At 38.1% G+C, this 65,416-nt stretch overlaps 1 protein-coding gene and 1 pseudogene across 1 annotated transcript; one reads left to right on the top strand and one right to left on the bottom strand.

Moving 5' to 3' along the window:
* The first annotated feature begins 17,319 nt into the window (after nt 1-17,319).
* LOC115964566 lies at nt 17,320-38,408 on the top strand (annotated as a pseudogene).
* Nucleotides 38,409-43,480: 5,072 nt separating this feature from the next.
* On the bottom strand, nt 43,481-56,336 carry LOC115962450 (LEAF RUST 10 DISEASE-RESISTANCE LOCUS RECEPTOR-LIKE PROTEIN KINASE-like 2.1). Its single transcript, XM_031081288.1, has 3 exons — nt 55,573-56,336; nt 44,935-44,970; nt 43,481-44,676 (listed from the first exon to the last, which is right to left on the bottom strand). Exons 1-3 carry the CDS (start codon nt 56,306-56,308, stop codon nt 43,565-43,567), a joined length of 1,884 nt encoding a protein of 627 aa, XP_030937148.1. The 5' UTR covers nt 56,309-56,336; the 3' UTR covers nt 43,481-43,564.
* Between the last annotated feature and the right edge of the window lie 9,080 nt (nt 56,337-65,416).

Here is a 65,416-nt window from a genome sequence, read left to right as displayed (position 1 = left end):
ATCTGCCATGAGCATGTGATCAAGGTTTCAACAAAGGGGTTTTAGTTTGTGCACAAGCCGGTTCAAGGTGAGTTGCAATTGGACCGGTCCTGACTTTTCTATCCAGAACTCTTTGGGCCTTAGTGTGGCAGGAGGCAGTTTAGCCCACAGTCTCAAAAAGGCCCACTGTAATGAAAGAAACTGTATTAAACACTTTTTTTTTTTTTTCTTTTTTTTAGGGGGTACTGTATTAAACTCTTAATTGAACTTTTTTCAATGTTTTTTTTTTTAACGAATATAAAATAACCAGTCGGACCCACCCTTGGTCAAAAACCCACTATTGACTAATATTAATCTCGGTCTCCATTAGTTTAGTATGGCCTCTTCCTCCCCTTTTCCCTTTGCCTATGTGCATACCGCAATCATTCCCATCAGCAGTCAAATGAAGAAAAGGAGACTTACAAACCGTAATACAATACAAAATAAACCGAAACTAAAAGCAGTGAACAGAATTTATCATGTAGAACCGGAACCATACATGTCGGGCCCCATGAGAATGATAGAGAGCATACCTTCGCAGCCGTCACTATTTATGCTTCCATCGCTGCAAGACCACAATTCTGTGTATTGTCATGTCAATACACGCAAGTCCATGGATGAGTGGAAATTTTTTGTGATACAAAATTGAATGGAAAAGTTTTGGCCTTTTGGGACACCTATTTTACCAAACACGCTGTATTTTGGTCTTGCCGACTCCTTCCAGGAAAGCTTAGCAAATACCATCCAAACAAATAATTAATCAACAAAAAATATAGCTTTTAATAAGAAAATAAAAAATCATATGAACCTAAATAAAAAGCATTTAAGGTGAAGAATTAAGATCAATTTACTAAGACACAATTACTAAAAACCCCAAGACTTAAAACTTCAAGATTTATAGAATCTACAAATTCTACTTTAGAACCAAACCAAATTCAACAAATTTATATATAACATACCAAATAAAAATGTATCGTTCCCTAGGCTGGGAGATATAGGTTGCATCTTTGATTTTTCTCCAAAAAAATAAAGATGCTTTATTAGCCATGTACAATATATATATATATATATATATATATATAAAAGTAGAAATTTCAAGCCAAAAACCAAACTCACGATTATTAACGTGAGTCTCTTTTTTTTCAACTTTTTTTTTTTTTTTCGGTCCTATCATAATTTTTGTTTTTATATAGATTATCAATGTTTGAGTTTGAGTTTAAGTTGGACTTAATAGAGAAATAGAGTTTCACTCATTGTTAAGTTTTGAGTAAACAAAAATAATTTTATTAAAAAAAATGATAATGATGAGTTTGAGTTTAAGTTGAACTTATAAAAGAGATATAGTTTCACTTCTAATTAAGTTTGAACTAAATAAAATAATTTTATTTAAATAAAATAATAATTTTATATAAATATTATGTTGACGTGAAAAATTGTGAAAGTTTCAAAAAAATGATAATGATGAGTTTGAGTTTAAGTTGGACTTATTGAAAAGATAGAGTTTCATTTCTAGTTAATTTTGAACTAAAAATAATAATTTTATTTAAATATTTTGCTAACGTGGAAAATTGTGAATTTATTTAAAGAAAATAATAATTTTATTTAAATATTGTGCTGACGTGGAAAATTATGAGAATTTCAAAAAAATGATAATGATGAGTATGAGTTTAAGTTAGACTTATTAAAGAGATAGAGTTTCACTCCTAGTTAAGTTTTAACTAAAAAAAATGATTTTATTTAAATAAAACAATAATTTTATTTAAATATTATGCTGACATGGAAAATTGTGAAAGTTTCAGATGTTTCGGTTTTTTTATATATATATAGATTTGAGTTTTATTTTCTTATTATAGAAACTTATTTAGGAGTATTTTAGTCAAAATTGACTAAAAAAAAAATCTTATTACAACTAATATTAGTAATTGCTAATTTTCATCACTAATTGCTAATTAAAATATTTTTTAAAGTTCATCATCACTTGAATCATTGATTTTTTTTTTCCCAAAAAAAAAAAGGAAAAAAAGAAGGAAAAACATAATTCTAATTTCATAACCAAAATCACGGATAACATAAGAGGAGAATATTAAGACTTATATGCAGAGAGTGAGCAGAAGTTCAGTTGGCATCACTCATAATAATAAAAAAAAAAAAAAGTGAAAATAAAGGGAGTTGTTTTAGTTTTCTACCACCACAATTTTTTGTTACAACTTTGATATTGCAAATTGTAAAGTAATTATCTTTCACTTACATACATAACCACTATTTTTTCTTCACTACCCACACACGGTCACATCACAGTATTTGTATCTCTCGCAATCTAGGTAAGTGAGAAGAGAAAAGAGAGTACATATTGTTACTTGGGGAGCTGATGGGATTGACGAACTCAACTTACCTAAACGACCTCATCCAAAACAATGAGGCAGCATTAACAGACGAATCAACTAGGTCCCTTCGAGGAAGTAAGCCACATTACTAATGAAGATAAAGAAGCCATTCAATGCAGTCAAATAAATGCCTCGAACGGTTACAAGGACAACTATACAAATCGTTGGAGGCCTACCAAAACTCACATGATTGACCATAATGCGTTACCAAAAGAGGCATTAAAACCACCATAACAGCCACAACGGCTAGGGGCTACAGGAATGTATATATATAACCCTCCCAACACCAACATAAGGTACATAGACATACCTAAGAACACTGCTAGCCATTCTAATACTCTGTTATTTCCTAAAAACTCTTTATACTAACTTTGGCATCGGAGACGTTGTGGCAGACACCATACCGGTGACCACCTTAAGGGAGTTATCTTACCATTTTCAGGGTGATATAAATAGAGGAATGGCTCCATCTAGACGCACACACAACGATTGACGAGTTTGCACTTCATTAGTTTGGCACCATCTGTGGGGACGACATTTTCGTACTTCAGTTCGAAATCGTAGTTTCCAATTAACTTCTACATTTATATGGAGTCTAACCAAGATTCTGTAGCATTAGCTCTATAGGTCCAAGCTCTTGTAGCTACCGTTGAAGAACTCACTAGGCAGAATCAAGAAATGAGGCAACGACTTCAACAGGAAGAGAACCGGTTTAGAACCAATCAAGAAGACGAGGGAGAAAGTTATAAGAGGAATGATTGTCGAGGATCGACTACTCCAGAAGAACAAAACTCAAATCTACTCCGGGAGATGAGGAAGGAGATGGATGAGCTGAGAAACGCCATTAAGGAGAAAAAAAATCGAAGCCTGGATAGAATGGTCAGGGCAACAGATTCGCCCTTCACCACGGCAGTCTTGGAATGCCCTGTACTGTCGAAGTTTCAGTTGCCTCAGCTTGAGCCGTTTGATGGACTTAAGGACCCTCAGGACCACCTCAACACCTTTAAGATGACATTAGGCCTTCAACAACCTCCTGACAAAATACTGTGTCATTCATTCCCTACCACTCTCAAAGGTGTTGCAAGGGAGTGGTTCATAAAGTTACCAACATCGTCCATCGACATCTTCGAGCAATTAAGCAACGCCTTTTGCACCACTTCGTCGGGGGACAACGCCCTAAGAGGCCAACAGACTACTTACTCACCATTAGACAAGGGGAGAAAGAAACCCAGAGGTCGTACATGAAACACTTTACCCGAGAGACCCTAAAGGTAGATGAAGTTAATTACAAGGTGCAGTTGACGACCTTTAAGGCAGGGCTGAAGTCCAGAGAGTTCATGGTCTTGCTAGCAAAGAATCCTCCTAAGACAACGGCAGAGATGCTCTTGAAGGCACAGAAGTACATGAATGCTAAAGATGCATTAGCTGCCATGAAAGACGTAGAAAAACCGGGAGATAAGGGAAGGAAGGATGATGATCGTAAAGGACAAAAAAGGGAGCGTCCAAATCGTCGGACTAATGACGGGGGTAGAAGGAAAGACGAGAAAACTCCCAGAATGGTAAAATTCACTCCTTTAGTTATGCCTGTTGATAAAATTTTGACGCAGATTAATGATGAGCACTATCTCAAATGGCCAAGGCCGTTACATTCATCCCCTAACGTCTGTGACAAGAAGAAGTATTGCCGGTTTCACAAGGATCATGGCCACTACACAGAAGATTGTCGGGACCTAAAGGCGCAGATAGAGGAGTTGATATGGAAAGGAAAATTGTAAAAGTATATAAAGAAGGGGGAATGTAGCAGGTTCAGGGACGGTAATAAAAACTAGTGCGAGTCCTCGCCCAGAATGTGATCAGGGAGATAAAGGCGATCGCAGGAGGGCCATTCATAGGTGGGTCATTCAGATCCCTTAAGAAAGCATGTCAGAGGCAGGTGAACAGTGTCCATATGGTACCCCCATTTAAGCAGAGACGGACGGACCAGGACATGTCTTTCAATGAGGAAAATGCTAGGGGAGTGAAGCTGCCAAATAACGATCCTTTAGTCATAATGCTCATGATAGAAGGATTCAATACCAAGAGAATCCTCGAGGACAATGGTAGCTCCATAGACATCATCTACCTTCCTACTTTTCAGCAGTTGAAACTAGATCCAAGAAGACTGTGCCCATTTGACTCCCCCCTCGTCAATTTCAGTAGAGACAAAGTATATCCCAAGGGCATAGTGACATTGACAGTAACAGTGGGAACCTACCCGAGGCAGTTGACCCGTCAGTTAGACTTCTTAGTGGTAGACTGCCCCTTATCTTATAATGTGATTATTGGGAGGCCCATGCTCAACCGCTGGAAGTCAGCCACATCCACCTATTGCCTAAAGGTAAAGTTCCCAACTTAGAATGGTGTTGGCGAGGTAAAAGGAGATCAAGTCCTAGCTAGAGAATGCTACTAGGCTGTGTTAGCTGCAAAGGAGAACCATATATGCGTAATCGATGAGAAGGAAGAAGATAAAGTGGAAGCCTTGGAGACAGTGGAATTGGTCGATGGAGAGGCAACCAAGACGACAAGAATAGGGACGACACTAAGTCCCGAGAAGAGAACAAGGCTCATTCAGTTCCTAAAAGAAAACCTGGATGTCTTCGCGTGGAGTCACGAGGACATGCTAGGCATATCTCCAAAAGTCATTCAGCATAAGCTGAATGTGGACTCGGAGAGAAAGCCCATCCAGTAAAGACGACGAGTCTTTGCCCTAGAGCAGAACCAAGAAATTACATACGAGATTAACAAACTATTGTCAGCAGGCTTTATCTGGGAGGTCTACTATCCTGATTGGCTCGCAAATGTTGTCCTAGTGAAGAAAGCAAATGGGAAATGGAGGATGTGCATGGACTTCACGGACCTGAACAAAACTTGCCCGAAAGATAGTTTCCCTCTACCAAGGATGACCAGCTAGTGGATTCTACAGCCGGGCATAAGTTACTGACATTCATAGATGCTTTCTTAGAATACAACTAGATAAAAATGGCTGAAGAAGATCACAAGAAAATTGCTTTTGTCACAAGTTAAGGGCTCTATTGCAATAAGGTAATGCCCTTCGGATTGAAGAATGCAAGAGCAACTTACCAGAGGTTAGTGAACAAAATGTTCAGCAAGCAGATTGGCAGGAATATGGAGGTATACGTGGATGACATGCTCGTCAAGAGTAAAGAAGAACTTGCCCATCTGGACGACCTGAAGGAGACGTTTCGCACCCTCAGACAATACCAGATGAAGTTGAATCCTAACAAATGTGCATTTGGCGTAGCCTCGGGAAATTCTTGGGATTCATGGTGTCCCAAAGGGGGATAGAAGCAAACTCGGAGAAGGTGTAGGCCATACTCAACATGACATTGCCCAAGACCATTAAAGAAGTCCAGAAGCTCACAAAAAGGATTGCAACTCTCAATAGGTTCGTCTCTAGAGCGTCGGAAAAATTCTTACCCTTCTTCAAGACATTGAAGCAGTCCTTCGCTTGGACTAACGAATGTAAGGTAGCGTTTTAGGAACTCAAACGTTACTTGAGTAATCCACCCCTCTTGAGTCCATCCAAGGAAGGGGAAAACTTATATTTGTATTTGGTAGTATCAGCCACGGCCGTGAGCGCAACCCTCATTCGAGAAGAGGACAAGAAGTAGCCCCCAGTTTACTACGTCAGTCAAGCTTTCCAAGGTGCTGAAGCTAAGTACCCAAGGATTGAAAAGATTGCATTCGAGTTGATAGTAGCCTCACGCAAATTGCTACCATGTTTTCAAGCGAACCCTATCCTGGTGATGATGGATCAACCCATCAAGAAGTCCATGAACAAGCCTGAAGCAGCAGGGAGAATGGTCTAGTGGGCGATCGAACTCAGCCAGTTCGACATTGAGTACCACCCCAGGACAGCCATTAAGGCACAAGCCTTGGCAGACTTCATCGCTGAATTCACCCTCCCAGACGATAATGGCCTCACCAACGAGAAAAAATGGTGGACAATACAGACCGATGGTTTGTCAGCACAAAAGAGGGGGGAATAGGGGTTGTCAAAACACTTGCTTATCCAGAGTGACTCTAAGCTGGTAATAGGGCAGATTCAGGAGGAATATGAAGTAAAGGAGGAAAGAATGCAGAAATACCTCAGGCTAACGAAGCATCTAACCCAAGAATTTGATAGAGTAGAATTCATACAGATCCCCAGAAGCCAGAACATGGCAGCAGATGAAGTTGCAAAATTAGCATCGTCAGAAGAAGGATCAATCAACCTAGGCCTAGAGATGAAAGTCCAAAAACGCCCCAGCATCGTAGAAATCTCCACATTTGCAATCCAGAACATAGGTAGCTGGATGTCATCGATTATATCCTTTCTCTAGGATGGACACCTCCCACAAGATGCTGAGGAAGCCAGGAAGGTCAGGAAGAAGGCCGCCAGATTCACGATCCTGAATGACAAACTATACAAAAGAGGCTTCTCCATGCCTTACCTGAAGTGCATAGATGAAGAGGAAGCCAAGTATATTCTCGAAGAGATCCATGAAGGGGTTTGTGGAGACTATGCAGGCCCCAGATCCTTGGTAAGTAAAGTTGTCAGAACGGGCTACTTTTGGCCCATGATGCAGGTAGATGCAAAGGAGCTCGTCAGGAAGTGCGACAAGTGCCAGAGGTTTGGCAATGTCCAACGCCTTCCAGCCGAGAGATTGACGACAATATCCTCCCCCTGGCCATTTGCACAATGGGGAATCGACATCGTTGGCCCACTACCTTAAGGTAAAGGACAGGTAAAATTCCTTCTAGTCGCCATTGATTACTTTACAAAATGGGTCGAAGCAGAGGCATTAGCAACCATTACCGAAGCAAGAATCTAGGGCTTCGTGTGGAAGAATATAATTTGCAAGTTCAAGATTCCATGGACGATTATAATAGATAATGGGTGGCAATTCGACAGCTAAGGCTTCAGGGATTTCTGTTCGAACCTAAGGATCAAAAACCAGTTCTCATCCTTGGGGCATCCACAAGCAAATGGATAGACGGAGGTGACTAATTGGACGCTACTCAAGATTATCAAAGCTAGGTTGGACGACACAAAGGGGGCTTGGCCAGAAGAATTGCCCAATGTCTTGTGGGCTTATAGGACTATGACAAGGATGCCAATAGGAGAAACCACCTTCAAACTCACTTATGGCATTGAAGCAGTAATCCCGGTCAAGATAGGCATCAGGCGAGAGATGTTCCAGGAGGAGAGTAACAACGACCACTTAAGAGTCAACTTGGATTGCCTAGACGAGGTTAGAGAAAAAGCTTCCCACAAGATGACGAAATACGAGCAGAAGATGGCTGAGTACTACAATAAGAGGGTGAAGCTCAGATGACTTGACATAGAAGACCTCGTCCTGTGCAAAGTCACTCCAACAACCAAAACCCTGCCCAAGGGAAACTCGGCCCCACATGGGAGAGACCCTACCGGGTCGTCCATTACTCCAGGCAAGGCAGCTATCACCTAGAGACCATAAACGGACAGAGGCTCCCACAACCATGGAACATCGAGCAATTGAAGAAGTACCACCAATAAATGTAACCAACAAATGTATTCATCCTTGAAAGCAATAAAAGAATTATTCAGGCAGTGTGTTAGTGCAAGCAGGTCTAGTCATTTGAAGCTCGCCAAAAAAAAAAAGGCTAAGTAACAAGATTCCGCCTAGACAGATGTAAGTTACTAATGAAGCCAAACAAATGACAAGATCCCTTAAATGGGTGTAAGTCATAAAAAATGGCTAAGTAACAAAATTCTGCCTACGTAGATGTAAGTTACTGATGAAGCCAAAGAAATGACAAGATCTCTTAAATGGGTGTAAGTCATAAGAAAATTGCTAAGTAACAAGATTCTGCCTAGACGGATGTAAGTTACTGACAAAGCTAAAGAAATGACAAAATCCCTTAAATGGGTGTAAGTCATAAAAAATTGGCAAGTAACAAGATTCCACCTAGACGGATGTAAGTTAATGATGAAGAAAGCGAAATGACAGGATCCCTTAAAAGGGTGTAAGTCAAACATAAAATCAGCATAGTAACAGATTTTCGCCAAAGACAAATGCAAGTTATCAATAAGAATGCAATGGTGCAAACTACTGACGAAGAAGAAACAACCAAAGAAACGAAACAAATAGATACAAGAATGCACACAGGTAAGCATAAAATTATAAACAGAAGTAAAAGCCCAAAGACAACAGGCAACTAGCATTATATTTATAAGCCCCTAAACATGGGGTAAGATTGTTCTCAAATTGGAATATTGTTCTCAAAATAGAATTAAAAGGCCCAAAACACCCTAGGCACTTAAAAGAGAAAAAAAAGAAAAAAAAAAAAGAAAAAAGAGTGAAATTGGTGACAAGCTCAAGCGTTTGCATTATCAGCTAGAGGGGGAAGAACACCTTCGGGGGCATCACCTTTAGGGGCTGAGGAGTGGGTGGCCTCGTTAGCAGCCATCTCCTTATCTACCTCTTCGAGGTCAAGGTTTTCCAGATCCACTCCAGAAGGGTGCTTGATAAAGTATCGCCTCAGAAGCTCAAACCCTTTTAAGTACCAATTGAAGAGCACGAGATTGTACTCTTCAGTCTGTTGGAAGCCCTCCACAGCCTTAGCAGCTATCGTCTAGATCTTCTCCTTGGCAGTTAGAATTTGCTTGTCCTTTTTCAAAGTTAACTGCCATTCAGTTCTGAGATCGTCACTCAGGGTCTTGACCTTGTCCTTGATGGAGTTAGCCTTGTCCATGGCAGCTATCAAATCCTTCTTCAACATTGAGTTCTCTACCTCCAAGGCCACCACTCATGACACTGCAGACTCAACCTTAGCCTCTTGAGTTAGATACTCTAAAGTAAGGTGGAGGTTCTTTTCTAGCACCTCCAAAAAAAAAAAAAAAAAAAAAAAAAAGGGGGAGAGGAACTAAAATTTCACAAGTACTTTACCTGAACAAGTCTATGGATGTGACGAGCCACCACCTTGTTGGAAGGTACACCCGAGAAAATCTTCAGGTCCTCAGCAGTGATGACCTCGTGCGCCCTTTCCACCGCAAGCTCAGCATCATTCCAGATACTGGATGCTCTAGAGTCAGACTTCTCCTTCCCTTTACCTTTCAAGCGTGACCTTTTGGAAGTAAGAGTAGGGACCTCTTCGACAGAAGTGGCCGGAGAAGCTGTCCTCGTCATTTTCAGTACCGAGGACAGTTGGAGAAACAAGGGCAGCTGGAGTAGCAGAGGGACCCTTCCCTGTGACGTGCACTGTCCTCTTCCTAATGTTAGACAATGGCTCATCCTTCTTCGATCTCATCTTCACATACATGTCCTTGTTAAACTTGGTTGCCATTCCTGTAAGAGGAAAAAACTTGTAAAAAAAAAAAAAAAGTGTATACAAGGGAATCAATACTGATGAACTTAACACTTACTCTTTTTTTCCTCAATATCAATATTGCACAGGACGAAGGCAGAAGGCTCTGGACCAAGGCAATAGAAGGTGAGAGTCCGTGGGTCCACAAGGTTGTCCCAGTCCTTAATTGACTTTGCGTACTTGATCGCCTTCTCCACGTGCTCCTTGTATCTGCTCTTAAGCTTGGGACGTCTCTTAACTGCGCAAAACAATGAGCAAAGGAGTTAGAGACGATAAAAATAAACACAACAAAACTCAAATGATGAGAAGAAATAAATGACGCACCTAAGGTTGGGGTTCCCCACCGACGAAGCAGCCTCGGGAGATCACCTCAAACCCTGTTAGAGGGAGTCTCAAAGTCGTCCCTGGACACAAAGAAAAATCGGGACTTCTAGTACTCGAAAGACGAAGGTAGACCCCTAACGATCCGGGTCCTCCTCTCCCAAGGCACCAACTTATAGTACCCATGCTCCTTGGACGCTTTCAAACGGTACAAGTAGACAAACTCATCTACTTTAAGCATGCCTCTGTCTGTAGCAGCCAGACATATCCCCATACAGTTGACCATTATTTTTTAGGAGTTGGGCATAAGTTGCCCGGGATCAATACCAAAAACGATCTAATAGCTCCATAAGGAACGGATGGACAGGGAACCTTAACCCACAGATGAAGGTAGACTCGTAAAAGCATACCTCCCCGGGGAAGAAGTGACAAGCCTAATCCTCCTCATTGGGCAGACGAACCCTAACACGCTCCGGAAACTGAAACCTATTCTTAAACCTACCTAATGTATCGGCATCCAGCCCACACACCTGCTCAAGGGTGTGGAAAGCCCTAACCTCTCGAGAGGAAGAAACAACTGTATCTTCCTCCACTGGGCCATCGTTAGACTATAACCTAGTCTCGAGCTCACTAGATCGAACTTCAGACATCCTCTTCCTCTCCTCTATCAAACCCCTAAACCAATTGACTGATTGGTTGAGCACAGGAAACAACTCACCCACTACAACTCCTAGCCCACAACCCTCAAAAATGAAATTCTTAATCAGAGGAATAAAGCACCAGAAGTGTCTAAAGAAGCCCCTAAACGAGCAAACAAGAAAGAGACTGAGGGACACATTACCCTAACCTTAGAACTATCAACCATGAAAACCCAGAAACAAAAAAAAAGATGAATGCTAAGAACCCAAAAATCAAAAAAAAAAAAAAAATCAAAAGCTTTATCGCAACCAAGAAAGAAAAGAAGTAAGAAAAAGGAAGAGAGGTGTACCTCAAAAAGAGGGCGAATGAAGGAAGCAGCACCACGCTACGCACCAGCTCAAAGAAGAGTTGCAGAAGGACGTTGGAGAAGAAAACACTTAGAGCAATGATTAGAAGTTTGGAAAAAAATGAAAGAGAAAAATGAGAAGAGAAGAAGTTTAAAAACCAAGGCTCAAAAAACTAAAATTCAGCGGGAAACCCAAGGGTCATACAATTGGAGCATTAACTCCACTAATCCAAACGTGCCATATGGCCACAACACGTGTAGCACCACCACTATGCATTTAATACGGAGCGAAATCCTAAGAGTCATGTACAGCCAATAGACCTTTCATCTTCTGTGATCGTCATGACGCATCACGACGACCACAGAATCCAGGGGCAACTGATGGGATTGACGAACTCAACTTACCTGGACGACCTCATCCAAACCAATAAGGCAACATTGACAAACGAATCAACTAGGTCCCTCCGACGAAGTAAGACACATTACTGACGAAGATAAAGAAGCCATTCAATGCAGTCAAATAAATGCCTCAGACGGTTACAGGGACAACTGTACAGACCATTGGAGGCCCATCAAAGATCACATGATTGACCATGAGGCATTACCAAAAGAGGCATTAAAACCACCATAACAGCCACAACGACTAGGGGCTACAGGAATGTATATATATGACCCTCCCAGCACCAACATAAAATACGTAGACATACCGAAGAACACTGCTAGCCATTCTAATACTCTGTTATTTCCTAAAAACTCTTTATACTGACTTTAGCATCGGAGACGTTGTGGCAGGCACCACATTGGTGACCACCTTAAGGGAGTTGTCTTACCATTTTCAAGGTGATATAAACAAAGGAACGGTTCCATCTGGATGCACACACAACGACTGACGAGTTTGTACTTCATCAGCAATTATAAGAGCGCTCTCTGTTGCAGCAAAAGCAGACAAATTGGTGTATTATGTTAGAACTGCAATTCCCACCTGATTCCACACACCCGTTACAGGCAATATTGTCCAAGGAATCGTAGTCCACTTCAAACCCTTGATTGAATGCTTCATGAAGTGCCTAGTCTACACTTGCAAATTAATTCATCAATAATAGCATTCCGTGAAATTGGAACACAGATTTTTCCACTGCATTACGCAAGGCCTGGAATATGGATCTTCGCTAACGATTCGTTTACAAAGTAAGCATTATTTTTTCTGTCACTACCTTTCAAGCTGCACGTAAATTTATTTTGGACCGATATAAGTATATTTACTTAAGGAAGGTAGTCGTAGAACAAAGTTATGTTTAGAACGGTTGAAGTGTAATTAAAGATACTATAATTCAAACTGGTATTGAGGCTGGTTTGAGGACAAGAACCACCCCAGAGGTCCAATCTTGCGATGGTCATGATATCTTGAGATTCGCTGATGTTTAGTATGAGGAACTGTAGTTCTTTAAATTTGATAATTGGGTATTCATTGTCGTAGCAATACTCGAGCTTGAACCCTTAGGGACCACAATGTTCAGGTCGATTACCTCCCCAGAAAGGGTAAGAATCGTTTTTGATTCTTCCACACTCATAGGGATGACTGCACTCAACAATATTGCTAAGAAGAAGGAGAGGGATATGAGGGAAGAGAGAGCCAGATGATGGGCTTCCATGTGTGATGTGTAGGAGAGATCACAGAGAAAAGAATAAGATGAGATGATTTTTTTTTTTTTTTTGATAAGATGTAACGTTAATAATGCGTTTACAACGTTGAACGAAGACTGGTAAGTCCTAGAGAGATTCCTAGTCCTCTTCCTTAGATTGATTTCTAAATGGTAAGTCCTAACGAATTGGGCTTCTTATAAGTCATAGCTGGCTTTGGGGTAAAAATAAAAAAGTAGAACCCAATAACTCTTAGTAAAACAGCTTAAAGCCCATTAGTTTTACCTTTTGTTTTACACAGCCTGTTCCTTTGATCTTCTAGAAGTTCTTTAGTTTTCAGTCTCATCTAAACTCTGTCAATCAATGAGTGCAAATTAAGTCACTTCTCAAAAAGTAAAAGGATTTTAGCTTGGAAGACAGAATGCTACATTAACTCCACAACCAAGCAAGAATCACTTTTTTTTCTTTGTTCTGTGGACGGTTAGGATGAGCTAAACTAGGTTCAAATCCAGCCAATTTGCTAACAAAATTATGTCCTTGTAGTCATACTTTTTCAAAGTGTATGTAGTCATAGAAGAAAGTTCTTTGGAAAAGATTATATATATATATATATATATATATATATGATGGGTTTTGAGTTTGACTAGAATTTATTTTCTCTTCTTTTCTGGTATCTTCTTTTTGTGTGTGTCTAAGTTTCAGGATATAGAAATTTTCGTAACAGTTGACGTTGTCTATATTGTGATTATTAAAAAATAAAAATCATATAAGTGGTAGATATATGTGAAAGTATGTTTTTTTTGAAGGCGAAAGTATGTTGATTCATGTCTAACCTGCCATCTTAACAAGTTGTGAAAAGTGTTCACTATAACAAAATGTATTTTTAGTGAAGAAATTCGTTGCTAAAAATACAGCTTTAGTGACGAAATATGAATTTCGTCACTAATAATGAAAAAAAATATAACATTTAGTGACGAAAAATAAATTTCGTTGCTATTGTGATCTGAAAAATGGGCGCCAATGGAGGGAAACTTTGGCGCGAGTTTAATTAATCTATAGTGACAAAATATTTCGTCGCTAAAAGTTGAAGTTTTTAGTGATGAAATATTTCGTCACTATAGGTATTATTGTGGATAGTATTAGTGACGAAAATCCTTTTGTCACTACAAGGAAGTATTAGCGACGAAAAATATTCGTCACTAAAAATAATAATAGTTTTGCACTTATATGTTTTTAGTGACGAAATCACAATTCGTCACTAAAAGTATGATTTAGTGACAAAATATGAATTTTGTCTCTAAAAATCTTAACAAAGCTCGGTCTTTAGTGACGAAACTGGAATTCATCACTAAAGACTTAAAAGCCTAATTTCAATACCTGGCACTCTCTGAGCCATTTTGGTCTTGTTTAATGGGTCAAAACTCTTTGAGCCACAAACATTTCACTCAAAGCAGCCCAAAACTCTCTTAGTCAAAAAAACAAAAAATCCAAACGACGATTAAGTTCAGCCTTCGCCGTTGAGCTCCCAAACCCAAACCACCGTCGCCGTTGAGCTCCCACCGTCGCCGATTAATCTCAGCCGTTGCCAATGAAGCTCAAATAGTCACCGATGAAGCTTTGTTAAGAGCCAACCATCACCGATTAAGCTCAACAACAACACTTTAGCTCGCTATTGCAACGAATCATCTCACTATTGTGACGATTCTGCTAATCGTTGCCGATTAAGCACGCCGTTACGATGATTCGGCTCGCCATTGCGACGATTTGGCTTGCCGTTGAGATGATTCAGCTCGCTGTTGGTGACGCTTCAGGTCGTTGATTGTTGGCGACGCTTCAAGTCATTGATCATTAGCGACGCTTCAATCTTCAGTTCGTGACACTTCATCCTTCTGTTCGCGACGCTCTATCCTTCAGTTCGCAATGCTTCATCCGGCGACACTTCTAGCGACGCTTTAGTTTGCGACGCTTTAGTTTGCGATGCTTCCGGCAACGCTTGAGTTTCTTTGGTCTTTCTCTCTAACTGGTCTCTCTCTCTTTTTCTTTTTCATTTTTGTTTCTGTTTTGTTTGATAATATTACCTTGGTGATGACACCTTCTTTTTTTCTTTTTTGTTAAATTATATTGTGTTTGGTTGCTGAGAAAGTATGGGAAAAGAAAAAAAAGTGGGTAATTCATTGGTTTTAATGGGTTTTAGGAGATATTTAATTTTGTGAACCATAGAGTGTGATTTGTGAAGCATTCATTGGTTTTGTTGGGAAACAAGCAGAGGGTTTAGAAGTTCTAGAAATGTGAATTGGGCATTGCATCTATCTATTTACTTGTTGATTTTTAGTGGGAAGTCCAATAAGAAATTCATCACTTAAAAATTAGATTGGCAATGCAAAAATTACTATGCAATGACTATGTTATTAATGTTATAGCTCTAAGATCTTAGTTCCTACATTTCCTAACTATATGAACATTGTGCTGGGGGATACCATGTAGGGTCTAAAAACATGGATTGAGATGGTTGACATTTGTGCAACTCCAACATTGTCCTATTAATTTCTTCATTTGTTCCTGACAGGGGAAAAAATACCAGCTGAATACCTAGGCATTTAATGATTTTTTGGATTATGATCTTTTGAAATATGTTTATAATTAGATGCTTAGAGTCTTTAAGTTCATAAAGCAAGTGGGTTGCAACTGGATGACTTGCATGTTCATCATCATACATTATTTGTCTAATTATTATAATATCTATAAAGCAGCATTATTGGAAGCCGCCTGATTGTCAAAGTGTTTGAAGTTCATTCTAGAATGGAACAAAAGTTGCGTTTCTAATAGGAAAAAAATAGGGTGGGAAGGAAGTATTTTGTGCCCTCTACACACTGCATTGTTGAAGGACACAAAAATTGGGTTGAATTTACTATTTAGTAGATCTAGTGGAGATTCTCACCTTAAACATAAACCAATGTAATGAACTTAGGGAGATGAATAGATAAGATAATGGACCTATATAGAGTTAAAAACTTATAAAACTCTATATACACTTGTGATGTTGGAAATTGGTTTTGTGGTAGGTTGTTGTGTTGGAGCAAGTGGATGGCTTGCATGGTGTTATAAGGTGGTTTAAATTCATATTGGGAGTGTTTTTAATTTCCTGCAAATGTGAATGAAACTTGTTGATTAGTAGCAATTGTGTTCCTTTATTCTATTTCAATACTTGTAAGCATTGTACTTGTGATGTTTTTGATTGGTTTTGTGATGAGTTGTTTTGTTGGAGCAAGCGGGTGGCTTGCATGGTGTTATAAGGTGGTTTAAATTCATATTGGGAGCGTTTTTAATTTCTTGCAAATGTGAATGAAACTTGTTGATTAGTAGCAATTGTGTTCCTTTATTCGATTTCAATACTTGTAAGCATTTCCTTTATTCGATTTCAATACTTGTAAGCATTGTACTTGTGATGTTTGTGAATGGTTTTGTGGTGGGTTGTTGTGTTGGAGCAAGCGGGTGGCTTGCGTGGTGTTATAAGGTGATTTAAATTCATATTGGGAGTGTTTTTAATTTCTTACAAATGTGAATGAAACTTGTGGTTTAAATACATTATGCATAAGTTGTCCTTATTTTACTAAAGTAGCATTCATCTTGTAATTGTAGTCAAACATGGATAAAAGTTGGATGACAATGGGTAAGACACCCGATAGTAGATTAAGTCATCCATATATTGAAGGGGTCAATGCATTTATTAATTTTGCAAGAGCGGTTGTGGACTTGAGTGGTAATATTCCGTGCCCGTGTATTCACTGTGTGAATTGCTATCGACAATCTCCTCATACTATGCATATCCATTTGCTTCATCATGGGATTATGCAATCTTACATTAATTGGTTTAATCATGGAGAATCTCGTGTATTGAATGAGAACATTCATGATAATGAAATGTCAGATGGTAATAATATGGATGGTATCGATGTCTTGGTAGGTGACTGAATTAGAGGGGAACCAAGAAATGCAACCAAAGATGAAGAGGTGCATCATTTTGACAAACTTGAGGAAGATGCAAAGTGTGAGTTATATCTAGGTTGCACTGATTATAGTATCTTGAAGTTAGTTATTAAGATGTTGAATGTAAAGGTAATGACCAAATTGAGTAATAAGGGATTTGATATGATGCTAGAATTGCTGACAAAGGTTTTACCAAAAGGTAACTTGGTTTCAAGGTCAACTTATGAAGTAAAGAAGATATTACTTGACTTGGGCATGTCATACAAGCATATAGATGCATGCAAAAATGATTGTGCACTATTTTGGAAGGAAAATGAAAACCTTGATAAATGTCCGGTGTGTGAGGCGCCTAGGTACAAGGATACACGTGCCCAAGGTAACCTACCCCCTTTGTTGATATTTACTTGAAACCATTGGTTGACGAGTTGAAGGAGTTGTGGGAAGAAGGTGTAGAAATTTATGATGCTTATAGTAAAGAGCATTTTCAGATGCGTGCAACCTTGTTGTAGACAATACATGACTATTCCGGATTTGGTAACGTGTCTGGGTGGAGAATAAAGGGTTATCATTCTTGTTACTCTTGCAATGATGAACCATATTCAGAAGTTTTGGAAAGTAAAATTGGATTCATTAACCATCGAGCTTATTTGCCTATGGAACATCGTTGGAGACATAGTCGGTTGCATAATGGTTTATCGGAGAAACGAAAGAGATCTTTAGAGTTACAAGTGGGAAAGATACAAGAGCAGCTAGATAGAATGCCAAATATAACTTTAGGAAAGCATCCAAGTAACAAGAAGAAATAACTCATTGGGGAACCAAATTTGTCAAAGGTAAGTATGTTGAAACTCAGGTTGTTCTTGAAGGTGGAACTTTAAGAGATGCTAATCAAAATGAAGAGCATGACATACCTGATGTTGATCTTGATATGAATTATGATATGTAAAGTTCATAACAATTGTCTTAAATGTTGTGTGCTTGTCTTAAAGTTTTATACTTGTCTAAGTAGCAATTGTTTTGTACTTATCTTGAACTTGATATGGATATTGATGTGGTTATTTGTTGTGTTGAGTTAGTAGTAATTGTGTTCAAATTTAGCACTTGTAAATTGCTTGATATGGATAATGGTATAGACTATGATATGTAAAGTTAGTAGTAATTGTTATTAAAATGTTTTGTACTTATCTTGAACTTGATATGGATATTGATGTGGTCATTTGTTGTGTTGAGTTAGTAGCAATTGTGTTCAAATTTTGCGCTTGTGAATTGCTTGATATGGATAATTGTGTTCAATACATAGTTTCAAAAAATGCCCAAAAAGTCCAAATATACTCATAATATATCGAGGTATAAGATGGCAAAATTGGATAGAATGAGGCAAAACCAAGAGATAATTGATGTTTTGGGATTGAAGCACATCTCAAGTTCTCTAAAGGATTCTGCTCAGTCCAATTGTGCAAAAGGGAAAAGAACTAGAGCTAATATTGTGGTAGATGATGATTATATACCACCTATTGGTGACGATGACAATGATGATGAGTCATCTAATTTTGTAATCCATAAGGTACAATAGATGTTCTATAGGATACAATAGATGATAATAACTTTATTATTCCATTACTTGTAATGACTTTATTGTTCCATTATATATATGTTTGTTAGTTACAGATGGCACCAGGATAACTTACATGCTCGCAAGGTGAGGCATTTATCCCGGTGGTCCAATCTACGATCCAATCTACGGAAACACCTCCTGAAGCAAATCCTCCTACCCAAAGTTCTTCTAGTGCAGAGGCATTAACTAGCACGACTGGTAATTACATAGAACATACTTAATTACAATTGCACCATGTTTTTACTATTGAGATTATACTTCACCTAATTTAGCTATAATGTACATGGCATGTATAATTTTTTAACATTAATAATGTTTAAATAGGATCTGCTAGCAAAACTACCCGTGGAACAACACGTGGTGTAGCAGTATGAGCACTTGTTGAAAAAAGTGGTAAGCTACCAGTACGTATAGCTATAGAGTATGATGCTCCTGTTGGGAAGAATGCGTGCAAGCTTGTTAATCAAATTGGCGTACAAGTGCGAAGTAATTTGTCCATTTACAACGTGAAAAATTGGAAAAATGTTGATGCTGCTATTAGAGACGTGGTGCTTCAAAGTATTGATAACGTCTAACTTGTCTAATTCATATAATAATATTTTTATAATACATATACACTTCATTTTACAGGATTTTTTTGCGCTAAAAGGAGATTCCAACTTGGTAATGAAAACATTAAATACAAAATGTGGAAGATTATTGAGTTCCAACTCCAGCAAGTTGCATCGGGCTTATAAAAAGCTCAAGCAATCTCATGGTGCTGACTATGCAAGAAACCACCCGCAAATGAATGCCACACTTAAGCAGTGGACTGAACTCATTGATGGGAGATGGACCAATGAGGATTGGCTGGTAAATTATTTATGCGTATATTATTATTATCCAATGTTTTCTATATTACATTTTCAACTGATTAGATTAATACTTGATGAAGTAAATGTATACTGTTTTATTCATGATCTAATAAATATCTTGAATGTTGTTTATTAGAAAAAAATCAAGAAAGAACTCTGAAAATAGGAATAAAACTTTAGGCAAACATAGATGCGGGACAAAGGCACTTGCTGTTAGGGTTGATGAGGAGGTGCGTGTTTTTTCATTTTTTTTAAACCTTAGTATATTGCATGTTGTGATTAATTAAGTATATTTATCTAACACTTGAATATTAATTAATCAGACAAATAATAATGATGGTCAAGTTCCTGAACTGCAAAAATCTTCAAAGATGTTCATTTCAATCCAAATACAAATATGTGGATACACCATGACGATGAAGCGACATATGTATCTATATCATTCCATTCCTATCATTCTATCCCTATCATATTTGTAAAGCTCTAACATATGTATTAATGTTGTGATTGTTTGTTTTTTTTTTCTCTTTCAAATGATAGGAAAATATTCTCAAAGTGCAAGCAGATCATTGTTAAGATCCTAATGCAATTCCCCTTACACAAGAGGAGATTTCAAACTTGGTTTTTAAGAAGAAGTCTGGTATTGTAAAAGGACTTGGCACGAGACCTTCCTCTTCTCTAGTAACCATCGCCTCATCTAATTCCTCAGTGGAGTATATCCAACAGTTACAAAATGAGATAATTGAGCTCAAAGAGACAAGAGCTAGGGACCAAGAGAATGGTGCTCTTACCTATGGGGGTGGTTCAACTTCAAGTTAAACCACTTTTTGGTTAGTACTTTATTTTAGCAATTGACCCAAATTCAAGTTATAACATAGTTAATATTTTTACTTTACGATTTTAATGTAGTATTGTTTTTATATTTGTGCAGATTTCTTTTTGGTGGCTTTTAAGGGATTTACTTTTGGCATTACTTGAAGACATATGAGGACATCTTCCGTTAGTTCTAATTATATTATGCTACCATTTTTGTATTGTTATAAAACATCTTGAGTTATTGTATATATTGCAAACAATTATTGTATGAAAGGAGTTTAAATTGGATACTTGTTTTATTTTTTACTTGTGGAATGTATGGATCTTTTTTTATAAATGTGTTGTTGAAATAAATGTGTTATTCAAATGTGAGGTTTTAATAATGTAATGACAAGTTACAGGTTAATATCAAAGCCATGAAAAAAATAAAAACATAAAATAAGTTTTAGCGACGAATTTTTTTGTCACAAATATAGCAACAAAAAATTGTTTTAGTAATGAAATATTTCATCACTAAATGTAGCAAAATTTTGTAAGAAATGGTTTTAGTGACGAAAATTTTCGTCGCTATATGTGCCTAGATTTTCTTAAAAATAGTTTTAGTAACGAACTTTTTTGTCACTATATATACCCGAACATAGTTTTAGTGACGAAATTATTCATCACTAAATATGATTTAATAAACTAAAGTGTTTTTCGTGACGAAATATTTTCGTTACTATATAGTGTTTTTAGTGAGGGAAACATTTAGTGACCAAACGTTTTCGTCACTAAAAGTTTTTTTTTTTTTTTTTTTTAAATCAAATCGCACTTTTAGTGATGGAATTTTTTGTTGCCAGGACTTTTAGTAACGGGGTTTCAGTGACGAAATGAATTTCATCACTAAAAGTCCAATTTCGTCACTAAAGGTCCTTAGTGACGAAAAACTGGACTTTTAATGACGAATTTTTTCGTTACTGAAAATATATTTTGTTGTAGTGAGAACAACAAGGGAATAAGCGGATCTCTGGAATTGTTGTTTCGGATCTCTTAGCTGAAAACATTTGCTACCTCTCTTATACTTGATGCATCTACGCTACATCCATAAACCTAAAAGTTTATCTTCCTTCTTGGCCTTAAGCATCTTTTCTTTTCCTTCTACGTTCAATCGGAGCACATTGTATATTTAAAAGCACACACTCAGGGCTTAGAAAAGTTATGGAATGAGCTTGTTATATTTCTATTGTGATGTAATGAATGTTCTGACACCTCATTCTTTTCGTTGCTTACTGTTAATGTTGGAATTTAAAAGCACACACTAAGTGCTTAGATTATAGGTATTTATATGTTGGGTGGATACTTTTAGCACTTACATAATTAATTAATGGCTACTTATATTTCTCTCTTTTACACATGTAAACTTTATTAAATACATACATGAACAATATCACATATTCATTTTATAATATATATATATATATATATATATATTTTAGAAATATCTGTTCAATATATTTATCTAAAATTACATTTATTCTGCCTTGGTTACAGATAAGCAAGGGAGTAAGCGGTGGAAGTTTGTTGCAGGTAATATATCCATTTTCATCTCTGACTTCTGTGCAGTGTTTGCTAAAATTCTCAACTTGGACTATGAAGTTGAACTAGTTGTAACTTCCTTTTTTACCCAGGTGCTAGCGCATGTCTCGTAATGGTCCTTATAATACTGGGCATCGTATTCTTTATCCATCGACGCCGCATGAAGAAGAAATATGATCCCTCGTCCTTACTTAGTTGAAGCATCTCTTATGATCCCTCTGGAACGACAAATCAAGAGAGGGGAAGTAGCTACTTTGGAGTTCATCTCTTCTCCTATAATGATCTTGAAGAAGCCACTAACAATTTTGATTTAGCCAAAGAACTAGGAGATGGAAGCTTTGGCACTGATAAGAATAATTCTGTGGTTTTGATGAAGTCGTCCATATTAGGTTGAAGCGACAGTCCTAATGAACTTGTCAGCCTTGCTTGCACATTCACGGCCTAACAACGATAGAGTGAAAGTCGACAATTCCACCTCAAAGCTGACAGCTGCACCCTGAAGACAACAAACATTTGAATGAGATGACTAGAATATATTGACGGGATATGAAGTTGACAGGGGGAAGCTGAAGAGGATAAGCAAACCTTTGACGAGGCTGACATGACTTGACCTCCACGCATAAGCATATAAAGAAATATTTTGTGCTCCACGCTTAACCCTAATCAAGAAAGTCCTATAAGGAAAAGATCCCGTAAGATACAGAAATTAAAGAAGATTTCTCCCACAAGGAAAGATCTTCTAAGCTATGAAACGAATCTCAACCCCATGCTACTATAAAAACCTCAAGACCCTTAAAAACCAAGGTATGCATAATTCCCTCAGTTTTGACACTCTAGAGTTGTGAAAATTCTCTAACTTAACATTCGGAGGGTCTTTGGCCTGTACCACACCGGTACTCTCCTAGGGTTTTCTTTGTTTTTATTTCGCAGGTATTGTCTCGAGCATGGTTATCAAAATCGCGATTCGGATCGTAAAATCGCACGATTTTACGATCCCACCTCACCAAAAAGTTTAAAATCGTAACAGGATCACAAAAATGGTAGAATCGTATGTAGGATCATGTAGGATCGCATAGGATCGTAGGATCGTATGGGATCTTACCGATCTTACCGATCCTACCATTTGGCTTGATTTTTTTTTTTTTTAAAGTGTGATTCATTTGGGTAAGATAATCCACCTAAACCCACAAGCCCAATGGGTTATCAGAAGTCCAATAATGAATTGAAGTCCCAAATTTACCCCTATGTCAACATAAAATCTTAAAAAAACCTATAGTACTTAAGTTTAACGTTTTCAAAAACAAAACCTAAAATATTTAGATGATGAAATGGGATATGACAATGACAGTGATTAGATTAGAAGAACCTTAGAATGGGAATTCTCTTTTGGATTTCATATTTGTAATTAGCTAGTTTACCTTAGATTGAGAATTCTCTTTTGGATTACATATTGTAAATTTGTAGTTAGCTAGTTTTTATATGCTAACTAGCCTAACTTATTTTGGATTTGGAACTTAGAATTTGGAAAACATTTTCCATATGTGTAGATAATATTTTGGTACTTAGTTGCTAATTAAACATGTACTAAACTTTTTAGATACATTATGTCAAAAGTTAAATATATTTTGTTTCGTTAGAAACTTAGAATGATATAAGAATGATGTAGTGCGTGCAAATTACATTTTATGATGCAATTTTTTTTTTAATGGATGGATTCATATTTTAAGTGATTATATAACATACAAAATTACTATCAATAGGTTTTTTTGCTTAAAATCTGAAAATAGGTAGGATCTTATGATTCACGATCCGATCCTACGATTTACGATCCTACCTACCTCCCACGATCCTACGTAGGATCCCGATTTTGACAACCTTGGTCTCGAGCACGTGAGCACTGTGTAACTTACTGACAATTTTTGGCATCATCAGTTGGCGCCGTCTGTGGGGAATTGTGACTTGTAAGCCATACTATCGCTTCTTGGACAAAGAGTTGCATAGTACTTACTCGCTCGATGGTGACCACCAACAACGTTCAAGAAGATGAACCACACATGACCACCCTCGAGAGATAGGTTCAAACTCTCGCTGCTACCGTGGAGCGCCTCACCAATCAAAACCATGATCTAAAAGAGCAACTGTGCCAAGAGAACATAGGCCTTAGCACTCAAGAGGAAGGCCAAGAAGACACCAGCGCTGAGAGAAGGGACTAAGAAAGGCCGGAGGGTAGTGACGACCCAAGCAGACCAGAATGACAGGACACGAGCCGGCCATCTGTCACAAATACAGCTCCACCTTACATAGTTGCAGAGATGCAGATGATGAAGGAATGGATAGAATTTATGATGAACGCCCTTAGAGGACGGGTATCTAGCGACCTCGATGACTTGGTCCATCGAACAGATTCACCATTCACTGTGCCCGTCACTTCGTTCCCCCTTCCACCGAAGTTTTGTATGCCGCTGGTGGAAAGTTACGACGGATCCATGGACCCCCTAGATCACTTAGAGTCTTTCAAGACCCTAATGCACCTTCAAGGGGTGGCAGACGAGATCATGTGTAGAGCCTTCCCCACCACGCTGAAAGAACTCACAAGGATCTAGTTCAGTAGGTTGACACCCAACTCCATTAGTACCTTCAAGAAGTTAAGCGCCCAGTTCACCTCACACTTCATCGGGGGACACAGGTATAAGAAGTCTACTACATGCCTGATGAACATTAGGCAGTGGGAGGACGAGACGCTGAGATCTTACATAACCCATTTGAACAAAAAGGCCCTCTCGATTGATGTAGTTGAGGACAAGATACTCGTGGCTGCATTCACAAATGGGCTACGGAAGGGTAAGTTCCTATTTTCTCTATATAAGAATGACCTAAAGACTATGTTAGATGTGCTTTACAGGGCGACCAAGTACATGAACGCGAAAGACGCATTACTGGCCTGAGAAGAGAAACTCAAGAAAAAGGAAAGATAGGAAGACGTACGGCAGGATAAGGGGCAGAAGATGGTTAGGACTGGAGAACGGCGAGAGGATAGGCACTCCAAACCCTTCGCAAGGAAGTTCACGAGCTTCACCTTGCTGACTGCCCTGATCAACCAGGTTTTGATGCAAATTAAGGACGAAAGAGCCCTGACCTTTCCTAGCAAGCTAAAGGGAAATCCTAATAAGAGGCCTAGAGATAAGTACTACCACTTCCACTGTGATCACGGTCATGACACAACTGACTACTACGACTTGAAGCAACAAATTAAAGCTCTCATCAGGCAAGGAAAGCTGCAAAGGTTCGTTTGCAAGGAGAGAGCGGATCCACCTTAAGAGCAAGTTCCCTGACAGGAGAATGAGCATCCTAGGCCACCCATAAGAGATATAAGAATGATTGTAGGAGGCACTGCAGACTCTGGTTCGTCCAAAAAGGCCTGTAAGACTTACCTCAAGATGGTTCAAATCTTCCAGCTAACAGGCTTCGTCCTAAAGATGGTACGGATGGACAACCCCGTCATCGAATTCTTAGAAGAAGATGCTCAACGTCTCCACCACCCGCATGATGACACACTCATCGTTTGCATCTGGGTAGGGGACTACAACACACACTGGGTCCTGGTTGACAATGGCAGCTTAGCTGACATCCTTTACTACCCAGTATTCCAGCAGATGAGGATTAATAAAGAGTGATTGGTTCTGACGAATGCTCCGCTCATTGGTTTTGGAGGAACAAAGGTATTCCCCCTTGGCGCAATCACATTGTGCGTAAAGGTTGGCAATTACCCCCAGCAGATCACTAAGGACGTAACATTCCTTGTGATAAACTGCTTGTTCGCTTACAATACCATCCTAGGATAACCTACCCTTAATTCATGGAAGGCTGTAACTTCGACCTACCATTTGATGATCATATTCCCTACCGATTATGGAGTAGAAGAACTGCGTGGAAATCAGGTAGTTGCACGTGAATGTTACATAACAATGTAGGAGATGGACGATCATCTACAAACCATGAACATAGAAGACTAGCGGACAGTAGCAGAGCCCGTTGAAAAACTTGAAGAAATACTTCTCGAAAATTCTAGACCGGAACAAATGACTAAGGTCAACACCCTCTCCGGTCTGCATGTCCGCCAAGCACTTACGACTTTCCTTAGAGAGAACTAGGACGTCTTCATCTGGAGTCATGAAAACATGCCCGGGATCGACCCTTTAGTCATGGTACACAGGTTGAATGTGTCGCCCGTCTTTCCTCCTATCCATTAGAAGAAGAGGGTGTTCACCCAGGGACGAGACCAAGCTATAACAGAAGAAGTTCGCAAGTTGCAAGAGGCAGATTTCATTAGATAAGTTTACTACCCCGACTGGCTAGCGAATGTGGTAATGGTTAAGAAAGCCAATGGGAAGTGGAGGATGTGGGTGGACTTTACAAACCTGAACAAAGCATGTCCCAAGGATAGCTACCCCCACCCGCGGGTTGACGTCCTAGTAGACTTTATGACTCAGCACCAATTACTAAGCTTTATGGATGCTTTTTCTGGTTACAACCAAATCAAAATGGACGGAGCAGATTAAGAGAAGACTTCGTTTGTCACAAGTCAAGGCCTCTTCTACTACAAAGTAATGCCATTCGATCTCAAAAACACGGGCGCAACATATCAGAGACTTATGAACAAGATGTTTACACATCAGATTGGGAGGAATGTCCAAGTCTACATGGACGACATGTTGGTAAAAAGCCGAAGGGAGGAAAATCATTTGGATGATCTTAAGGAAACCTTCGACACCCTTCGCTCTTACAACTTGAAGCTCAATCCCGACAAGTGTGCTTTCGGGGTGACGACAGGAAAGTTTCTTGGGTTCATGGTGTCTCAGAGAGGTATCGAGGCCAACCCAGACAAGATCCGGGCCATAATAGAGATGCCATCCCCAAAGAACGTGAAAGAAGTACAAAGCCTTAATGGTAAGGTAGCCACGCTGAATAGGTTTGTGTCAAGGGCAATGGATAAGTGCCTACCTTTCTTCTGCACGCTGAAGAAATCTTTTGAGTGGATAGTCGAGTGTCAGCAGGCATTCGAGGATCTAAAGGCTTACCTGTCTTCCTCGCTATTACTAAGTCCTTCAAAACCAGGAGAAGAATTGTTCCTTTACTTGGCTATATCCCCGGCCGTCGTCAGTGCGGCCTTGATCAGAGAAGAAGACTAGGTGCAAAAGCTCATGTACTACGCCAATCGAGCACTTCGTGGTGCAGAGGAGAGGTACCCACCAATGGAGAAACTTGCCTTCACTTTGGTTACAACACCTCGCAAGCTCAAGCCATATTTCCAAGCCCACACGATGATTGTCCTGACTGATAAGCCCTTATGGTGAGCAATGAGCAATCCTAAAGCCGCCAGACAAATGACACTTTGGGCAATAGAGTTGAGTGAGTTTAACGTAAAGTACCGCCCGCGTACTGCCATTAAGGGGCAAGTGGTCGTTGACTTCATTGTGGAGTTCATTAACGTGGAAAGCCAGGGGGCAGAAGAGTATCCTCAGTGGAGTATACACACGGATGGATCATTCAACAGATAGGTCGGTGGAGTGGGCATTATACTTCATTCTCTAGAAGGGGACGAGATCGAATGCATGGTTCGTCTCAACTTCCTTACGACTAACAACGAAGCAGAGTACGAATGCAAGGGTGAAAGGATGAAGAAGTACCTGGAGCAAGTAAAGAGAAGGGTGGATGATTTACAAGCTAAGATTGTTCAAATCCTCAGAGGAGAGAACGAGCAAGCCGACTGTCTTGCCAAGGCTGCATTAGCAGAACACATGATCACCCCCAACAAGGTACTTTCCTTCATTTAGCTTTTGTCATTAATAGATCCCATCCATGTGTAGGAGATAGGTTCTAAAAGAAATTAGACAACCCATTAGTCTCCTACTTGAAAAACGGCACATTACGAGACAGTAAGGAAGCCACAAGGAAGCTGGAGGTCAAAGCAACACGATTCGTCTTGATAAGTGACGTCTTGTACAAGAGAGACTTCTCTCTCCCGTACCTAAGGTGTTTAAGCCCCAAAGAAGCGGATTATGTTATGAGAGAAGTACACGAAGGGATCTACGGGAACCACTTAGGGTCGCAATCGTTGGTACATAAACTAATTCGAGCTGGATATTACTGGCCTACTATACAGAAGGACGCCCAAACTTATGTCAAAGCCTGCAACAAATGTCAAAGGTTCAGTAACATTATTAGACAGCCAACGGAAGAACTGACCCCGATGACAGCCCCGTGACCATTCGCCCCGTGACCATTCGCCCAATAGCAATGCGACAGCTGAAGTTCCTTATAGTCGGCATAGACTACTTCACTAAATGGGCAAAAGTAGAAGCCTTGGCTACTATTATAGAGAAGAATGTGAGAAGCTTCATCTGTAAAAACATCTTCTGCAAGTATGGGATCCCTAGAGTCTTGGTCTTAGATAATGAGAAATAGTTTGACAACGACTTCTTCAGGGATTTTTGCTTGCAGTTAGGAATCAAGAACCACTACTCCTTCCCCGCCCACCCTTAAGCCAACGGGTAGGTTGAGGTCACGAACCAATCATTGCTTAAAATCATCAAAACTCAACTTAAGGGGGCAAAGGGTGTATGGCCAAAAGAATTGCCAAGCGTACTATGGACATATACAACAACAGCCAGAACACCTACATGAGACGCCGTTTCGACTAGCATATGGAAGCGAGGTAGTTATCCCAGTAGAGGTCAGACTCACAAGCCACAGGGTGGGTAATAATGATGAAAGAAAGAATGATGAGGCTATATGCCTACAGCTCGATCTACTAGACGAAGTTAGGGAAACAGCTGAACAAAGACTCATACGTTACCAGGACCTCATGGCCAAGCACTACAACTCCTGAGTTAGACACAGAGACTTCAAGGTTGGAGACCTCATCCTGAGGAAGGTAATGGGCACCGCTAGAGACCCCACCCAAGGAAAGCTCGGCCCTAACTGGGAGGGACCATACAGAACTATGTCATGGCACAGGAAAGACACCTATCACTTGGAGACACTAGATGGACAAAAGTTGTACCATCCATGGAATACTGAGCATCTCCAAAAGTACTACCAGTAGATGATAGCATGAAGAGTGACACTCCTCATTTGCCAATTTATTTTAATTAATTTTTGCTACAATACTTTTTAAAGCCCAAAGGGCAAGTCTTTTTCTTTAAAGAAATTTTTTTCTACAATACGTATGCATGCATTTATCATAATAAGAGGAGTTTATTCAGATATGACTAGTGTATTTATCTATTTCTATGTATTTATCCATGATTAAGTCCATAAGTGGACGAAGTCATCCCATGAGGATGAGTTCATATTATCGAGTCCACATGGTGGATGAATTCATTGTTAAGTCCATAAGTGGACGAGTTCATCCTATGAGGATGAGTTAATATTATCAAATCCACAAGTGGACGAATTCATTGTTAAGTCTATAAGTGGACGAGTTCATCCCATGAGGATGAGTTAATATTATCAAATCTACAAGTGGACGAATTCATTATTAAAGTCCGTAGGTGGACGAGTTCATCCTCATAATAAGTCCACAAATGGACGGATTCATTATTAAAGTCCATAGGCGGACGAGTTCATCCTATAAGGATGACTTATTATCAAGTTATCAAGTCCACAAGCGGACAGATTCAATATTAAAGTCCATAGGTGGACGAGTTCATCCTATGAGGATGACTTATTATTAAGTCCATAAGTGGATGGATTCATTATTAAAGTCCATAGGTGGACGAGTTCATCCTATGAGGGTGGGTTAAAATTATTATCAAGTCCACAAGTGGACGCAGTAAAACTACAAAGTCCATAAGTGGACGAGCCCATCATTAAGTCCCTAAAATGGACAAGTTCATTATTTGTCTTGAACGTCCTGAGCTAAAGGGTTCTCAACATTCAATGGCTTAGTGGACAGGACCAAAGGAGTGACGAGAGGATCAGCAGTGGGTTGGGTAAGGACGACGCTATCATCTTTTGGATCAGATTCGGACTCTGTGGAGTCGTTGGTTTCCTCCTGGATAGTGTCGCCAGCAAGAGTTGATGGCAGGGGGTCGTCCATGGCGAACTTGGATAAATCCAAGTAAGGGTAGATGGACTTAACCTGTTTAAGGTAATCCTCAAACCCGTCACCATAGTAGATGGCGCAAGAATCAATAAATGGCTTTGAAGCCTTGAATTCCTTCATGGCGTCAGCCTTGGCCGTCTCCACTTGCCTGAGAAGGGTCGTCAGCTCTTTTTCTATCGTCGCCTTAGCTTTTTGCTCCTTCTTCTTTTAACGACCTTCCTCCTTCAGCTTCTCTCTTAGCTCATTCATCTCCGTATTAAGAGTACAAAGGGCCTCCTTATACTGCTCTTGCTCATTGGTCAAGGTCCTATTGCACTTGCGCAGACGGGCAATCACTCTTTCTTAGGCAACGCTCCTATCCTACAGCGCCTTCATGTGGACTAGTGCCTACAAATAGAACAACCGTCAGCTATTGAACAGTAAATAAATAAAAATGAGAAAGAGAAAAGGAAGAGACGTACCTAGCAAGGTAAAAAAGGCCTGACGCCCCCAGCTCCTCCGTCATTTGCTTAGCACAAGGGTCCACGTCCTTATCCTTGATGATTGACTCAATCATCTCAACAGCGTAGTCCTTGTGAGTAAGAAGACGATGATTAGGTCCCTGACTGATAGGGCCTGACGTCGTCATTAGTCCCTTGCCTGCCCCGTGGCTCGGCTTGGGAGGTGACGACTTTTTAGGGAGTTTATCCCTGGGGGTGACAGTGACTTTCTTGGAAGGATGGTTGTCCTTCCTGTCAACCTTACTCTTGGGCGCCCCTTTTCCGACGGCCTTAAGGGTTGATGAGGACGCCCTTTCCTTCCCTTTCACTTTCTGTTCCTCTTTCCTATGTGCAGCAGCCGCCCTCACTTGCGCCTTTTGCATGGTTGCCTCCATTTTTGCAAAGGACAAATAACGAGCATTAGACCAAAAGCTGACAAAAAGAAAAAACGATGGAAGAAAATAAATTACTTACACTGACGAGAATAAGTGTGCGTTTGGGAAGCGTGTTTTGTGCTTCCCAGACGCACGTTTGCGTTTCAGTTACTTTTTTTTTTTGGGAGCCGAAATGTTCGACTTTTCCGTGAACAGTGCACACCTGTGCACTGTTTATGGACCCACAAATTTCACTTTTCAACAATTTTTTCATTAAAAATGGGTCCCATGGTATTATTCACACATTTAAAAATTATTTTGCTACAATGTTTTTCAGTTTTTAGTTTTCAGCTGTATCCAAACGGACCCTAAGTGTTTAATCTACGAGCTGCAGGCGTCGGCTTCGGACCTCCACAATATGCATGCAGTGTGTCGAGGGTGATAAAGTCCCTACACTTCCGTTGCTCAAATGGAATTTCAAGGACCCGACGGATGAAGGCCTCTTGCTCGTTAGTTATGTTCGAACGAACACTAGCTAAAAATGGAAAATGATGACATTAAAACACTTAACAAATAAATGGGAAAAGTTAAAGCAAAAACTAAGGGTGCTAAACCTGAATCCTTGACAATACCCCAAGTATTGTCAAAACCATGAGGCATTGTAACCCACTCTTGTGGATGACATACCAAATCCATCCCCTGAACGAAGAAGTATCTACCTTTCCAGTTTCTGTTTGAGCCGAGCATGTCTGACATGAGCCTTAAACTTTTCTTTTGTGCAGCGAAGTGGTATATTCCTTGGGACAAGACGATGTGTTGAGGTTTGTAGTAATAAAAGAACTCGTCCAACGAAAGCTGATGATTCCCACCATTTAGAAAACCCCACAAAATCTCAACTCCTATAAAGATCCTCCAAGAATTTGGAGCAATCTGGCTGACAGATAATCCAAGAAAATTAGTTAACTGACGCTACTATGCCATCAGTGGCAACCCTAGTCCCGTTGCGAACATAGTGTCGTACATGCCGATTTCCACCGTCTTTCTTGAGTATCACTTCTCGAATTTCCCAGGGAGACGGATCAGGATATGGTTAAGGATTTGGTAACAATCCCTTAAATTATAAAATATATTGACCGTCATTGTCGGCAAGAAATCGTTGACGGTCCACATTTTAGGAAGGATAAACGGATGGGCATGCCCATTCCTAAGGCTTCCTGAACTTCCAGCTTCAAGGGTTCTCTTGTCAGCATCACCCTCGTCCCCGTCGTCCTCTTCTCCCTCATCACCTTCAACCTCTCCCTCATCTATCTCCTTTTCCTCACCTCCCTCTCCAACACAACTCTCCACTTCCTCATCAGGAGAATGGGCTGACGTTTCCCTATCTGAAGACCAGGAAAGGCCCTCCTCGGGCTCATGACTCGTCTAGAAGACCTCGTTGTAGCTTGCTCCCTCACGGACTGATGACTGCTTACTCATCGCTTCTCTAAACATCTATTTACCTACAAGTGACGAAGGTATTCCAAGTGCCTAAGTTGATGGCCTCTCTAAAAGAGGTAAACAATCAACTAGAAAAACAAAGATGAGAGATAGAATGAAGGAAAGCAAAAGGTGACTTACCAAGTAGACGGTTCCTTGAAAGGTGACGATCTCAGCGAAAGAACGAAGGCAACGAAGTTAGCAAAGTGATGGGAGGAAAGTTCCCGGAATAGCAAAGCTCTCTCTCTGAAGATCAACAATGATGAAATAGGAGAAAATGAGGAAGGAACTGAGATATATATAGGATGAAAAGTGCACGGAAGATGAATCAACACTCTTGTCTAGAAACGAAGCCAATCCACTTAAGCCACGTGTCCAAACAATTAATAAAGGCTGCTTGAGGATTCACACATAAATGCCTTCTCTCTTTTTTCAATAAATAAAATAATAAATAGTGAAAAAGGAGAGAGTTACGAATTGAACTCCATAACCCGTTGGTTAAAGCCGATGGGGCTGCGGAGTAGGGGGCAGATGATAAGGATAATTATGTGGTTTTGATGAAGTTTTCCTTATTAGGTTGAAGCGATGATCCTAATGAACTCGTCAACCTCGCTTGCACATATAGAGTGAAAGTCGATGGTTCCACCTCAAAGCTGACGACTGCACCCTGAAGACAACAAACATTTGAATGAAATGACTAGAATATATTGACGGGATATGAAGTTGACGAGGGGAAGTTGAAAAGGATAAGCGAACCTTTGACGAGGCTGACATGACTTGACCTCCACGCATAAGCATATAAGGAAATATCTCTTGCCCCACGCTTAACCCTATTTAAAAGAGTCCTATAAGGAAAAGATCCCATAAGTTATGCAAATTAAAGAAGATCTCTCCCACAAGGAAAGATCTTCTAACCCATGAAACGAATCTCAACCCCATGCTACTATAAAAACCCCAAGACCCTCACAAACCAAGGTACGCATAATTCCCCCAGCTCTAGCACTCTAGAGTTGTAAAAATTCTCTAACTTAACTTTCGGAGGGTCTTTGGCCGTTACCACACCGGTACTCTCCTAGGGTTTTCTTCGTTTTTGTTTCACAAGTATTGCCTCGAGTACGTGAGCATTGTGTGACTTACTGACGATTTTCGGCATCATCAGGCACTGTTTACTATGGTAAGATTGAGCGCACGTAGACACAAACACAACACTTACATTTATTGCCAAAGTTCTCTTGGTGTCTAAACTTAATGTTATTAGGGATTTTAGGACTTGAAATTTAATGTAAGCACTTCTTTTCTTCACACTACAACAAAATGTATTTTTAGTGATGAAAATTAGTGAGGAAATATTTTTCGACGCTAAAAATACAGATTTAGTGACGAAATACGAATTTTGTCACTAATAATGAAAAAAATTATAACATTTATAGACGAAAAATAAATTTCGTCGCTATTGTGATCTGAAAAATGGGCACCAGTGGAGGGAAACTTTGGTGCGAGTTTAATTAATCTATATTGACAAAATATTTCGTCGCTAAAAGTTGAAATTTTTAGTGACAAAATATTTCATCACTGTAGGTATTGTTGTGGATAGTATTAGTGACGAAAATCATTTTGTCGCTATAAGGAAGAATTAGCGACGAAAAAAATTCGTCACTAAAAATAATAATAGTTTTGTACTTATATGTTTTTAGTGAAGAAATCACAGTTCGTCACTAAAAGTATGATTTAGCGACGAAATATGAATTTCGTCTCTAAAAATCTTAAGAAAGCCTGGGTCTTTAGTGACGAAACTGAAATTTGTCGCTAAAAACTTAAAAGCCTAATTTCAATACAATACCCAGCTAACCACAAAACATTTCAACGAAGCTTAACGGCGACGCTTCATCTTGCTGATCGGCGAGCTGAGCGTTGCGATCGGTGACCTACGATGAAGCTCAACAGCGATGCTTCAACTCGCTGATCGCGACGCTCAGCTCGCCAATCGCGACGCTTCAGCTTGCCGTTGGCGACGATTTTACTTGCCATTGGCGACGCTTCAAGTTGCTGATCGTTGGCGTCGCTTTAACTCCCCGACAATGTTCAGTTCACGACGCTTCATCCTTTAGTTCGCGACACTTCTGGCGACCCTTCACCTCCCACCCAGCTGGCGACCCTTTGCCTCCCCCAAACGTGTAATGGGTATTTTTTTTTTTTCCTTTTGAGTTAATTTTTGTTTAATGATTCTAGTTCCTTTGGGTATTTTTGTTTAATGATTCTAAATGCTTGATGTTAATTTTTTTGTTTAATGATTCTAGTTCCTTTGGGTATTTTTTTGTTTGATACAGTAATGGGTATATGCATTTTTGTTTAGTTTGGGTATTTGATATTTACTGTGTAATGGTTATGAAGAAAGTTTCTTATATATGTACTTGTCAATTGCTGTAACTCTTTTTGATTTCTAGGTTCTTATTGTTTGGATGATTCTAGTTTTGGATCCTCACTCTCTTGGTTTGGTTTCCACATTGATACCAGTGTTAGATATATGTACTGTACAAGTTCATATACATTAGGTGTAATGTATGAGCTCAAAATGAGATTACCCATCTTCTAAATTTTCTTGTGTTGATTATTGCTCAGGTAATGATACTCTGATTTCACAATGGGATTGTGTCCTCTGATTGTTATTTTACTTGATTTAATGGGGGATTGTTCTCTAGATTATGTTTTAGATATATTGTGCTACTCTATTCATATTTCTTGCAAGACAAAAGATGAGATTTTTTTTCCCCTAATTGCTAGTTTTTTCTATCATCCATTTTGATGACAAAAATGAGTGTTCAATCTGAGAAAGGAATATTAGGATGGCATTGTCTCTAAAACCAGGTTGATGAAGGTTGTTTTTTTTTTGGGGTGGGGTCCTTTGTTATATATATTATCTTTTGGGATTAGCATAGAATGAGGATATAGACTATAGAGATATATGAATGACATTACAAGTGAAGTGAATGGTTTTGTGGAATTAGAATTAACACTAGTATTTATGAGGATCATGATGGCATTGATTAGTTTAAACAGAAGCACTTTAATATTACTTAAAATACTGCCAATGCACTCTAAGGTAGAAGTTTAAGGATTTGGGTATATATGTACTTAACATAAAAGTTTAAAATTGATGCATAATAGGTGTAATTTGAGCTTTCCATCTTGATTGAAAGGTATTGTGAGATTTGGTTTCGATATGATATTTAATGAGCTTTTACAAGCTTTTCTTTAACTTTTGTACTTATAAATTTAATTTTTCTTTTGCAGACTAAATACACATTGTTTGCAGTAACTTTGGATTTTTTTTGAAAGTTGTAAACTTAGCTTGAGCAAAGTAAGTAAATTCTAGTAAAAAACTTACAAAACTGTATACTTGTGATGTTGGAAATTGGATTTGTGGTGGTATGTTGTGTTGGAGCAAGCGGGTAGCTTGCATGGTGTTATAAGGTGGTTTAAACTAATATTGAGAGTGTTTTTCATTTCTTGCAAATGTGAATGAGTATTGTTGATTAGATGTGAAAAATAGTATTTTCTTTGATTTAAATACTTGTAAAACCATATGTGTAACACTTCATGTAGCTTCCTATTTGAGCTATTTATTTGATGAGCACTGTTGGTTACACACGTGTGTGTATACATGTGTTTTATAACTAAAACCCATGATTTCATGTTTGAAATAATGGGTTAAACCCATGTTTTTAGTTACAAAACACGTGTATACACACCTGTGTAATAAGATTTAGCTTTATTTAATATGGGTGAAATTTTTTATTGATCTCTAACTCAATTATGTTAATTAAAGTTTGGAAGTTGGTTTAACTTGCATTCATTGGTTTGCTACTTGCATAAAATTTTCTTTTTCATTGACAATCTCAATGAAACACCATAAATGTGGTGGATAGATATTGTATTTAGTTAGGGCATCAATATTGAATTAAGTTATTATTTTCTTTTTCCATTTTGGTGCCTTTGGTAAACTTTTAATGCTATCTGGTTTGTGATGTCTGAGGTTGTAAGGCTGAATTTTCTTTTAGATCTTACAGAATACTTCTATTTTATAAATTATTTAATATTAGTTTCCTTCTCTTGTTTACTCATATAGTTCTTCCATAAACATATAAATTCTTATATTCTGGTTCAAGAAAGAATTTTAAAGTCTGACACAAACTTATGATCTAGAACATGGCTTGCTAACTACTTAAAAGCTGGTAATTTATTGCCAGTAAACCAGCAAGGCGGACTCCACCAAGTTTATTTTCCTTGGTTTACTTTTTTTAGTTGTCTTGTAATAGCAACTTAAGCAAATATAGTTAAGGTTATTTTGTCTTTAGAACATCTAATGCATTGTTAGAAATGTGACTACTCTTAATGCATTGTTAGAAATGTTTCTTATAACATAGTTAATGTTTTTACTTTACGATTTTAATGTAGTATTGTTTTTATATTTGTGCAAATTTCTTATTGGTGGCTTTTAGGAGATTCACTTTTGGCATTACTTGAAGACATAAGAGGACATCTTCCGTTAGTTCTAATTATATTATGCTACACTTTTTGTATTGTCATAAAACATCTTGAGTTATTGTATATGTTGCAAACAATTATTGTATGGAAGGAGTTTGAATTGGATACTTCTTTTATTTTTTACTTGTGGAATGTATGGATCTTCTTTTATAAATATGTTGTTGAAATAAATGTGTTATTCAAATGTGTGGTTTTAATAATGTAATGACAGGTTACAAGTTAATATCAAAGCCATGAAAAAAATAAAAACAGAAAATAAGTTTTAGTGACAAATTTTTTCGTCACACATATAACAACAAAAAATTGTTTTAGTGACGAAATATTTCATCGCTGAATGTAGCAAAATTTTGTAAGAAATGGTTTTATTGACGAAAATTTTCGTCGCTATATGTGCCTGGATTTTCTTAAAAATAGTTTTAGTGACGAAATTATTCGTCACTAAATATGATTTAATAAACTAAGGTGTTTTTAGTGACAAAATATTTCGTCACTGAATAGTTTTTTTAGTGAGGAAAATATTTAGTGACGAAATGTTTTCTTCGCTAAAAGTTTTTTTTTTTTTTAAACAAATCGAAGTTCTAGTGACGAAATTTTTCGTCGGACTTTTAGTGACGGGGTTTCAGCGACGAAATGAGTTTCGTCACTAAAGGTTCTTAGTGACGAAAAACTGGACTTTTAGTGACAAATTTTTTCGTCACTAAAAATACATTTTGTTGTAGTGTCAACAAACTTAAAAGTGCTTGATTTAAGTCCTAACAAATTTATGGTGATTACTTTTAGTCCATATTAAGTGATGATGTTTCAATCTTTAGTTTAGTCATGTTATCCAAGGAATTAAAAGTGCTTGAAAATGACTATCAAGTTCATTTGCTTAAACTTGAAGATTTCTCTCTTCTGACCATACTTCTTGACTAGGCATACTTCATGATGGGCATCAAGTTCCAGTGAAGCGCTTGTACAAACACTACTGCAAAAGAGTAGAACAATTCATGAATGAAGTTGAGATCCTTACTCGCTTGCACCACCCAAATCTAGTCTCACTGTATGGCTGCACCTCTCGCACTAGCCGTGAACTCCTGCTTGTTTATGAATACATTCCTAATGGCACAGTTTCTGATCATCTTCTTGGTGATCTTGCAAAACCTGGTGCACTCCCATTTCCTACTCGAATGAAGATTGCCGTTGAGACAGCAACTGCTTTGGCCTATCTCCATGCTTCTGATGTCATCCACTGTGATGTCAAAACAAACAACATTCTCTTTGACAACAATTTTTTTGGTTAAGGTTGCAGATTTTGGTCTATCTCGTCTCTTTCCCACCGATGTCACTCATGTCTCAACTGCTCCACAAGGTACTCCAGGTTATGTCGATCCAAAATATCACGAATGTTACCAACTTACTGAAAAAAGTGATGTGTTCAGCTTTGGGGTGGTCTTGATTGAGCTTATATCATCTATGCCTGTTGTTGATATCTCAAGGCATCAACACGAAATTAATTTGTCTAACATGGCTATGAACAAGGTCCAAACCTACACATTGCATGAACTTGTGGACCCTTCTCTTAGGTATGAATCAGACTGTACGGTGAAAAACATGATAACTGATGTGGCAGAGTTGGCATTTTAGTGTTTGCAATATGTCAAGGAAATGAGACCATCAATGGTAGAGGTGCTTGAAGAACTAAAGGATATACATCATAAAGACTACGTTAAAGATAAGGAGGAGATTAATATTTTTGTAGATGATGCTGTGTTGTTGAAGAATGATCCGGTACCACTTTCGCCAGATTTTGCGCTAAATTGGAATATCAGTACGTCTACAACATCAAATGGCAGTCGTTAAGCTATGCTTCTTATTTTTCACTAATTTCTACACATTATATGTCAAAGACGTTGGTACCTGTGCTACATCTACTAAACATTGATAACTTGAATGAGAGTATGAGATGTACATATTATATCAAAGCTGTCATGGATATGGATTCACTCCGTTTCATAAGTTTTGGTCAATTAGCTTTTTAGATGATTTATTCCTTTCTACAAATTAAGAGCTCAAATAAAAAATCTTAATTAGTTATTTGTTTATTTATTATTTTGATTGTACATTAGCAATGCATAAAACATCATATGTAAAAATATAATAATAATTGATTATTACACATTCTTTGTATGTCAAGTAGACACTTTTCTTTATGCCAACTGAATATTTCTTCTTTGTGCCAAGTGATTTTGTTCTTTTCACCATGTTAGTACCATTTTTCTTCCCTCAAAATAATTTAGTTATTTTGGAGCTCCTTCCTTAGGGATTAAATAATAGAAAAATGTCATGTTCTCAACATTTTCACAATACTTTTACAACAAATTATAGGTTGCAAGTTCTTACTAGTTGTTACTGGTGGACAAAAAATTATTTTAATGGTGGGTAAATAGAACCAATAACAACTTACCATCAAAGATTTGTTGGGAAAATATTGTTGACATAACACTTCCCTAAATAATAATGAATTTCTTCAAATTCTAATATCCTTGTAGAGATAAATCTTAATGGAATTATATGAATTTTGTTAGGATCAATAATGTTTAGTGTTGGTAGATTCTATGACATTGATATATTTTGAAATTGAGTTTGTAATGTGTTATTGAAGATTGAATCAAGAAACAGTTCAACAATGTTGTTGGATTTAAAAGGACCCCAGTTAAATTAATTATCGAATTAATTAGTCCAATTAGGTGCAATATTTGACCAAAGCAAAACCTTATTACTAATCTAAAGATTAATGCTGCGGAATATAAATTAGAAACTACGGGTGATATATGGGTCATCTCTCTTGAAAAATCCACCAATAAGATTACAAGTAAAATGAATTAACACAATTCCTAATACCTATCAATAGTAAAACCTACTGATCCTAGCTCATCTCCTACTAGGTTGGACTTACTTCTTAGCAGACTTTTTCGATAGCCTAGGATTTGCCAATTGATGTAACTAACTTCAAGGTACATGGATCTACCAATTGATGTGATTGACTTCTCAACAGCAATTCGAGATTGTTGTAGTGGTTGGTGCAAATGTCTTTGCAGCAACAAGCTTCAATGGCAAACTAGAAGTAGCTTCCTAAAAAAACCTAGCCACACAAATTCACAGAAACTTCTCTTAATGTGTATCTCTTATGTCCTTATATCATGCTAGGTATCTTGGGTTGAAACAAAATTTTATATTCAAATTTCCTATAACTCGATCAGTCGAGAGGTATCAAGCTAGGTATCAAGATTAACTAAGCCTCGATACGTTGAGTAGGTATCGAGGTACAATTGAGGTACTTGTTTCAATTGTTTCTTGAGCAGTTTTCTTTTCTCTTCAATATGAATCTTTAACACACTTTTGGACACTAAAAACTAGACTCAAAATACATCATTAAGTGCATTTGAAATCAGATTAGCTAATACTAAAAAAACATGACTCTAACAAGTGCAATAATCCATGTGGTTGAAGAGTCCTGACATTCTAGTATAGTAAAAGATTTTTGTTGTAAGTTGTCTACTAGTTTGTAGAGTTTAGGAAAAGATTTTTGCTCAAATGTAAAACTTCTCTTATCATAGTGGTTTTCTTTGTTATTGAAGGCTTTCCTCATAGTGGTTTTTCCTTTGGATTTTTCGTCTATTTTCTACTTCGTCATCATATTTCTATCTCTTTATGAATGTTTTTGTCACTTTTGTGCAATTGGGGACACTTTATTGAATTTGCATTTACGTGCTTTAAATTGCCTAACTCATATATTATAAATTGGCAAAATTGGATTGATTAAATAACTTGGTTAATTCACTTGTAATTCAATAATCAAGATCTAAAACTTAACATATTCCAATTTCTTTAAAAATAATCTAATAAAGAAGTTTCCCCAATTTCACGTAAGAATTACCTCTTGTACACTTGAAATCCAGGATCTTACAAACTACTAAACATAATATAGCATTATAAACTCTAACAGGTTAGTCTAATAGTTCTCAACCTCTCATGGGATTCATGAAATCCTAAATTAAAAATTCCTACCCAATATCTTGGAAACACCCCCAATAAATTTATTCTTATAATTGCTTGATGTATAGAATAGAGGATTACATATACACGAAGGAATAATTTAGTAATTGAAGAGGTTTGGGCGCCCATGTTAGCGCAGCAAAAAAAAAAAAAAAAAGACATTGTTATAAAGAATTTAATATTTTTATATTCAAATAAAAAAACAGGGATAATTGTACAAATCCACCATAAACAAATGGGTACTTTCACTTTGCACTCCAAAATATAAAAAACTTTCCATTACCATCCCAATCAATCATCAAAAATTATACAAAAGCAGAGACCTTATGTGGGAAAGTGTGAGGTTCTATCAAGTGACACATTATATGTAAATAAAATTGAAATATTCTCAAGTGCCACATCTGAGATAAGAACAAATTAAATAATGACTGTTTGGTTTTATTTGGTTCAATGTTTCAAGACTTTTCTATTAAAAAATAAATATTCTTTGTATTCTTTGGTTCAAAGTTTCAAGACTTTTCATTCAACACACATACATACAAAAATCTTCGCATTTTAATTCACAATTTTCACCTCTTGCACTTCTACTCCATTATATATACCCACCCATAGCCTTTCATGCCATCCCGTGTCAAATACACACATGACCAAAAATGATGTCATTTACCTTCAATCTTTTGACGACACTTACCTAACTCTAACTTTGCTATTTCATATATTCCTAATCTGTATGAGTTGGCTACAACCAAGGAAGGGGGTTTGCATTTTATATTGAGTGACAACGGCAATTATAATTTTTATGTTAAGATCAGACGGTGTGGATTTGTGGATTTTGTAAATGATGTGATTGACTATGGGTGTTTGGAATGTGTATTTTGTTTTAGAATTAAGGAGAAAGAGAAAGACATATTCTATATCAACTTTTATTCTATAATATTCATCGTTTTTTTTTTTTTTTTGAGTTTTATTTCTCATTACTTCAATTGAATAATTATAATGGATATGTGTGTGCAATTTATAATTTTTGTTTTTTATGATGAAGTTATTACTAATAAAATTCTATAATGATTATGCTATAATATAGATAAAACATTCTCTAAAACCATTTTACATAAAATATTACAGCATTATCTGTGTATCGCACGGGTGACTTACTAGTTACACCTAAACATGGATATTTTACCCCATATTTTGAATGATGATTAAAATTAGCGGTCACATGATAATAAAATAATTAATTCTCCCTTCTACTCTTTTCCCAATTTAATGTACAAAATTATTCTTAATTTTTCTATTTTCACATGGATAAAATTAACTAGCTCATTGTTCTTATTGAGGTTTACAAACTACTATAGATATCAACAAAATTGAAATTGGTTTTCCCAAAAAATCCCCAAACTCAAAAGTTGAATTAAGTTTTCTAGAAGAAAATCAGATTTACTTTTTTAAACCATCATTGAACATAAAAACGAAAGTTGGAATTGGGATTCTCAGAAAGTCCCCCAAACTATGAAGCGGGTGTTCCTAAATCTAAATAAACATGCTCAAAGAATGGAATTGCAGTTGAAAAAGAGTGACATATTGTTTCTTGAGATGTCACCAAAGTAGATGTGAGAGAGAAAAGAACACTAAGTGCTTGATGAAGCAACTGACGAAAGTGGTTTCGTGCACGAAAACCTCACTATGTTCTCACATGCGCCACGGTCTCTGCACTTGCGAGTTCATATCTATTGATTCTAAACTGTGTTATGAACCAATTATATATATTTTTCACCAAATAAAAAAATTGGATTAATTTGTATTAATTCACCATGACCACCCCAATTGCATATTTTACACCGCAAATTACAAAAACTTGCCATGACCTCCCCAATTGCACCAAAGCTTGCAAATTGCACCTCATATTTCGATTGGTTGTTAAAATTAATGGCAATTTGTTAGTCATGCAACCATAAAAGAAATGAATTCCCATTTTTTTTTTCCTTTCTCCAAGTTTTTTTGAACTGAAATTGAAATCTAAAAAAGAAAAAAAAGAAAGATCTTTGTATTAGACTAGCATTGGACATAAATGAAAAAGAGAACTAAGTTTCTCAAAATACCCCCAAACTATCAAGTGGGTAATCCCAAATCCAAAGAAACAAGCTGAAAGGATGAAATTGGATTGAAAAAAAAAATGACCTTTTTTTGAAGGCCAAACAAGCAACCAAAAAAAAAAAAAAAAAAAATCATCTCCAATGTATGATTTAGAGATGTGACAACTGGCACACACCCATAAACTTTTCCACAACTTTACTATATGGCGATTTGTAAGTGGTGAAAATAAAATAGTGGGTCCATGATTTCACCATTCACAAGTTGCCACATAGCAAAATTGTGGTAGAGTAGTAAATACGTTTGTGGCACTAGATTTACTCGTTCAATTAATATCCCACTTAATGTTGGTAACTGTTTTTTAAAAGGGATTCAATAATAAGTATCAATTACCACCACACTCCCTTCATGCATTGGTCACTTCACAAGTATAAGTACTTGTGAGGTGTGGGGGGGTAAGGGCCGGGGTTCAAGTCTTCAAGAGGGAGCTTCTCACACATATACACTTAGATTAGGCTAGAGTAGAATTTCTATCTTGTAAAAAAGAAAAAAAAGGAAAAAACAGGTATGAATTCCATTGAATATTCTCTCATAAACAATTTTTTTTTTTTTTTAGAAACTTTTTTGAGAAACAAAAGTTGGTTGTGCACACTCCCTTTCTTGTCTTATAATTGAGTTTTTCTTAGCTTAGAGACCTTTCCTAGGTTAATGATTAAGGGACATTGAAGTGCACACCCCCTCTTTTATGTGAAAGGTACATAATAACACCAACACTTGTCTTCAAGGAGCCCAATCCTTAAATTAAATGTAAGATAATAATAAAGAAGTTATCAAGAAAAAAATGTATCTAGAGGTATTATTACATTGTACTAATATGTGGTGGAGGATTCTTCTGCAGGAGATCTTGGAGGTGATGATAAGAAAGGTTTTGGAGGGATTTGCAATGCTTCTAGGTTTCCTTCTAACATTTCAATTACTTTACTCATGGATGGCCTATCAGATGGATTTGTCTGTATGCACCACAAACCCACTAAGATCATCTTTCTCACCATTGCCGTTTCCTCTATAGTCATATTAATGGGAAATCCTAAATCATTGTGCTTCTCAAGACGCTTATAAATCCAATGAGGAAAATATATCTCACTGGTATTACTTATTCGAACATCAATGTTCTTTCTTCCTCCAACCATCTCCAAAATCATCATTCCATAGCTATAGACATCAGATTTGTGTGAAACTACTCCAAAGTTTCTACTGAACACTTCAGGAGCTATATACCCTATTGTCCCTCTGGCTACTGCCATTGATATGCTACTCTCATTCCTTGGAGAAAGTTTAGCAAGTCCAAAATCAGAGATCTTTGGGGAAAAATTTTCATCCAGAAGAATGTTATGTGGTTTTATGTCAAAATGCAAGATTCTAGTATTGCAACCACGGTGCAAGTACTCAAGGCCCCGAGCAATACCAATTGCAATTTGGAACAATTTTTCCAATCCTAACGGCATAGTGGTTGTCTCCATGTTGTCACCATGTATAAACTTTTCAAGTGATCCATTTGGCATAAACTCATAAATGAGAGCTCTTTTTTGACCTTCGAGACAAAACCCAAGAAGTGTGACAATATTAACATGGGAAGTTCTACTAATGCTTGAAACTTCATTGATAAATTCATCTCCATTTCCTTTTGATGCATTCAGGACCTTCACAGCTACGAGACGACCATTGAGTAGCTCTCCTTTGTAGACACCACCATAGCCTCCTTGACCCAGTTTAACCTTAAATGAATTGGTGAATTTCTTGACATCTGAGAATTTATATCTGTTTAGCAATAGTGGTCCGTAATTTTTAACAAATGCCTCAAGATCATGTTCATTCTTTGTTTTCTTCATAAAAAATGGTGTTGACGTAGTTGATCTCTTACTTCCAAGACAACAAATTGTGATACTGGTAAGTAACACTCCAAGCCCTAAAGCACCAAGACCTGCAGCATAATTCGAACATGATTTAGGTGGTGGAAGCCATATCCTCTTAAAATCTAAAACCTCCTTTTCTCAACGCCCTCTAAAGTAGCAAAATTAACACATACAATTTTCCGCATTATAAATTTCGGTCAAATATTGAGGAAAGATATTAAGTCTTTAGAATTTGCAACAGAGCAAAAAAAATCCCTGTTATCAAAATATAAATATAATTTTTCAAGTTGAACGCACTTAATCTATTTTTCGTTGGCATATCTTACCTGCAATCAACCTTGTATTCATGCTCCTGCTATGTTCTGCGGAGAAAATATAGTATTTATTAGTGAATACATCATGTGCATATATATGAATTACTTGTGAATTTCTTGGGTTGCACTATATCACATTTCTACTCATAGGCATAGAAAGATGACAGAAACTTGAAGCCGAGAAAAATCACCCTCTTCCACAAGGCCAGCATCATCCATCAAGTTAGCATCATCCATGTGATGAACGACTACAACATACATTAAATGATTCCCCATAAATCACATGAGTAGCGGTTAATGCGCCAGACAAACAAAAGCATAACTGCCGAACCAACAGGCAAAAGACCATTGGAGTCTATAACGCATTTGCATTCATTACTGATGAGTGTTAATTTATCAGGATCATTTATCTCTCGACAGACGAATTAAATGCTATTCAATGCAAGGTGTAATGTACGCACATCAATGATGGACAAAACTATAAAAGACATTCAATGCCCCAGACAACTAAGGAGTAACATATGGGCACCAACGGACAAACAGCCATTGGCCGACAATAAAAGCCAGCCATTAATACCAATGTCTCCATATCTTAAGAAAGCAGATGTTCATTCAAACAATGAAGACAAGGGCTATAAAAACCCACCCAAACCAAAACTATTACGAAGTTGAATTCTTTTGCAATATACTTCAATTAAATCTCATTATAACTTAATCATCGGAGGGTGTTTGGCAAACATCACACCTATGTATCCATATTTCTCTATTTCATATCTTATTGTAGGTTTGTCTTTGGATGAATCCAACACCTTCGTCCATCTATATTAAAAAGGAGTTCAACTGACAATTTTCAACACCAAAAGCTATAAAGCAAGGGAAGAACAGCATCGAAAGGTTCGTCTCTAGGCAAAGACAACGCCTTCGTCCATCTGTATCGATGAGGAGTTCACTTGATGATTTTTTTGGCATCATCAAAACTTATTCTTATTCATATAACCATTTTATTCCCTTAGAGTCTTGGCATCACAAATGACATAAGATCACTATTTTCTCTTTTCTGAAACACAAGCAAAGCTACACAAGTCATTGAACCATTTCGTATTTGCACTAACTTTAGACCTAGCAAATGGGTCGGGTTGCATCAACTCAAGTCGGGTCTTATTCAAGTTTTGGTAAAAAAGAAGTCGATCTAAATGAGTTGTGAGGAGGTTAGGTCAATCATGTTATAAATGAGTTAATCAAGTTACAAGTTGAGCCATATTTTTTTACATGCAGAAAGATAAATGAATATCATATTGTTTTTGTTTTCTTTTCAATAAAAATAAGAGAACAATTAACAAAATCCCCAAAAATAAAATTTAAATAATATGAAATTCTTATGTTTACACAATCCAAAGTTTGGTAATGATATAATAACCATAAATGAATGAAAAAAAAAATACTAAGTTATCAATCTCCTCAGGTGCACATGTTCATGTTGCATGTAAAATAATAAGTTAAATTACCTAGAAATATAACTAAATAAAAAGCTAGAATATAATCATTAATGAGAGTTCAATTAAAAAAAGACAATCAATGTAATAGATTAATCTAAGTACATAAATTTGAAACATGTAATTTGATTATTCAATAAATAAATAAATAAACGTAAAAGTGTTAAATATATAGCAACATACTTGAAAAGTTGTATACTGCCTTACAAACTTGATTATGCTTTACAAAACCAAGTAGAATTCAGCTTTCTTTAAAACTTTAGTTTATAAAAAAAAAAAATTAAAAATTAAAAATTATAAAAAAAAAATTTAAAAAAAAAACTAAGATTCTGAAACTATGAAAAAAAAAAAATCAAGAGATTAAAAGAAAAACAATTAATGGGGGGATGGAGGTGTTAGGGATTTAGTGGCATGAGAAAAAGACAAAATTTGGCTACAAACATAGTTGCAGCAAATGACTACAACCTCCACTAAAAAAATTAACATGGCTACATATTTTAAAATCTAATAATTGGATTGCATGTTTTTATGGTCATAACACGCATGTCAAATTTTTTGTTAATCAGATATTATTTACTACTCCATCCATAAACCAATTTTTTATGTATGATTTTATATTACAAAAATTTGAGTTTAAATATTTAATTAATGACACAACTATTGATCTTTGATATTTAGAAAATTTTGCAAGTATTGAAAATATAAGATGAAATATAATCCAATAATGAATTTCTCAAATGTCACATCCAATGGAGTTGTAACTATTGGCTACAATCAAGTTTTTAGTTTAATGTTGTTTGTTAGAAAATATGACAAGTAATTCCTTATATTTATTTTAAGTTTAATAATTTTTCTTTTGGTTGAAGGGTGGTGAGAGATTTGGTAGATGAATTGGTATTGAACTTAAACAATGTGATGAAATGGAAAAAAATAAATTTCATGAGTAATTTTTATGTTATTTCATTGTTTTCTTTATACATAATCACATATTAAAAAAAAAAAAAAAACTATTTTCTTTTCTCTCTTTTCTCTCAATTATATAACTAACCCATTTTTTTGAAATTGTCTAAGCTTTTGGGCCTAGCGGAATTTTTTCAAGGCCCACTAAATCGATCCACATTTACCTATAGTTGGTATCTTGGTCTAGTGATAAAGAATTATCATCAAGAGTGGATGTCATAGGTTGAAACTCTCTAAAAACAAAGAGAGTATAAGAATGTTGTGCATATATTTTTTTTTTTAATTATGAAAATAATGGTATGCAATTGTTAGAACCATTATTGGTATTTCTAAAAAAAAAAAAAAAACAAAATAAATTATTGGTGGAGCACAAGATATAGTGTGCGTTTGGGAAGCGCATTTTGCGCTTCCCAACAGACCATTTTTGCTTTAAGTGGGTTCCGTGCACTGTTTACGGACCCACAATTTTTTTTTTTCAACAAAATAAACATTAAAAATGAGTCTCACGGCACTATTCACACATTTAAAAATTATTTTGCTACAGTATTTTCAGTTTTCAGTAATAAGCGGTAGCCAAACAGACCCATAGTATGATTGATAGAGCATAAAATTGTTAAAATGAAAAAAAAAAAAAATCAAGCATTAAGATATAATTTGTAGATTATAAAGTAGAACATAAAAGGGAGAACAAAAGTTTTTATATAGGCTTATTACTATTAGCTAAGAACAATTGAGAAATCAAATATATGTTTCAACTTAATCTATGAAATTGAGGAGAAACGAGCATGCATACCGTTACTTGAACAGACCAAAGGTTGCTCTCCATCATGGCAAAAGCAAACAAATGAATGTGAGAAGGAGTTAAAACCACATATCCCACCTGAAGCCTCACACCCCGAACAGGTAATCGACCAGTCATTACGGTAGTCCACATCAAAACCTTGATTCAATACATTCTGAAGTCCCACAGACTCATCAATAAGAGCAGTTCGTAAAATTGGAACTTCAATACTTGTATTGCATCCCTTAAAAAGGTCGTGGATACCTGGGAAGGATTCGTCTATAAAGTAATTAGCATTATTATCTAAGCTGCAGGAAAAGTTCACTCCATCCAATCCCCTAACTCCAGAAGGGCAGCCATTGAACAAAATTAGGTTTTGATCGGTTGGTGTGTAATATTTGAAGTTATTAAAATCCAAAGTGGTATTGACGAACTTTGGAGGGCATGGTTCCAGAGGTCCAATCTTGCAATAGTCATGATATATTGAGATTGGTTGATGTTTAGTACAAGGAACTCTAGTTCTTCAATTCTGATAATTGGGTATTCATTGTCGCGGCACGTAAGCTTGAACTCTTGAAAATTGCAAAGTTCAGATCGATTCCCTCCCAAGAAAGAGTACGAAATGTTTTTTATCCTTCCACCATCAAAGGGAATACTGCACTCAACAAAGCGTGCATTGTCGATGCAATAAGATGGTGGTAGTATTGTTAAGAAGAAGGAAAGGGTGATGAGGGAAGAAAGAGCTAGTTGTAGATGATGGTCTTCCATGTGTTATGTGTAGGAGATCATAGATCATAGAGAAAAGTATATATAACGCAGCCTAACATTGAACGAAGACTTTTCTTTTGAGAAGGGTTGAACGAAGGCCGGTAAGTCTAAAAGAGATAAAAGAGTCCTCTCCATAGATTGATTTTTAAACGGGATTAATCTGGACTCTCGAGCAAATTATCCCACTGACTTTTCCACACCATTCTTTTATGTCTAAGACTGTGATGTTTTATGGTTCAAAAGTCCTAAAGAAAATGATTTTCCTCAGTCCTAGAAAGTTGCACTCATGGCCGAGTTACTGAGTTCACCCGGTTATCGAAAATAGGATGAACCCACGTTTTAATTTTATTCAACCAATTGGGCTGGCAAATTGGATTCAATTTCAACCATCTTTAAAATAAATCATAATAATAATAATTGATGGGACCGACGAACCCTTTGGCTCAGACAAACTAATTAGACATCTCCGTCCATCACTCCACATCATTAGCGAATGAAGATAGGCCATTTAATGTAGTATGCAATACCTCAGACGGTTACAAGACCAATTGTATAGACCGTTAGAGACCCATCAAAGCCTACATTACTGAGCCTGAAGGCGTTACCAAAAGAGGCATTAAAGCCACAATAAAAGCCATAATGGCTAGATGCTGCGGAACCGTATATAAACATTCCATAGAACCAAAAAGAAGGCACACACAATTTCTAATACAAAGATACACCATAGCTCTGATCTCTGATACTTTTCTTAAAATTTCCATACACTGACTTTGTCATCAGAGACTCTTTGGTAGGCATTATACCGGTGACCACCTAAAAAGGGCTTTGTGAGATATTTTCAAGTACAAGGATGAGGTTGCTGACTTATCTAGACGAGTCCACTTAACTGGCGATTTCTGCTTCATCAATTTGGTGCAGTCTGTGGGGAAGATATTTTGTGTCTAGGTTCGAGAACGTAGTCCCATTCAACTTAAAAGTCCAGATGAAGCCCAACACTCCCCAGGAAACACTTACAGCTAATGTGGAAGAGCTTACCCGACAAAACCAAGAAATGAGATTGCGGCTACAACAAGAGGAAAACCGGTCAGGGACCAACTGGGATGATGATGGGGATAGCCAATGAAGGGACGAACACTGATGACTTGCCACCCCACAAAAACCGAGCTTGGACCTCCTCAGGGAAATGAGAAAGCAAATGGAAGAGCTGAGGAGTACAATAAAGGAAAAAATAGACCAAAACTTAGACTGTATAGTCAGGAGGACAAATTCACCCTTCACCACGGCAGTCTTGGAGTGTCCGGTGCCCTTAAAGTTTCACCTACCACAACTTGAACCGTTTGATGGGCTGAAGGATCCTTTGGATCACCTTTACACCTTCAAGACAACTCTAGGTTTTCAGCAGCCCCCTGATGAGATATTATGCCGGTCCTTCCCAACTACCCACAAAGGAGCTGCGAGGGAATGGTTCACTAAGTTACCAACTTCGTCCATTGATGACTTCAAGCAGCTGAGCAGCTCCTTCTAACACTACTTCGTCGAGGGACAATGCCCAAAAAGGCCGACAAACCACTTGCTTACAATTAAACAAGGAGACAAGGAGACCCTGAGGTCGTAAGTGAAGCGTTTCACTCAGGAAACTTTAGAGATGGACGAAGCGGATGACAAAGTGCAGCTGACAGCCTTTAAAGCCGAGTTGAAGTCTAGGGAGTTTATGGTCTCGCTTGTGAAGAATCCCCCATGGATGATGGCGAAAATACTACTGAAGGCTTAGAAGTACATGAACGCTGAGGACTCTTTAGCGGCAATCGAAGAGGTAGAAAAGCTTAGTGAGAGGGAGAGAAAGGGAGACAATCAGAGATGACAAAAAAGGGAGTAGGCAGATCGTCAAAGTACTGATGGGAACAAGAGGAAAGATGATAAAACCCCTCGGACGGTAAAATTCACTCTTTTAATTATGCCTGTTGATAAAATTCTAGCAAAGATTAAAGATGAGCACTACCTCAAGTGGCCGAGGCCACTACACTCGTCACCCAATGTTTGTGACAAGAGGAAATATTGCCGTTTCCATAAAGATCATGGCCATTACATAGAAGACTGCAGAGAACTGAAAGAGCAGATAGAGGAACTTATACGAAGAAGGAAGTTGCAAAAATTTGTAAAGAAGGGCGATTCCAACAAGCCCAAGGACGATAGTAGGGACAAGCCGGAAGCCTTTCTAAGGGATGAAGGCCATAAGCCACATCATCAGCATAGTGTAATAGGAGAAATAAAGACAATCATGAGAGGGCCATCCACAAGGGGTTTGTTTAGATCTCTCAAGAAGTCATACTAGAGGCAGGTGAATAGCATCCACATGATACCACCCCTGAAACAAAGACGGACAGACAGGGATATCTTGTTCTCAGAGGAAGATGCCAGAGGAGTGAAGCAGCCGCATGACGATCCCCTCGCTATCATGCTTATGATAGAAAGGTTCAACACTAGGAGAATCCTTGTAGACAATGAAAGTTTCACAGACATCATCATCTACCTTTCCGCTTTTCAACAATTGAAAGTGGCCCCCGAAAGCCTACGTCCATTTGACTCTCCACTCGTCAGCTTCAGCAGAGACAAAGTATATCCCAAAGGTATAGTGACGCTGACAGTCACAGTGGGGGCTTACTCAAAACAATTGACACATTAATTAGACTTCCTAATGGTAGATTGTCCTTCCTCTTATAATGTGATCATCGAGAGACCCATACTTAATCATTGGAAAGCAGCCACGTCTACCAATTGTCTCAAGGTAAAGTTCCTAACGAAAAATGGTGTAGGCGAGGTAAAAGGAGATCAAGTGTTGGCCAGGGAATGCTAACAAGTGGTGTTAGCTACAAAGGAGAACCATACTTGGATGATTCAGGAGAAAGAAGAAGAGAAGGTGGAAGCCTTAGAGATTGTGGAACTAGTAGACGGAGAGACAACAAAGACGAACAGGATAGGGATGACCCTGAGTCCCAAGATGAGGACGAGGCTAGTCCAATTCCTCAAAAAGAATAGGGACATCTTCGCATGGAGCCATAAGGACATGCCATGCATATCCACAAAGGTTATCCAACATAGGCTGAACATGGACCCCGAGAAAAAGCTCGTCCAGCAAAGACGATGAGTCTTTGCTCCAGAATGAAACCAAGCTATCACAAATGAGGTCAACAAGCTATTAGCAGCTGATTTTATTCGGGAGGTCTAAAAAAGCAATTGAAGAGGGGCAAGATCTTAAAGAAACCAAAAGCACAAAAAAAGGAAAGAAAAAGGGGAAAATCAAAAACCCATACAAATTATCTACTCTACGAAAAAAGAACTAAAGGAAGAAGAAGTTGTACCTCAAAAATGCAACCCCAAAGAGAAGCAAAACGTAGGAAAGCAAGGAGTTTGGAGAAAAGAAAATGCAGAACAACATTAGCAGTGAAAGAAAGTGAAAAATGAAGAAGAAAGAGGAAAGGAAGGAAGTTTAAAAAAACTAAGCACAGAAAACAGAAAAAAAAAAAAAAAAAAAAAAAAAGAGAGAGAAGAAGAAGAAGAAGAAGAAGAAGAAGAAGAAAAAGCGGGAGATCCAAGAGTCACACGGAGTGGAGCATTAAATCCACCACTCAGAACATGCCACGTGGCCATAATGCATTTGGCCCCGCCACTGTACATTAAATACGGAGAGAAACCCCAAGAGACACGTCTGAGCAAGAAACCCTTCACTTCCTTGTGATTGTCACGGCACGCAAGGACAATCACAAAGCCTAGGGGGGCAGTTGATGGGACCGACAAACCCTTTGGCTCAGATGAACTAATTAGACATCTCCGTCCACCACTCCACGTCACTGACGAATGAAGGTAGGCCATTTAATGTAGTATACAATACCTCGGACGGTTACAAGACCAGCTGTATAAACTGTTGGAGGCCCATCGAAGCCTACATTACTGAGCCTGAAGGCGTTACCAAAAGAGGCATTAAAGCCACAATAAAAGCCATAACAGTTAGATGCTGCGAAACCATATATAAACATTCCATAGAACCAAAAAGAAGGTACACACAATTTCCAATACAAAGATATGTCATAGCTTTGATCTCTGATACTTTTCTTGAAATTTTCATACACTAACTTTGTCATCGAAGACTCTTTGGCAAACACCACACCGGTGACCACCTAAAGAGGGCTTTGTGCGACATTTTCAGGTACAGGGGCAAGGTTTCTAATTCATCTAGACGAGTCCACTTAATTGATGATTTCTGCTTCATCAATAATAATAATATTGGATTAGGGCCAAGTAGCTATTTAAGCCCATCGTTAAATGAAATTAAAAGTCTTTATTTTAAGTTTTGTGGTAAAAAAGTATACCCCAATGACTTTAAGTAGAATAGCCAGAAATGTCTTTCTTGGCAAGTTCATTTTTTTTTGGGGCATTTTCATCCACAAACCTATGACTTTAGTCAAACTACTTCGAAGGTCTGCTTGCCTATACTAACATGGAAGAATATACCTTGATTCGGGTATATATATTTGTTAGGTTCTAGAATTTTAGAACAATTGGCAAATTGTAAGCACAAACTTGTCTAGATATAGACTCCGAAGTCTATAGGTTTGATTAGACAAAGTTCAAGATAATACAAGTCAAGAATCAAGAATATACAAGCTACAAAAAGAAGAATTCAAATTTTGAAGAGTTCGACCGATCGAGACTAAGCTTTGACTGATCAAAATACAGGTTCTGCAGATTTTAATTTATGCCCACTACTCATTAAGCCCAATATGTGATTAGGGTTTCAAATCTATTTCACATAGTATTTAAAGAAACCTAAGGTACGTTTTGAAGGGACTTTGGATGTGCTCTTGTGAGATCTAAAAGGTACTGTGTCTTCTCCTATCAAAGTCACTACTGGAAATCATTCTCATATCATTAGAATCGGTCTGAAGTTGTTGTAACAAGTTCAACAACTGTTGATGATCTAAACCTTCTAGGGTAGTCTTGGAGTCATAAAATGGGGAGTTTGTGTTGCTAAACATTTGAGTGGGATCTCAAAGTCATAAGCGTGAGAGCTTATGTGCTGCAAATCCAAGAGAGAAGAGTGTAGATTCGGAACTTTCACGTGGTCGTGTCAATAAGTTATTACTAGAGGTAGCAATAAATTTAAGGTTAAATCTTTTGTAAAAACTTCAATTCTTTATTAGTGGATTTGTTTGCCTTGATCTCATAATTAACCTAAATAATCATTAGCTAATATATTAGGTTAAACAATCTATTTTAAAGGGTCTAAGCAAACAAACAATATCTTCTCTGTCACATTAAGTGGGTTCTAAGGATGAGTGGGATCCACCTGTTGTGAGTGAGAAGATACATATACTGGTATACCTATATAGTTTCAAGGAAGTTTCACATTATAAAACTTATAGTTTTATAAGTAAAAAGCAATAAATTAAACTGTCTTAGCAAAAAAAAAAAACGAAGTTATAAATTAGACCGTAAAATTTTCTCTCTCTGTCGGTAACAATAGGATCCAAAGGTTCTAATCCATGTAATATTTACATAAATCTCTTTCTTAAGAAAAAAAAAAAAAAAACCCTTAATATATATATATATATTATATATATGTGTGTTCACACCGTTCATTGAAGGTGAATATCTATGTTTTTTTTTATTTTTTTTTTAAGGAAAATTCTATCAAAATGCATTCCAAGGCAACTAAAAGTCTACAACAACCCAAACAAAGATTTAGCACTAGGATACAAAATAAAACTACAGCAGGGAAGAATTAATTAGGTGGACCCTTCATGTGATGTGGCGGGACGAAACTACTCAAGGGCAGCGGGGGCTATGCTCACACCACCCGCCCCACCCCCCAACACACACCTTTAAAAAAAAAAAAAAAAAATACTAGCATGTGTATTAACAAAATGAATTTTAATTATGGCTCTTAAATTTATATACTTGGCCCCTCTTGCCAAAAAATCCAACAAATAGATAACAAGCAAAATCTATTTAAAAAAAAAAAAAATGCACATATCTAGATAATAAGAAAAATCTTTGAACAAATCATAAATCCGATCTAAGCAAAAACAATAACAATAAATTAATTACAAATCCTAGCTACAAAAAAAGTCACAAAAACCCAATAGTCTTTACCCAATTTCTCCCTCTCACTTGAGAGTTCTATACCCCTCTCAAATGACTCCACCCTCTTAGCCATAGAGACAACTCTTATGCAACATATTGATCGCTTCATCCACACATTAGTTAGACTTTGAAAATATTAAAACATGCCAATTGACTTGCAAAACTCTTAATTATAAAATCTTATTATTATCTTTTTTTTTCAAAAGAAAAAATAAAATTAATAATTAATAAATTAATGCTAATAATGCAACTTTGTCAATCTCTAGTATTGATATTCCAATTTTTTAAAATCTAAGAATAAAGAACTTTAGGCCCCCTAAGTTTGAATCTTAGTTCCGTCCCGACACCCACAAGAGAATAAGTAGATCACGCAATCATACCTTTGAATTAATTATTCAAAGGTGTTATAGTGATTAATTCAGCATTACGTGTTTTTCTTCTCTATACCTTTTTACTATGATATGTAATGTAAATTTTTGACACGTGAAATTGACCAAGGGAGCATACCTTTGCAGCTGTTACTATGTGTGCTTCCATCGTTGCAAAAGCACAAGAACTCCTCAGCCGTAGCGTTGTATCCACAATACCCTTCAGAGCTCTCACATGTACCACAATCCTTAACTCTTTCCCAATCAAGCACGAAGCCATCATTCATAGCCGCACCAAACCCACCAGTTAAATTGCCCTCATTGATCTGACTCTGTGTCACAGCCACCACCACTGTCTCCTCGCAATTCTTTGACCAATCAAAGCCCTCCATCTCATGATTCTCCACAAAAACGTAAGACCGGTTTCTACCATTAATATTTAAGCACCGGATGTAAGGCACAGTTATTGGAGGGTCGGAAGTGCAATTAAAGTAAAAAATGAGATTCAAATCCATTGAAGAATATTTCAATGGTAGCGTCTCTAGAGAAACGCTATGACGTGCCCTTGGGCACATTTGGTTGGAGACATCAATATTCACAAGGGTTAGGGTATAGTCGGCATAATTTATATCTTTCACGTAGTAGCGGTCACCGGATAATTCAAGTACGGCCTCGTCGTTCTTGCACATAACGCCAAACCCCTTGTAGCCACAATATAGCTGATCGGAGGCGCTTTCATTATGAACCCAAAAAGGGTACCTGATGATAACGCTACCGCAGTAGTGTGATTGGCATAAAGGAGTAGAATTGGTGCCTAAGGAGTTGATGAAGAAGAAGAAGGAGAGGATGAGGAGGTAGCTAAAGAATTGTGACATGGTGAAGCGTCTGAAACAATAGCACGCGAACCGTTGTTTCCGAGATGCGGGTAAAATGCTACTTTTTTTTTTTTTTTTTTACGTAGGGTAAAATACTACTTTATAAAAGCCAAACATATTTTGGTACTAAGCTACCAGCACAAATAATTTCTCAATCTACATTGGGTCCACCATTACGCGGCCTTTACCTTTTTGACTTGTTCCTTGGAATTAATTACGTTACAGGTCAAGAAAATTTCACAAAAACTTCACTCTCTTTCACATAGATTTACTAATTTTATTTGGATCTATCACAATACAACGTGTTAGGTAAAATAGGGATCTGTTTGGTAGAAAAGTTTGAGTAATGTTGTTTGTAGTTTTTAAAATGTGTGTAGGTAAAAATGTGTATGAAAATGTATGTAATATAATTTCAATTTTTGTTTTCATTACTCAATTTTCTGATTTTTGAGTAATAAGTTATGGAAACTGAAAGCATATTTTAGGTGTTTTCATAACTCTGTTTTCAATGGTATTTTCATAATTAAAACTACATGTTAGGTCCCATGGTCAAAGTCAATTACAACTTTTGACCCTCTTTTTTATTTATTTATTTTTTTTCTTTTTCCTTTCACGTGGCTTCTTCTTCTTCTTCTTTTTCTTTTCCCTTTCACACTGTGTCTTGGTCTTCTTCATAAAGGGTTTTTTTTTTTTTTTTTTTTTTCATTGGGTTCGGGTTTCTATTATTTATTTATTGGATCGGAATTTTGGTTTTTTTTTTTTTTTTTTCTTCAGTGAGTTTGGGTACTGGGGATTGAAGGGGGAAAAAAAAAAGAAGAGTAAAAGCTGCACCAAGTTGCAAGTATGAGGCTCACAAATAATTGAAAATTTTGAGTGATGACAAGTTGAGTAATGGTGCCAAACAGATTTTGTGTAGAAAATTGAGGTATTTTAAGTGATGAGTGATGAGTGATGAAAATTGAATTAGGAGAGATGAGTGCTAAAAAAAAAATTAAAAAAAAAAAATCTAAACAGGGCCTTAACAACTCTACTAAACGTAGCCTTAGGTATCCCAAGACTTTTCATTCAATTGTATCACAAAAAATTTCCACTCATCCATAGACTTGCGTGTATTGACCTGAAAATGCGTGTATTGACCCGTAAAAATCGTACTTAAGCGCCGACCTATAGCTGTGTTTTTTCTTTTTAAAAATGCGGCTATAGGTAGCGCGTAAAAAAAAAAAAAAAAAATTTCCTGAAGCTTTCCACGTACACTACCTTTCACACCTGCACCCCACTTTCCCACCTACCCCCACTTGCTCTCTTTTCTTTCTTTTCCCTTTCTTTCTTCATTCTTAAGATGGTTCGTTCTTTCTTCTTTTTTTTTTTCTTTTTCTTTCTTCCTTCTTCACATCTGGGTAAGTCTTTTTTTTTTTTTTTTTTTTTTCCACATCCAGGTAACTCTTTTTTCTTTCTCTTTTCTCTTTTTTTTTTTTTTTTTCCTTTTCTTTCTTCCTTCACATCTGGGTACTGCGTTTTTTTTTTTTTTTTTTTTTTTTTTTTTTTTTGTTCCTTTTTCTTTCTTCCTTCTTCACAGGTTTGTGTTCTTTTTTGATTCTGAGCTTGTGCTTTTGTTTTATTGAATGGAATTAGTGTTAGATTTGGTTGGTTTTGTTGAACGAGAGGAGATTCATGGGTTTGTATTATATTTTGGAACACGTTTTGTTTGATTTTGAATTTTTTCGTTGTGTTTGTATTGTGAGTATGTTGTGTTTGCTTTTAATTTTTCGGGTTTGTGTTTGATTTTGAAATTTCGGGGTTTATGTTTGATTTTTAATTTTTTGGGTGCATGTGTTTGTATTGTGAGTATATTGTGTTTAATTTAAAATTTTCTGGGTGTGTTTGTATTGTGAGTATGTTGTATTTGATTTTGAATTTTCTGGATTTTTATTTGTTTTCGAATTTTATGTATTTGTGTTTAATTTTGAATTTTTTATATTTGATTTTTCAATTTTGAATTTTCTGGGGGAAAAAAAAACCCAGAATTTTTTTTTTTTTTTGTTTTTTTTTTTTTAAAAAACCTATAGCCGCGTTTTCAGACGCGGCTTAAAGCTGGTCTATAGCCGCGTTTCCAAAAACGCGGCCACAGGCCGAATCCTATAGCCGCGGTTAGAAAACGCGGCTATAGGTCAGACCTTTAGCCGCGTTTTTGAAAAACGTGGCTATAGTCTTTGAGCTGCGGTCTTTAGGCCGCGTTTATAAACGCGTCCATAGAAAACATGGCTCAAAGCCTATAGTCGCGTTTTTGAGGTCTTAAGCTGCGTTTTTCAAACGCAGCTTTAGACCGGTTTTTTTGTAGTGTTCTTGACCTTTAATTGAAGAGCAGCTTATACTGTTTAAATTTTATTCCTAATTTTTTATATTTCATTTTTCGGTTTTGGAATTTTTTTAATTTGAGTTTTATTTTCTTATTATAGAAACTTGTTTAGGAGTATTTTAGTCAAAATTGACTCTTTATATTAAATAATATTAATTAGGATTAGTTTAAGACTATTAACAGAGCAATACAAAATCAAATTCAACAAAACCAATGAATAACAGACAAAAAAATCTCATTACAAATAATATCAGTAATTGCTATTTTTTTTTATACCAGCTAATTTTCATCACTAATCGCTAATTAACATAGTTGTAAAAAAGTGGTTGTGTAATAGTTTGTGGTATTAAATTTTTTTTCAAATAAAAGTGATAATCAAAATTTGTATCTCTCACACATCTTTAAGGGTGATTTCACTTTTACCCTTTTTTTAGGGTTGATATGTTTATTAGAAGTATCAAGTCATTGATCTACTATTGCCGCGCACCTTTGGCATGATGATCACTCTACAAGTATAAGTACTTGTAGGGTGTGGAGGCAAGGGTCAGAGTTCAAGTATTTGGAAGAAAACTTCACACACATGTACATTAAGATTTGGCTAGAGTAGAATTTCTATCTTGTTAAAAAAAAAAATCAATAAAAAAAAAAAAGGCTTTGACCTACTAACCCAAAGCAATGACAATGGTATGCAATTGTCAAAAAGAAGTAAAGAATGATTAACTATGCCATTACGTGTCTTCCAAAAAAAAAAAAATCAATGAATAAGCATGCCTGCTATATGGAGAAATTATACAGTCCTCTAGTGGACAAGTGGTATGGTCCACCATTCCATTAAAAGACTCACACTTGTTTAAATAGGTGTGAGTCTTTTAGTGGAATGGTGAACCACCATGTGAACCTTATAATTTCTCCACTATGTAGCCTATAGGTAAGATTAGCCTAAGAAGAAGCACTATATAGTATATACCATCAAAATTCAAAACCAAACCAAGAAGGAGAAGATGTATGTTTCAGCCTATTCCAGGAAAGTGAGAAGAGAAAAGAGAGTACATATTGTTACCTGGGCAGTTATAAGAGCGCTCTCCGTCGTGGCAAAAGCAAACAAATTGGTGTGTTACGTTAGAACCGCAATTCCCACCTGGTTCCACACACCCCGACACCCGCTACAGGCAACACGCAAGGCATCTTAGTTCACTTCAAACCCTTGATTCAATGCTTCATGAAGTGCCGGGACTACACCCGCAGACTCATTAATAATAGCATTCCGTGAAATTGGAACACGGATTTTTCCACTGCATTTCTCTGGCTCCAGAATATGGATCCTTGCTAACGATTCGTTTACAAAGTAAGCATTATTATTTGCATCACTACCTTCCAAGCTGCACGTAAATCTATTTTGGACCGGTATAAGTGTTTTGACTTGAGGAGGGCAGCCGTAGAACAAAGTTATGTTCAGGACGGTTGGAGCGTAATCAAAGATACTATAATTCAAAACGGTATTGAGGCTGGTTTGAGGACAAGAACCATCCCAGAGGTCCAATCTTGCAATGGCCATGTTATTTTGAGATTCGTTGATGTTTAGTATGAGGAACTCTAGTTCTTCAAATTTGATAATCGGGTATTCATAGTAGTAGTAGCACTCGAGCTTGAACCCTTGGTGACCGCAATGTTCAGGTCGATTTCCTCCCCAGAAAGGGTAAGAAACGTTTTTGGCTCTTCCACACTCAAAGGGACGACTACACTCAGTAAAGCGTGCATCGTCGGTGCAGTAAGATGATGGCAATATTGCTAAGAAGAAGGAGAGGGTGATGTGGGAAGAGAGAGCTAGATGATGAGCTTCCATGTGTGATGTGTAGGAGAGATCACAGAGAAAAGAATAAGATGAGATGCAACTTTTTTTGATAAGATTTTACGTAACGTAACGCAGTACAACATTGAACGAACTACGAAGACTGGTAAGTCCTAAAGAGATTCCAAGTCCTCTTCCTCAGATTGATTTCTAAATGGGAGGCACAATTTTCCACTGACTTTATCACACCATCAAAGTCCTAAAGAGAATGACTTTTCTCATTCTTCGAAAGTTGCAACCCTGACCGAATTGCTGAGTTCACCCAGTAATCAAAAATAGGATGAACCCACGGTATTATGAGTTTATCCAACGAATTGGGCTTCTTATAAGTCAGAGCTGGTAAATTGGATGCAACCATCTTTTAAGGTAAAAATCAATTGAAATTAAAAAGTCTTGCTTTAAGTAGGGGTTAAAAAAAAAAAGAAAAAGAAGAAGAAGTACAGCCCAATAACTTTTAGTAAAACAGCTCAAACAGCCCGGAGCCCTTAAGAGCCCAAGTTCATTTTATTGGCGTTTTCACTTACAAAGCTCTGACCATGGTCGAACTATTTTGAAGGTCTGCCGGCTGCTGCTCGTCTCCACTAACACCATCCCACCATAGAATTTGTGTTAGAATTATTACGTCATTTAATTTTTGCTAAATGTTTATCACTAATTGCTAATTACCATTTTTCTTTAGATTTTGGGTTACTTCAACCATTCATATATTCGGCTTTCATGTACTAACAGAATAACAAATAACAATGGTTCAATTTTTTTGAACCTTCAAAACATGTATAATAATCTGCACACTTAACTTGTCTACTTGAAAAATTATAACAAAATAGTAGGAACTTCAATTTTTTCATAATTTTTAATTTAAAATACAGACGGTGACACAATACCAGTGTCCACAACTTATAATTATGGCGATTTTTTTTATTTATTTTTTAAGAAAAGTAATAACACTAAGTGTACGTTTGGTACACTGAATGTAGATTACATTAGGAATAGTAATTTTTATTACTGGGAATAGAAGATGTGAGAACCAAGTACGAGGCCTATGGGCCTTGGATTATTATGGGCTCACAATCTATTTGTAGTGGGCTTGAAGATTTCCTACTATGGGTCGTTCTCGGCAGAGACTCAAAGCAACGCCCAGTTTGATGTTCACTCTTTCACCCTTTTCTCTCCCAAAAAAAAATAATCCCATTCTTCTCCCATCTTTCTTCTATTTATAGCCAAGGTTAGTGGGAAGATCATGATTACAGCCACCGTTTGTGCCATTGAAGGTCCAATATCATTTGATTTAAGTGGATGTTTAGGTGAGAGGGCGGTGCTGCATTTATGATCTTGGAACTTGATTCCATCTGGACCGATAATGCTCGGCAGCACCGTCTCCCGTGCATACCACATTTTCCCGGGAATGACTCATGTACATGACCGGGAACGTTTGACCGAGCCCACCTTGGAACTTAATACCCTACACCTGTTTGTTATTTATGAATCCCCGGGAATGGCGTAGGACGACTGGACCTTTCGGCTGGGCCTGTGGCCAAAGCCAGTACGAGACAAGGCCCAGGGCCTGTATGGGCCTGGGATCACCGCACTGTACAATTGGGGCAGGGCCCGGGGTCTGTTTGGGCCTAAGGTCTCGGTGCCGTACAATAGCCCCCCCTTGATTCATACTCGGTCATCGAGAAGAATCAAGGAGCAGCATGGGACCTTTTGACCTCGGGAGTCTTTTAGCCTGGGACTTCTGACCGTCATTTCTCATTTAATATTCATCTCAAAAGACGCGCCGTTTCGCGGCGCCAGGCGCAGTCGTCATTATTGCTTGACGGTTCGAGGACCGAAGCGACGTGCGGATTGGTTATGCTTGGCGTTCGTTGGACTGCTCGTAGACCGCGCCCATTTAATGCTTGATTCAGACGCTTCTTCTTCCTCCATTCACTTTTCTTTCCTCTATAAATAACCTCCCTCTGAACAGCATCCCATTTTTCCTCTGCCAATCTTTAGAGTTCTTTTTCTCTGCCGACCACATTTCTGTGCGCTTGCTTACCCAGTGTTCTTTTCCTCCTTAGAACCCAAAGTAAGTTTTTCTTCCCCTTCCTTTTCCTTTCAACTTTCATTTCTTTGAGTTTACTTTCGTATTTTTAGGCGTTATAGATGGGTTACTCTTACCTCCTAGAGTCCCCGGCTGCTTTGGCCACCTTTAGGAGTAAATTTAACATTCCCAATGACGTGGATGTGGCCTACTGCCATGAGAGCGATATTGAACTCCACCGAGGGCATGGTATAGCCTTCTTTCCTTTGATGTCCATTCTAGAAGGTGGGGTCAGGTTCCCCGTGGATCCCCTCTTAATAAACACACTCACTTACTACGGGCTGTGCCCGGACCAACTTCCCCCCAACTTTTACCGGGTAGTTAGTTGCGTCAGTAAGTTGAACCACACCTTTAACTTACAGTTAGACCACCATGACATTAACCAAATGTATAGGCTCTGTGGGAGCAAAGCCACCGGTTATTACCTAAAGACAAGGGATGCACGGGTACGGCTGATATCATGCCTACCTGATTCGAACAGGAATTCCGCCAATGAGTTCGTTAGGGTGAGCGGCAATTGGTTTGCCGGGGAGTTTCCTTGCCCCCTTACGCCGCGTGAAGTGGGTTCGTTCCATCCCCTTCATATAACTGCTTTCTTTCGCCTCTCTTTTTCTTCCTCTCGGTAAAAAGAATTTTTATGATTAGAGACTAATGCGTCATTTGATCTTTTGCAGACGGCAAAGTGTTTGTGCAGGACCTCAGAGTCGTCCACGCCAAAGACTTAAACTTCGTCCTCCGCTCTGAGATATACGTGCATTGGGACGGGCAACTCCGGGCTTCGCATTTGATCCTCGGTGTGGAGCCGGTTTATTCTACTTGGCAGCCGTTCAAGCAGGCCCTGATAGTTGACAGCCCCCTGCTGTCGTATATAGACGTTCGGTACGTGAACTTTTTACCGCCGAGTCTTACAACCGGGGAAGCGAGGGAATTTGGCCGGCGGGTTACTTGCGCAGACGAGCTAGCCCCTTTGAGAGACGAATCCGCGGAAAAAGCATCCCGGCGCATCAGGGAGTTAGCCCACGAAGCCGTGCAGCAAGGCCAAGCGCAAGAGCAGCCAATCCCCGAGAATCCGGCCGCCGTGAACCAACAACAAGTGATAGAAGCGGCCGCCCTTTTAGCTAGAGCTGCCCGGCCTAAGGGAAAGATGGTATCTAGAAAAGTGCTGTCGGTAGAACGGTTTGTGCCCGGTGCCCGACAATCCAATCAGCCCCCTCCTCCAGAGGGCCGGGGTCAAGTGCCGCAGCCTTCACCCCCACCGCAGGCCGGACGTGCCCGGAAGAAGCAAAAGGTCACTGATCAACCTTCCACTTGCCCGGGCGAGGTCGCTGCCCAGACTCCTCCCCGTCCAACAGGTGGTATTGTTATCCGTGAGCCGCCGACTGAAGCCGGCACGGGGGGCGCGTCCTCCTCCCAAGTGGCTCCTGCGTGGGAGCCGAAGATCCTTCTGGACGGCAAACCATTGCCGTCAACCGCCTGCATTCGGATGTGGGATAAAGGCGAGGGCGGCCGTATTGCCCAATCTTTGGCCGAAGCTCTCCAACTTCCGGAGGATGTGCATGCTTTCGAGGATGGATCCGAGGAGTCCGTAGGGCGCCGGTTAGAGTGGCACGCCATTGCGGTAATTTTTTTGTCTATCTAGTTCTTCATACAGGTTTCCTTTTGTCTTTTTTCTAACTTTTGTCCTTGCTAGGCTGCTCAAATGGCCCACATTGTGGCTGCTCGGGCAAGGGAGCTTGCTGAGGAGAGCGAGCGCGAGAAGGAGGCGCGCGAGGCGGCGGTGAAAACGGCTAAGGAAAAACTGAAGGCCGCCGAGTCTGCTGAGAAAAAGGCAGCAATTGCCGAGAAGAACCGGTCCCTTGCCGAGAAAAGGTGTGCGGAGCTCCTAACCCAGCAGAATGAGACGGAGCTTAAGCTAGCCCAAGCTATCAGCCTTAACACCTCCAATGCCGAGGAGATAGCTGACCTTAGGGCAGGCTTGGCAGCCGCGGAGCAGAAATGGTATGATGTCGGCTTTGCTGATGCCGAAAACTCTGTAGAGCCGGTGGTTGCTCGGGCTAGGAATATGGGCTTTGAGGCCGGGTGGTTTGCCGCCCTTCAGGCAATGGGCGTTCCTGAGGATTCGCATCTGAGAGACCCCGGCCAAATCCCATTCCCGAGCCCCGCCCCTGCTGCTCAGGGTACCCCGGTGGCGATTGACGAGGAAGAGACAGCCAGTATGAGGGAGCTGGTTGAGCAAATCGATGCTCACGCCGAGCCTGAGGAAATGGAAGTCACCAGTATCCCGACTGTGCAGGAGCTTCTCGGTGAGGCCCCGCCTTTTTCTTTGGCCGGCCAGCAGGAAGTGATACCACCGAACCAACCTCCCCGCTAATTTTGCTTTTATCTTGCTTGCTCACTTTCATTTTATTAGTTTTACTTGCTCACGTCACCGGGATGCGGTGACCGAACATTTGTTTTATTTTGTTGGTTTTATTTGCCTATGTCACCGGGATGTGGTGACCGAACAATTGCTCTACTTTAATTAGAAGTCCGTTTTCTTTTTCCGTTTGAATTTGTCGAATGAAATTATCTCTGTTCGTGTTTTGCTTGAACCACGCCAGTGCTATGGCGGCTTAATGTAATAGTACCCCCGAGAACCATTTACGCGGCGCTTAGTGTATTTTGAGAGCGCTTTTTGACTTAGTATTTGAAAAAGGGTCGGGTTAGGCTTTGGCTGAACCGGGAATCGAGCCGAGGGTCAGGTTTTCGTACTTAGAGAATTATTTGTAGGTTTCCACCTGCTCGGCGATAGTGATCGAGCCGAGGATCAGGTTTCTA

Source organism: Quercus lobata, chromosome 10 (genome assembly GCF_001633185.2).
Source record: "Quercus lobata isolate SW786 chromosome 10, ValleyOak3.0 Primary Assembly, whole genome shotgun sequence".
NCBI lineage: Eukaryota > Viridiplantae > Streptophyta > Magnoliopsida > Fagales > Fagaceae > Quercus > Quercus lobata.
This window is presented reverse-complemented; position numbering and strand designations above follow the sequence as displayed.

What these genes read in the sequence shown, in the direction of transcription:
- LOC115962450 (XM_031081288.1), bottom strand. Translation starts at nt 56,308, where the DNA reads ATGTCACAATTCTTTAGCTACCTCCTCATCCTCTCCTTCTTCTTCTTC. An exon ending in ACATAGTAACAGCTGCAAAG is followed by an intron (nt 44,971 to 55,572) that starts GTATGCTCCCTT and finishes TTTTCTCCGCAG; the next exon opens with AACATAGCAGGAGCATGAAT. An exon ending in GAATACAAGGTTGATTGCAG is followed by an intron (nt 44,677 to 44,934) that starts GTAAGATATGCC and finishes ATTATGCTGCAG; the next exon opens with GTCTTGGTGCTTTAGGGCTT.